Source organism: Lepus europaeus, chromosome 21, assembly GCF_033115175.1.
Source record: "Lepus europaeus isolate LE1 chromosome 21, mLepTim1.pri, whole genome shotgun sequence".
Lineage (NCBI taxonomy): Eukaryota > Metazoa > Chordata > Mammalia > Lagomorpha > Leporidae > Lepus > Lepus europaeus.
The window spans coordinates 25,618,502-25,684,700 of NC_084847.1; the positions used below are offsets into that span (position 1 = coordinate 25,618,502).

At 61.5% G+C, this 66,199-nt stretch overlaps 5 protein-coding genes across 7 annotated transcripts in view; 4 read left to right on the top strand and 1 right to left on the bottom strand.

Moving 5' to 3' along the window:
- Positions 1–5,226: 5,226 nt before the first annotated feature.
- Positions 5,227–23,316, top strand: FBXL19 (F-box and leucine rich repeat protein 19). Of its 3 annotated transcripts, none has more exons than XM_062180777.1 (11): positions 5,227–5,328; positions 6,387–6,587; positions 7,914–8,057; positions 8,145–8,231; positions 8,321–8,539; positions 9,015–9,176; positions 10,231–10,742; positions 19,324–19,487; positions 19,580–19,741; positions 22,579–22,797; positions 22,900–23,316. In XM_062180777.1, exons 2-11 carry the CDS (start codon positions 6,411–6,413, stop codon positions 23,076–23,078), a joined length of 2,025 nt encoding a protein of 674 aa, XP_062036761.1. In that variant the 5' UTR covers positions 5,227–5,328; positions 6,387–6,410; the 3' UTR covers positions 23,079–23,316. The 3 variants fall into 3 exon arrangements, with proteins under 3 accessions (XP_062036761.1, XP_062036762.1, XP_062036763.1); XM_062180778.1 differs by having other exon boundaries at positions 9,015–9,047; XM_062180779.1 differs by lacking the exon at positions 9,015–9,176.
- A 1,643-nt stretch (positions 23,317–24,959) lies between these two features.
- Positions 24,960–29,202, top strand: ORAI3 (ORAI calcium release-activated calcium modulator 3). The gene is made up of 2 exons (XM_062180780.1): positions 24,960–25,377; positions 27,856–29,202. The coding sequence occupies exons 1-2, from the start codon at positions 25,150–25,152 to the stop codon at positions 28,492–28,494; spliced, it is 867 nt and encodes a 288-aa protein (XP_062036764.1). The 5' UTR covers positions 24,960–25,149; the 3' UTR covers positions 28,495–29,202.
- A 1,983-nt stretch (positions 29,203–31,185) lies between these two features.
- Positions 31,186–56,132, top strand: SETD1A (SET domain containing 1A, histone lysine methyltransferase). The gene is given in 20 exon segments (XM_062181009.1): positions 31,186–31,780; positions 32,557–32,721; positions 32,826–32,921; positions 34,823–35,093; positions 38,675–38,796; positions 39,019–39,248; positions 39,450–40,299; positions 40,417–40,539; positions 40,541–41,179; positions 41,609–41,785; positions 41,910–41,997; positions 42,639–42,796; positions 42,912–42,999; positions 44,447–44,788; positions 51,760–52,821; positions 53,185–53,357; positions 53,432–53,542; positions 53,654–53,773; positions 55,112–55,249; positions 55,320–56,132. Coding segments are annotated over 19 exon segments (5,112 nt in total). The 5' UTR covers positions 31,186–31,780; positions 32,557–32,571; the 3' UTR covers positions 55,494–56,132.
- A 577-nt stretch (positions 56,133–56,709) lies between these two features.
- Positions 56,710–59,744, top strand: HSD3B7 (hydroxy-delta-5-steroid dehydrogenase, 3 beta- and steroid delta-isomerase 7). The gene is made up of 7 exons (XM_062180411.1): positions 56,710–56,786; positions 56,944–57,304; positions 57,524–57,679; positions 57,926–58,034; positions 58,111–58,210; positions 58,371–58,533; positions 58,802–59,744. Exons 2-7 carry the CDS (start codon positions 57,139–57,141, stop codon positions 59,218–59,220), a joined length of 1,113 nt encoding a protein of 370 aa, XP_062036395.1. The 5' UTR covers positions 56,710–56,786; positions 56,944–57,138; the 3' UTR covers positions 59,221–59,744.
- Positions 59,745–62,593: 2,849 nt separating this feature from the next.
- The window catches only part of STX1B (syntaxin 1B), a 17,000-nt gene continuing 13,394 nt past the window's right edge, over positions 62,594–66,199 (bottom strand). Inside the window, exons 5-10 of the mRNA XM_062179974.1 lie at positions 65,897–65,970; positions 65,439–65,547; positions 65,212–65,285; positions 63,205–63,342; positions 63,002–63,112; positions 62,594–62,740 (exon numbers count right to left, since the gene is read on the bottom strand). Of these exons, the coding sequence (XP_062035958.1) occupies positions 62,660–62,740; positions 63,002–63,112; positions 63,205–63,342; positions 65,212–65,285; positions 65,439–65,547; positions 65,897–65,970 (587 nt within the window). The 3' untranslated portion in view covers positions 62,594–62,659. The remainder of the gene's footprint in view (positions 62,741–63,001; positions 63,113–63,204; positions 63,343–65,211; positions 65,286–65,438; positions 65,548–65,896; positions 65,971–66,199) is intronic.

A 66,199-nucleotide genomic window follows, 5' to 3' on the forward strand; every position in this document is an offset into this window, starting at 1 on the left:
GATGGAAGACCTCTCTCTCTCTCTCTCTCTCACTGTCTGTAGCTCTACCTGTCGAATAGAAAAAAAAAAAAAAAAGAAAAGAAAAAAGAAAGAAAACCTGTTTTGGGGAAGCAGCCCCCTTTGTGGATGCTCCCAGCCTGGTCTCCTGGAGAACTCACTGGAGTGGCTACGTGGAGCACCTGTGGCTTCAGGTTACGGCAATGCCTTCTTTCCTTAACCTCACAAACCAGCAACTTCCGCTGGCTTCAAAGCCTTCTTCTGTGGCTCCTGGCCTCTCTCGGCCTTTGTAGAACCAAAGAGACTTCTTCCGGGTGGGGCTCTGGATTGGGCTTTAGCGGAGGGGAAAGTTGTGACCGGTGTGATCTCCCAGGCCGGGAGCATTCTCTCCTTATCAGCAGCAAGAGTTGTTTTGCCTTCTTATCAGTCAGCATTCACGGGTGTGGCAAGGTCTCCTTTCCTTCAAGAACTTTGCCTTTGCCATTTGCAGCTTGACTGTTCAGTGTGAGAGGCCTAGCTTCTGGCCTAAGAGGATGCTTTGCATGGTTTGTGCAGGATGGAATGAAAAGAAAGGTTTCTTTGGGTACAAACAAACTTTGAAAAACCATGCGTACGAGGGGATTTCACAAAGCTCATGGGAAAAGTGAACTATGAAAACACGATGCATGGATTTAAAAATGATTTATGTCTTTGAAAGAGTTACAGAGAGAGAGAGAGAGAGAGAGAGATCTTCCATCTGCTGGCTCACTCCTTGGCTGGGCCAGGCCAAAGCCAGGAGCCAGGAGCTTCTTCCGGGTCTCCCACGAAGGCGCAGGGGCCCAAGGACTTGGACCATCTTCTGTTTTCTCAGGCCACAGCAGAGAGCTGGATCGGAAGTGGAGCAGCCAGGACTCAAACCAGCACTCATATAGGATGCTGGCACTGCAGGCAGTGGCTTTACTCACTACACCACAGCGCCAGCCCAAGAAATAAACTTTCTAGGACTTATTATTTGAAAATCAGCATTACAGAGAGAAAGGGAGAGACAGAGAGAGAAGGAGAGATGTTCTAACCACTTGTTCACCCCCCAAATGGCTGCAACAGCCTGGGCTGGGCCAGGCTGAAGCCATGAGCCAGGAGCCTCATCTAGGTCTCCTATGTGGGTGCAGGGGCCCAAGGACTCAGGCCATTCTCCACTGCTTTTCCCAGGTACATTAGCAGGGAGCTGCATAAGAAGTGGAGTTGTCAGGATTCGAACTAGTGCTCCTATGGGATGCCAGTGCTGCAGGCAGCAGCTTTACCCACTACGCCACAGCACCAGCCCCCAAAACTTTCTTTTTTTTTTGACAGGCAGAGTTAGACAGTGAGAGAGAGAGAGAGAGACAGAGAGACAGAGAGAAAGGTCTTCTTCCGTTGGTTCACCTCCCAAATGGCTGCTACAGCCGGTGTGCTGCGCCGATCCGAAGCCAGGAGCCAGGTGCTTCTCCTGGTCTCCCATGCAGTGCAGGGCCCAAGCACTTGGGCCATCCTCCACTGCCCTCCCGGGCCACAGCAGAAAGCTGGCCTGGAAGAGGAGCAACTGGGACAGAATCCGGCGCCCCAACCGGCACTAGAACCCGGGGTGGCGGCGCCACAGGTGGAGGATTAGCCTAGTGAGCTGTGGCGCCGGTCCAAAACTTATAATTTCATTTTCCATGAACCTGTTGAAGTATGCTTGTACAAATAATATCTGCTCATGATAAGAATTTCACTTATAATATGAAGAGTTTTCCTATATATATATGTATATATATATATATATATATATATATATATATATATATTCCCTTATTTATTTGAGAGCAGAGAGACAGACAGCTGGCATTTCCCCAAGCCAGGAGCCAGGAACTCAACCCAGTCACCTGAGTCATCACTACTGGCCCCCAGGGTCTGCATTTGCAGGAAGCTGGAGTCAGGAGTTGGAGCCTGGGGTTTTGAACCCAGGCTTTCAGTGTTCGATGAGGGCGTCCTGACGGCTACGTTCAGTGCCTGCGCACAGGACCGCGATTTTCCCAACCATAAAATGGGAGTCTGTTCCACCGGCATCTTAGCTTATGCACGCCCCGTAAAGCTTAGCAGCTCGTGGAAGAGGCCGGGAACGCACCTCATCCGGGAACTACAGAGAAGCTTCAGTGGACAGTGGCGTTTAAATCCAGACCCGAAAGGTGAGCAGTTAACTGGGCGGAACCACCCAGGGATGGGAGGAGGGGAGGTGCAATGCCCTGAAGCCATCCTCGGAGCCAAAATGAAAGCCTTGAGGGCCAAGAGGCAGAGGCACTGGTCTTGGGAGCCTGAGGTTTTCCTGATAAAAGTGCCTGCAGCAAGGGTTCAGCCTGAGGCCAGGGCCTGCAAGGTTGGGAGTGACACCACACTTCCCCCAACAGAAACATCACACCCACCAAGTCTTCCGCAGGGCCCCTAAGGCAGAGGGAGTCGGCTTGGGGTCCGAAGGGAGCAGTGTGGCAGGTGGAGGAGGTGGAGGCGAGTGAGAGGCCCGGAAGTGGGCTGCTGAGGTGCGCAGGTGAAGGCCTCCCAGGGTGCCCGAGAAGCAGCAGCTGGGCTGCGCAAAGCGCCTACAACTTCAGGTGCAGGCACTTGGTGGGTTTGTAGACCCTCGGCCAAATGGAGAAAGGGCGCCCCCTGGGAGCAGTGCTCGGTAGTGCACGCCGGAGGACCCAGCTGTGGAAGGGCGGAGGGGTGGGCGGCTCAGGATGGGGTAGCCCGCCCAGCCCGGTGTTCTGGTCACTGAAGCGAATTCCGTCCGGCGTGGTGGACTCCTGGATTCCCAGGAAGGCGAACTGGACGGGACCTCGATAAAGGCACTGTCGTCACGGCCCCAGGCCAGAGCAGGCACTTTCGTGAACACTGTCTTGTTTAACACTCCTCTAACTCTGCTTCCAGGTGGGTATCACTATCCCCATTTCTCAGATGAGAAAACCGAGGTTTGGCGACTTCCGGGGTGGTGGTGGTGGTGGTGGTGGTGGCGGCGGAGCGAGGCTGGGATTTTTGTACGACCCCAGCCTGGAGCCCTCACGACTTGTAAGATGCCGACCTAGTTCTGGGGGCTTGGGGGTGAGCGGCCTCGGGCGTGAGGCGCCTACGCTTTCGAAGGGGTAGCGGCGTGACTTTCGGCGAGAACCACGCCTCCTTTGTCGCGGCAATGATGACTACGGATGCTTTCCTTTAAGAGCCTTCTCTTGACATATGAAGTCCTCGCCACCCGAGGAGGCGGACATTCTAGATTCCTGGATCGCCCGGGCGTCTTTCTCTCTCATTCGCAGTGATTCCCCACTGGTGACATAAACTCTCCCCCCTCCCCCCAGCGAGTGAAAGCCCAGGACTACATTTCCCGGCAGGCTCTGCTGAGCGGGGTGGCCGGGGTGCCGGGGAAGGGGCCCTTCCGTTTCCGTCGGCTCGCACATTCCCACAGCCAACGTCCTTTCTCCGTAGAGCTCAGGGAAGGACTACGTCCCCCAGCAGGCACTGGCGCAGAGGTCTAGTGTCCGGGACGCCATCTTTGCTGTAGTCCCGCCCTCCATTTCTGCAGGGACTAGCCCTAACGCCTGGACTACAACTCCCATGCCGCCGTCTCCCCACCCTCACTGACTCCGGCCGCCATCTTTGCCGGCAGTCCCCGCCCCGTCCCGTTCCATTGTCTGGACTGAAGATAATAGAGAGGAGCTGGGAAGACTGCAACTCCCGCCAGGCCTTGCGCCACCGGGTGGGGGATTTCGCTACTGCAGGCGGGCGAGGTGCCCAAGGTGGTGGAATGAGGCGACGGAGAGGCTAGGTAGCCTGCCATCTTTATGGTAGTCTCCTTCTTCTCCTGGCTCCGCCATTCTTAAAGAACACCAGAGGACTAGGAAACTACTATTCCCATCGCACCTCATGAAATCGAGTGCTAGTCAGGTGTACGCCCCTCTTCCGCCATCTTGCTTGTAGTCCTCATTCCTTTTCACCTTTCCATTGTTCCTGACGAATAGAAATGGCAGCGGGAAGGCAGCAGATGGACTGCGACTCCCGTCAGGTACCACACACGCGGAGGGTTGTGGACAGGAGGGCGTGTGAGTGCCTGGGAAGGAGGTCGGGTCGGGGGAGAAGGCCATCTTGTTTGTAGTCATCGTTCCCGCTCCTTCTCTATGTTCTGCAACGGGGAGCCTCGGGCCAACCGGACTATAACTCCCGGCATCCTCGGCTCCCGGCTTGGCACGTCCTCCGCCATTTTGCTTGTAGTCCCTGCTGGCCCCAGCGTCTCGTTGTCTCTGCGGTAGCACCATCGTCCGCGGGACTACAACTCCCGTCGTGCCCTGCACGCGCTCGTCCTCGAAAGTGGAGGTGGGGGAGGAAGGAGGGGGCAGGGGGCGGGGTTCCTCTGGGAGAAGGAGGGAGTAAGAGGAGGAGGAGGAGGGAAGGAGGAGGGAGGGGAGGGGGAAGAGAGGAGGAAGGAGGAAGGAGCTGAGGAGGGATGAGAGAGGCGGCCAGGGCCCCGGGCCGAAGCAGCGCGGGGCTGGGGGACCAAGGGGGCTGAGACACCCCAACTGCCCCCTTCCCTGCCCCCCCTCCATCCTTTCCTTCCACCCTCTCGCTTGAGGAGGGGGATTTATTCAAATTTTATTTAAATCCCTATCTCCCGAGGGTCGCGCGCTGGGGGGGGAGGGGGAGAGGGCGGGGGCGCGCGCGGGCTGGGGGGGCGGGGCCGGAGCAGCTTCCTTTGCCCCCCTCCGCTCGCTCCGTAGGCGTAGGACAGGGGGCCGCAGTCCAGGGGCGGGCCCAGGGGAGGGGGGCAGGTTACAGCGACCCCCCCCTCCCCGGGAACCGGCGGTGGGCGGGGCTTGAACCCCGGAAACGGTGGGGGGGGCCAGGCCTGGCCCTGGACCCCTGGGCAGTGGGGGCCGGGAAGGGGCCAGTTAAAGGGCCGGGGGCGCTGAGGAGAGGCGGGGCGGGGTGGGGGGAGGGGAGCTGGGACTCGGACCCGGGACTGAGTGGGGCCCGGGCCAGAAGCTGAGCACCCTGCGCCCGAGGAGCCCCCGTTGGCCTGGGGGGGCTGAGGGACTGAGCCCCCCAGAGCAGGACCTCCCCCTGGAAGGGCCGCGCCGCAGCCCGTGGGAGGGCCTCGCCCCCGGCGCCCCCCAGCTCCATTCGCCGCCGTCCCGGCCTCCGCCGGAGGGAGGGGCCGAGCGCCCTCGGGGGGCCGTGGACCCCGGCGTTCTGAGCGTTCCGCGCCCCGCGCCGCCCGGCCCCCCCGCCGCCGATGGCCGCCGACCCGCCGGGAGCTGCCAAGAAGGGAGAGATGGCTCCCGGGACACGTGTGAGGTGGGTTCACGCGGCTCCTGCTCGCCCCCAGACCTGGGCAGCTCCCACTCCCATTCATCCTCAGCCCGGCCTCTCTCCACCTTCCCCGCCCCCAGCCTCCCCCTCTCTCTGCTCCAAACTCCTCATCTCCAGCCTTTCTTCCTATTCCCTCTCAACCCTGGGGAACTGGCCTGCTTCCCCTTGCAGACCCCCGCCCCCACCCCCGCCTGCAATCGCCGCCCTGTAGGCCCCTTCCCCCCACCCCGTGGATGGGGCTGGAATTCCCTGGAAAGGGGGAAGCCGGGGTAAGACTCTGGGAAGGGCGCCTCCAGGCCTGTTGAGTCCGGATGGGGTCTTGGAGGATCTGGTTTCCATGGGCAGCGGAGCCCAAGAGGGTCCAGACAATTAGGGTGGGAAAGCAACTTGGGAGTCGAGGGCTGAACCCCCCCCCCCGCCCCGAGTTATGTGGAGGTGTCAGGCTGGATTCTAGAATCCCAGGGAATCTGGGGGATTGCTCAGGGGGAGCTGGGCGGGGGACGGATTCCAGGGCCAGGGGTGTCAGAGCCTGGGGAGCAGCGTGGCCCGTTAGGGATGAGAATCCCACGTCTAGGTTTAGAGGAAACAGGGATCCGATGGCCTTTGCCTATGAGAGAGGGAGCGAGCAAAGTGCAGAATTCCACCCAGGAATCTGTGGGTGTCTCGGAGGTAAATCTGGGGCATTTGGGGTTGGGGAGAACCTGAGGGAGCCAGCATCTGGGTGACAGGAGAAGGTTGGGTCCTCCCTGGGGGACCCCCCCCCCCCCCCCCCGCAGACAAGGAGCCCGAGGCCTTTCCCAGGAGCTTTGGCATGGAGATAGCAGGAGGACAGGCCTCCGTGGCTGGGGCAGGGGCCCTGAGGGAACCTTAGGGGAGGCCTGAGGTCAGGCAGCCAGAGGAGCTGCCGCGCCCCGAGTTGCAGGGAGCGGCCCCCTCCCAGACTCGCGCAGGAGGGCAAGCTGTGGCTGCCCCCCGGGGCGGGGTCAGCTGCCAGGCCAGGGCCCCCGGTGGCCCTACGTGACCTTGCTACCATCTCCCCACAGCCCTCGGCGTTGCTGACGCCCCCAATGTCGTCGAGCAGCCGGGGGCCGGGGGCCGGAGCGCGCCGACGCCGAACCCGCTGCCGCCGCTGCCGGGCCTGTGTGCGAACCGAGTGCGGGGACTGCCACTTCTGCCGAGACATGAAGAAGTTCGGGGGGCCCGGGCGCATGAAGCAGTCGTGCCTGCTCCGGCAGTGCACTGCCGTGAGTCCTGCCCCTCTGCTCTGGGTCCCTGTGCAGCTCCCAGCCTGGTCCCCTGCTGGCCAAGACACCTTTCTGGGGGTGGCTGGTGCCTGCTTCCCAACTCATTCATTTCCTTCCTTCGTTCACTGGTTGGTTTGAATGGCCTTTTTTTTTTTTTTTTTTTCTTGGTCCTCAGCTCCGAGCTGGGGACAATGCTAGGGGTGTGCACACAGGAGTCCCATCCAGCCTCTGCCTTCATGCTTCTGTAGCTGTCAGAGAGGCACAGGGCCCATAGAAAACCCAGCCTGCGCCGTACCGCTCCCCAGCTCTGGACCTGGCCCCTGGGGACAGATCTGCCTCTTCCCTGTCCATCAGGGTGGTCTCAGATTTGAGGCCAGGCTCACCCTTTGCGTGACCTTGAGTCAATCCCTTTGAACTACAGGTACCTTTTCTGTAAAATATTTTCCTTGCTGAGTTTAAAGATCAAACAATAGCATGGATGTGAACCTGCCTAGCGCGAGGTCCAGCACACAGTAGGTATCAGGGAAACAGGGGCTTCCTCCCGGTCTTCCTCCTCCTTTGAGCCTCCCTGGACGCCAGAGAGCGGCCAGCTGCTTCCTGCAACCCCCTCTGCACACGGCCACCTCCCTCTCTGCCTCCAGCTACTCCTTCCTGGCTGGTCTCTTCATCCCGCAGCCTCTCTCTTCCTTTCTCCCCAACTCCTTGTCTCACTTTCCCGTTCCTTCCTCCTCTGCCTGCTCTTTTCTTGGATCTCTCCATGCTGGCCCGCAGCCTTCAGCGTCACTGGTAGGAGTCAGGATTTCCACCCTGTGCTTCCCAGAGTCACACCATCTGAAGGCTCCCAGGACGAGCCATTCGCCCAAGTATCCCCAGGGTGCCTGCCGAAAACCCTGCGCACTGTAAGGTCCACCGGAAGCCGGGGCAGCCCACTGAGCGACCTTGGGGGTCCCTTCAGCTGCCACGCACCCTCGGCTGTGACGGCAGCCCTGCGTGTAACTTCTCTATTTGCACCCGCTGTTGCAAGCACAGCACCGATAGCAACTATACAACCAGTGCCCCCAGGCCCTCCACTCACATTCTTAACCACGGTCCTGGAAAGGGATTCTTCACCCCATCTCACAGATGTGGAAATAGAGACTTCTGGGAGGTTAAATCAGCAGTTTGGGATGGAGCCAATTCAGGATCTGACCCTGCTTGGCCCAGGGGTTTTTTTTTTTTTTTTTGAGGGTCATCCAGCCGCTGGCCAGGGCCCCCAGAGAGAAGGGACTTGCCCGCCCACCCCCCGCCTGCTTTCAGGGCCCCTGACGCCCCCTCTCCCCCCGACAGCCCGTGCTGCCACACACAGCTGTGTGCCTCTTGTGTGGGGAGGCTGGGAAGGAGGACACAGTGGAGGGAGAGGAAGAGAAATTTGGCTGGAGCCTCATGGAGTGTACAATCTGCAATGAGATCGTCCACCCTGGCTGCCTGAAGGTGATGGCCCTGGGGACCCTGGAGCCCGGGGTGGGGCCGCTGCTGGGGGGGGGCGCCCTCCACGTGCTGCCTGCCTCTCACCTGCAGATGGGGAAGGCTGAGGGGGTCATCAACGCGGAGATCCCCAACTGCTGGGAGTGCCCTCGCTGCACCCAGGAAGGCCGCACCAGCAAGGTAGGGCGGGGGGCCGGGGGGGGGGGCTGGGCCAGCGCTGGGTCAGCGAGCCGTGCGGGGCCTCATCCCCAGCTTCCGTCTGCCCCCAGGATTCAGGTGAGGGGCCAGGCCGCCGCAGGGCTGACAACGGCGAGGAGGGCGCCAGCCTGGGCAGCGGCTGGAAGCTGACGGAGGAGCCACCGCTTCCACCGCCCCCGCCCAGGCGCAAGGGCCCTCTGCCTGCTGGGCCCCCACCTGAGGATGTGCCTGGGCCCCCTAAACGGAAGGAGAGGGAGGCAGGGAATGAGCCCCCCACCCCGAGGAAAAAGGTGAGCCAGGAGCACACTTGCTGGGTGCAGCGGGGTTCTGGGTACTGTAGTCCTGGCCGTTTTGAGGCAGGGTGGGTCTGGGAGGTAGTGGGATCCTCCCAGGGGGTTCTTGGGAGATGTAGTTCAATTGTTGGACGGCGGGGAGGAGAGGTCCAGGTGAGGGGAAGCTGGCGCTGGCCCGGAGGCAGCGGGAGCCCAGGGTGGTTTGGAGAGGCTGCAGCGAGCATGCTCACACCGACTGCTACCCAGGAGGAGGAAGGAGGGACTGGAAAAGGCCTGAGGGGGAAGAAAGGAGATGAGAGCATGCTCAGTGAGCCCAGGCCCTGGGCGGAAGGTGAGCATGCTCAGAGTTCTCCCTGGGATGGGGGCTTCTGGGACTTGTAGTCCGAAGAGGAAGGCGTGGACCTCAGCTTTTTGGGCCCTGAGGACCTAATGGGGTCTCTCCCTTCCCCCGTTTCTCCCCCTCCCCCGGTAGGTGAAAGGAGGCCGAGAGAGGCACCTGAAGAAGGTGGGTGGAGACGCCTGCCTCCTCCGAGGATCGGACCCAGGCGGCCCCGGCCTTCTGCCCCCCAGGGTTCTGAATCCGAGCCAGGCTTTCTCGTCCTGCCACCCTGGGCTCCCTCCCGAGAACTGGGAGGTGTGCCGGGGACCTCCTCCCTCCCCCTCCCCCTCCCACCTGCCTTGCTCCACCCTCCACCCTGGAGACAGATCTGTCTTTTCCTGCTCACCCTGTCCTGCCCTAGCCCCACTTGGCCAAGAGATGGGTGTTTGGAAGAGTTAGGTGGGAGAGTGGGTCGGGCCCAAGCCACAGGAGGCCCTGGCTTCCCAAGAGCCCTTAGGGCGTCACCTGGCCCATTTGCCTCCTCTTTCCAGGCCTTTAAGAAGGGGAGAAAAAAAACCACCTTGAGTTGGAATGCCTGCCTGCCAACTGCGGATTCTTTGTATGGGCTTGGCAGCTTGGCAGCTGTTCTGAACCTCAGTTTTCTCATCTGTAAATTGGACGCACCTTGTGTTCTGCCCCCCACCCCGCCCCCACTCTCTCCCTGGGGAACCGTATGAACCTAATGAGGCCAGGAGAGTCAGTGAGGTCTGTAGGCAATGAAATGTGCCTCGATTCTAGGGAGGGGAGATTTGCCCCAGGGCGCGCAGCACAGTCAGAACCAAGTGTGAGTGCTTTGCACGGACACTAAACCCGCGGATCTGCCTGCGCGTGTCCCAGTGCTGTTTCCGCGTGGGCGTGCCGCGTGGTCTCTTGTGAGCTCAGTTTCTTTCTAGCCAGAAAGAGGGGCGCTACAGAGCACAGTGAGGGGACAAGGCAAGTTGGCAGGCACAGGGCGCCCCACACCAGTCCTGACGGCCACTCGCGGCTGTGTGTGCAGCCACTGTGGTGACACTGGGACCTCCCACAGTCAGGGAGCTGACAGGCAAACCAGGCCTCTCTAACTGCTCTCCGTACCCTCCTGCTGTTTGAAACCCCGAAGCCATGGAAACCCACAGGGCTTCTGATTGACCTGGGGGCACCTTCGAGTAAACCGCGAGACAGGCAGCGGATTGGCTGGGGTCTTGTGGTGTTTAGGAACAGAGCCAGGGCTGGAATCAGGACTGTCCCTTGGGCTGGGAGTCCCCTCGGCGGGGAGTGGGTGGGACAGCGTGTCCCGGGGCCCTGCAACAGCCTCACCCTGTCTCTGCAGAAACCAAAGCCGGCCCTGGCCTCTGCGGAGGGCCCGGCGGTGCCGTCCCCGTCGCCCCAGAGGGAGAAGCTGGAGCGCTTCAAGCGGATGTGTCAGCTGCTGGAGCGGGTGCCCGACACCTCCTCTTCCTCCTCGGACTCCGACTCGGACTCCGACTCCTCGGGCACGTCGCTGAGTGAGGAGGAGGCCCCCGGCGAGGCTCGGAATGGGCGCCGGCCTGCCCGGGGCAGCTCCGGCGAGAAGGAGAACCGCGGGGGGCGGCGGGCCGTGCGCCCCGGCACTGGGGGGCCCCTGCTCAGCTGGCCCCTGGGCCCCGCCCCACCACCCCGGCCCCCACAGCTGGAGCGACATGTGGTACGGCCCCCACCTCGAAGCCCTGAGCCCGACACACTGCCTTTGGCTGCTGGATCCGACCACCCCCTGCCCCGGGCCGCCTGGCTGCGCGTCTTCCAGCACCTCGGGCCCCGAGAGCTGTGCATCTGCATGCGAGTCTGCCGGACTTGGAGCCGCTGGTGAGTGCCCCGACAGGCCGTGGCTCCTCGCCAGCCTGCTTCTCACTAGCTGTGTGCCTCGCGGCAGGTCTCTGGGCCTCACTGGGCCCTGCTGGTTTGGGATTTAGGGTATCTCCATAGCATGCAGACATGACAGTGAGATCCTTCTGTGTTTACTATGAGCTTTTTTTGTTTTAAGATTTATTTTATTTATTTGAAAGAGTTACAGAGAGAGGTAGAGACAGATAACGGTCTTCCATCTGCTGGTTCACTCCCCAAGTGGCTGCAATGACCAGGGCTAGGTCAGGCTGAAACCAGGAGCCAGGAGCTTCTTTGGCGTCTCCCACGCAGGTGCAGGGGCCCAAGGACTTGGGCCATCTTTCACTGGTTTCCCAGGCGCATTAGCAGGGAGCTGGATTGGAAGAGGAGCAGCCGGGACTTGAACTGGTGCCCATATAGGATGCCAGCGCTGCAGGCCAGGGCTTTAACCCACTGCACCAGAGCGCCGGCCCCATGATGAGCTCCGTGAACCCTCACAGCAACCTTGTGTGGTCATTATTAGCCCCTTTCTCAGTTGAAGCTGAAGCCCAAGGTCATGGGGAGAGGAAGCAGGAGAACCAGGAATTTGAACCCACACCCTTCTGGCTCCAGAACCTTCCCTCAGTAATAGCTGGTGTTTACATGGCATGCTCACATGTGCCAGCTAGTGTGCCAACTGCTGGAATCTATTATCTCGCCTGCCTGATCTCTCTCTTTTTTTTAACTTAAAGATTTGATTTTCTTTATTTGAAAGGCAGAGTTGTAGAGAGAGAGGGAGAGACACAGAAAGAGAGATCTTCCGTCCGCTGGTTCACTCCTCAGACCTCTGGGGCTGGGGCTGGGCTGGCCCAAGCCAGGAGCCTGGGACTCTGGGTCCCGCAGGTGGGTGGCGGGGCCCCGGGCGTTTGGGCTTCTGCTGGTTCCTCAGGCCATTTAGCAGGCATGCTGCGTCACAAGTGGGACCGCCAGGACTCGAACCAGTGCTCAGACGGGACGCCAGTGTTGCAGGTGGCGGGATAACCACCATGCCACAGTGCCAGCCCCTCCCTTTTTTTTTTTTTTAAAAAGATGAATTTCTATTTATTTGAAAGAGAGTTACAGAGGTAGAGGCAGAGAGAGAGAGGTCCTCCATCCACTGGTCCACTCCCCAGATGGCCACAACAGCCAGAACAGAACTGAGCTGATCCAAAGCCAAGAGCCAGGAGCCTCCTCTGGGTCTCCCAAGTGGGTGCAGGGGCCCAAGGACTTGGGCCATCCTCCACTGCTTTCCCAGGCGCATTAGCAGGGAGCTGGATCGGAAGTGGAGCAGCCGGGTCTTGAACCGGCATCCATATGGGATGCTGCGCTGCAGGCCAGGATTTAACCCGCTGTGCCACAGCGCCGGCCCCAGCCCCTCCCTTTTCTAAGGGCAGTCTGACTCTCGGTCCCGTTTCCCTGTGAGAAAGCCCCCTGCTCATACAGCTCGTGCCCGCCCAGAGGCCGCCATGCTCGCACCTGCCGCCTATACCCAGCGCTGCTTTCCTCTCCAGATCCACCGCTCACACCCTCTGCCCTCTTGTCTTCCTTTCTGACCCCACCCCCCCAGCAAAATTCCTCCCCCTCCCTCCCATCAGACCCCTGCACCAGCCCTCAGTTCGTCCGTTTTCGCGTTCCCGTCGGTTGCTGGGGTGGGGGCAGGTCATGTGTCTTGTTTTATCTGTGCGAAGGGCGGTGGAGGAGCCGGAGAAATGTTACATGCAACGAGCAAATTCAGGGCCTTTCCCATGGGCGTCCTGTGGACCGAACTCAGAGCGTTAGCTGATTTGTTCCTTGTAATAGCATCCCACTTGGGGACGTGAGGGACGCCTGTAGCCACAGTCCAAGAGCGTGGCTGAAAACTCCAGTGCTCTTCCTCCGGGACAACACCTAGGGTGCTAGCCCATGCCTGCTGGGGTCTGCAAAGGCCAGACTGTAGAATGTGGGGGCAAACTACCTGGCACCAATCTTCTTCCTGTGATGAGCGGTTCTAGCACAGGGCCAGGGACTTGCTCCTTGTCTCAGCGTCTTCAGCTGGGAAGCCAGGATGCTCGGAGCTGTGACTTCACAGTCCGCTAACGCACACAAAGAGCTGGCCCAGAGCCTGGGAAGCAGAAGCTGCTCAATGCCGTAATTGTGATCCGGATTCTGGGAGCTGGAGATAGGCACCGCGCCTGTCCTGAGCGTGCAGGGCTGTGCCCTTGAGGCCTGAACTCGCAACAAAGATGCAGATAGTTACCGGCGTGGGATTAGCTGGGGATGTTTGCTGGGGCCCCCTTCAAGGCCAGTCCTGTGCTTGGCCCCGGAGATCCAGAACTGAGGAAGACCAGATTTCTGTTGTTGCGAGGCTTGGGGCTGGAAGAGGATGAAGCAGAGTGGCTGGGCTGTGCAGTGGGCAGTGCCCGGCTGTGTGGCCATGTGTGGACCAGGAATCTCTCAGGGCTGTGGTCTTCTCATCTGTAGTCTGGGGTCCCTGTTAACCACAGTCACACCTCGGGGATCTCGGGATTGGTTCCAGGTCACTCTGCAGATAGCAGAATGTGTTGTCCCAGCTCTCTAAGGCGAAACAACCTAGTGATTGATGCCACCTCTGCATATCTTCTCTCTCTCTCTCTCTCTTTTTTTTTTTTTTTATTTATTTTTTTATTTTTATTTTTGACAGGCAGAGTGGACAGTGAGAGAGAGAGACAGAGAGAAAGGTCTTCCTTTTGCCGTTGGTTCACCCTCCAATGGCCGCCGCGGTAGGCGCGCTGCGGCCGGCGCACCGCGCTGATCCAATGGCAGGAGCCAGGTGCTTCTCCTGGTCTCCCATGGGGTGCAGGACCCAAGCACTTGGGCCATCCTCCACTGCACTCCCTGGCCACAGCAGAGAGCTGGCCTGGAAGAGGGGCAACCGGGACAGGATCGGTGCCCTGACCGGGACTAGAACCCGGGGTGCCGGTGCCGCAAGGCGGAGGATTAGCCTATTGAGCCGCGGCGCTGGTTTCTTTTTTTTTTTTTAAAGATTTATTTATTTGTTTGAAAGTCAGAGTTACACAGAGAGAGAAGTAGAGGCAGAGAGAGAGAAAGAGTTCTATCTGCTGCTTCACTCCCCAATTGGCTGCAGTGGCCTGAGTTGTGCTGATCCAAAGCCAGGAGCCAGGAGCTTCTTCCGGGTCTCCCACATGGGTGCAGGAGCCCAAGGACTTGAGCCATCTTCTGCTGCTTTCCCAGGCCATAGCAGAGAGCTGGATTGGAAGTGGAGCAGCTGGGACTTGAACTGGTGCCCATATGGGATGCTGGCACTGCAGGCTTAAATCATCTACATAGCACTCACTGTATTTAATGCGGTGTAAATGTTCTGTAAATGGTTGTTATACTGTATTGTTTAGAGAATAAGTTTTTATTTATTTATTTATTTTAAGATTTATTTACTGGGGCCAGCACTGTGGCATAGTTGGTAAAGCTGCCACCTGTGGCACTGGCATCCCATATGGGCACCAGTCCCAGTTCCAGCTGCTCCACTTCCCATCCAGCTCTCTGCTAATGGGCCCAGGAAAGCAGCAGAGAATGGCTTTGGGGCCCCTGCAGCCACATGGGAGACCTAGAAGAAGGTGCTGGGTCCTCACTTTGGCCCAACCCAGCCCTGGCCGTTGCAGCCATTTGGGGAGTGAATCAGTGGATGGAAAAGCTCTCATATTCTCTCTCTCTCTCTCTTTTTCCCTCTTCCTCTCCCTCTCCCTCTTTCTGTAACTTTGCCTTTCATCTGAATGAATAAATTTTAAAAGAGCCAGGGCTGGGCCAGGCCAAAGCCTGGAACTCTGTCTGTATCTCCACGTGGGTGGCAGGGACCCAAGCCCTTGGGCCATCCTCTGCTGCCTTCCCAGGCCCACTAAGAAGCTGGAGCAGAAGCAGAGTTCCTAGAACGCAACCTGGCGCTCCAGGTGGGTGTCAGCATCACAAGCAGCAGCTTCACTTGTTATGGGAGCTGAGAGTCGAAAACAAAGGTTTTTTTCATCTGCTCAAAAAGCAGAGTCACAGACACACAGTCTTCTATCCATTGGTTTATTTCCCAAATGCCTGCAACAGCTAGGGCTGGGCCAAGCCCAAGCCAGGAGCCCAGAACTCCATCCAGATCACCCATATAGATGGCAGGAACCCAATTATTGGCCTATCACCTGCTGCCTCCGTTAACAGAAAGCTGGACAGGAAGTGCAGCAGCTGGGACTCAACCATCACTCTGAGGTGGGGTGTGGGCATCCACCTGCTGCACCCCGGTACCTGAGGGCATGTTTAACAGGCAAGAGGGCCTTGGACTTGTGAATGATTGGCCTTGGGTCAACAGGGGAGCTCTCCCCCGAGGTTCTGACCCACCAGCGTGGATGGCAACAGCTCCATTCCCCAAGTTTGGGCATCAGGGGAGGAGCGGGTTCCCGGGGAAAGAGAAGCGCCCCTCCACTGGACACGCATGATGTGAACGGCCTGCAGGCCAGTCGGGTGGAGCTAGCGGGCTGGCACCGCATCTGCCGTCTCAGGGCCAATGGGAAGATAGGAGTTGGGAGGGCAGCAGCTTAGAGGAAGAGGGCAGAAGACAGGGTGGCAGCATTCACGAGTTAGAGAAGGAGCAGCCATGGCAGGGGGTTCGGTGCGGCAGGTTAAGATGCCGCTTGGGATATAAGAGTCTCTGGGACCAACTCTCACTTCTGTTTCTGGTTCCAGCTCCCTTCTCATGCAGGGAGCCAGCTGATGCTGGCCCAAGCACTTGGGTCCCTGCCACCCTCGTGGCCCCTGGCTTCCACATGGCCCCAGCTACTGTGGACTTCAGGGGAGTGAATCAGTGGATGGAAGATATATATATATATATATCTCTCTCTGTTCCTGTCTCTTTCTGCTTTTCAAATAAAGAGATTCATCTTAAAGAACAAAATAAAATCCTTCTGAAGAGGAGAGACAGATGGAGGAGGGAATGACTGATGGGCAGTGGCGGGTGATGACAGGAGGTCACCCGAGGTCAAGGACCCAGAGGTGGCACTCGGCTTTTGCTCCCAGGAGGCCTTGGTATCCACGGCTGTGCTCTGTGCCGGTGGAGGAACCAAAGCTGGGTTACGTGGAGGTGATGACTCCAAGGCCAGGGAGATGACCTGCTTGTCACTGCTGTGTCACTGGTGACGAGTGAAAGTTCATCGGGACGGAGTATGGAGAGAGATGGTAGAGGTTGGGGCTGGGGCAAGGTTTGTAAGAGGGAAGGCAGGTTTTTGTGTCTGGCAGCTTTCGGAGGTGTAGTGATCCACCAGGAGCGAGGGGCAGGACTGCTTGGGGGGTGCTGAGTTGCAAGAAGAGGGTTAGGGCAGCGAGGAGCCTGGGAGAGGACAAGGGGACAGGGTCAAGGCCTGGAGACAGCTTGGAGCTCTGAGCAGTCCCAATTTGCAGGGAGCAGTGAGGGCCAGGCCAGTTCCCGGTCCTGGCTGAGGGCTGGAATTTGGGTCTCACAAGTGGACATAGAAGGGTGGCGCGTTGTGCAGGGGTGCCTCGAGGTAAGGAGAAGGTGTCGGGGTCAGCCCTGGCTCTTGTCTCAGCACCACACCCCAGCTGAGAAAGAACCTGTGTCCCTGGCGCCCCGTCCCCCTCGCCGTGAACTCCCACAGTCCTAGGGGACATTCGGACACAAGCCAGGCCCTTGGCACCTGCACTCAGCACGTGTCCTTTCGTCGCCACTGCAAACCTTTGGCGTAAGTGCTGGCCTTCTCCCCGTTTCATGGTTTGGGAGATGGAGGCCCAGAGAGGGTGGGCGACTTGCCTAAAGTCCCCCAAAGCATGGCGGTGGCAGAGCTGAGATTCAGGTCACACTCAGTTCATCCTCCTCGCCTCTGGACTCCATGGCCACAGTGGCCGGTGGCCTGGCCTTGCAGCCCTTCTTGGCCTGGCTCATGTACCCCGGCTGCCTCTGTAGTCTCACCTCCGCCTCCTCCACTCGTAGAATTCACACTTCCATCCAGACCAGCGTGGCGTAAGCCCCATTCGGTAGCTGGAGGGGGTCCTTGAACGAGTCTCCTAACCTCTCTGGGCCTTGTTTTCCTAAACCGGAAAAAGTGACAAGATAGTATTTGCCTCTCAGAGCCATTGTGCGGCCGAGTGCTTAGCGCATAGAGCAGTGCCTGCACGTAGAAAGCCCTAGAATAGCAGCAGCCATTGCTGTAAGCCTCATAGCATCATGGCGATGCAGCGATGGGTCGCCCTTCGCCCGAACTGCTTGATTTTCCCAGAGTTCTCTGTTCTTGCTCCCTGCCACGCCCCTTCCTCTGGCTGCCTGGCTGGCTGCCCTGGGCCCAGCACAGGTTCTTCCTGTCTTGACACGCCCCTCCTGTCCCATCTCCCTTCTAGAATCACTTCTGCTTTCTTCAAAGCTTCAGTCGGGGCATTGTCTTCCCAGGAGGCTCCTCGGTCCCTCCTGGAGTTGATTCTCAAGTCCCTGAGGCCTCAGCCTCCCCCGATTGTGTAGCTGCAGCCCTGTTGTCCCCACCTGCTGTGCGTCCGGTGGAAGCCGGACCCCTGATTGCAGTGGGGCCCTCCCTGACTACTGGCCACCGCTCTGAGGCTAAACCTCATCCTGGTTTCGCAAAGGGCAACAAGACCAATGAGCTCCAGTCCACAAAGGGTCTGGGGAGACTTCCTGGAAGAGGAGGCGCCACAGCCAAGCCTTGAAGGATGTTGGGTCGGCTGGCGTTTCTGGCAGAGGCACTCCTGTGCTGAAATGTGTTGGCACCAGGGAGTGTTGCTGTGTGCCGGTGGGCGGCTGGCTTGGCCCGCTCCTGAGGAATCTGGTGCCTGTGGGGGCTCCCAAGGAAGGGGCTTCCCTCCCAGCTGTGGACATTTTGGTGTGGCAGTGGCGGGGGTGGCTTCAGGGAATTGGTGGCAGTTGAACTGGGACTGAGGGTCGTGTCAGACCAGGCTTCGGACGGGGTACAAAGAGAAGGGCAGAAGCTGCGTTGAGCGTGGGTTGGGTTTTGTTTTCCTTTTCACTCTTCAGAGTTGGAGAGATTTGCCGGTGTCAACCCATGGAATGGAAGAAATCAGGACAGAGAGAGACTAGAATGCCAAAAAAGCGCAGGGTGGGGACAATGATAGGAGAGGGACAAGAGCCGATCATTAGGAGGCTGGCCTGCAGGTCAGTGCCTCCGCCTGCCTCTACGTTCCCCGCTTCACCCTTCTGTGTGGAGAAGGACCGGCTCACGGGGCTGTTGTGCCTGTAGTAGCTTCTCCCGCGCTGCTCATCTCCCTGGGCGGGCTCGGGAGATGGCCAACAGCCACAGTAGCACCTGGTGAGAAGCTAATACCCCTGTTCTCTGCCTATTGCATTTATTTTGAAGGCTAACATACTGAACGCAACAGAAAACTGATTTTAAGTGCAGAAGGGGGGGGGGATTTACTGGGAATTCATGTTCTGCCGGGCAGTGGGTCACAGATAACTGGTGTTGGAGAAGCCGGGCCAGCCAGCGCTGCTGGAAGGAGCCCCTGGGCATGGTTGAGGGGTGGGGGAGGCCCCGCCCACCTCTGTTGCTTCAGGCCCAGCCGGTCCAGTCCGGTGGGGATTTCCTGATTTGCCTTCTAGAACTCCTGAGCTAGAAGACAGCTCTCCACTGAGCTCAGAGGAACTTTGGCTTCCCGGCCACACACGAATAGATTCCCTTGGGTGGGGGGAGGTGGGGAAGGCTGTTTCCCTGGGGAAGTAAGCCTGCGAGGTGCCTCTGGGCCAGGCTGGGCTGTTCCCGGCAGGGGCCCAGAAGCCTCGTTTTTGTCTTTGTGGCTTCAAGACCCGGGGCCTTGTGGACTGGATGAGAAACCGTGGCTGAGGCGTGCTGGGCAGCGCTCAGTGCGGACTTTGAGTTCACTCTGGCCGCTGCCGCAGCCACCCTGGGGAGGCGGAGGTGCCAGCCGCTACCCACCTGGGGCTTAGATTCGAATCAGGAGCACAGCTGTGGAACGAAGGGAGAAAACAGGACTGCCAGTTCAGCCGGGGGCCACTGGGGGGCGGACGCAGCACGTGTGGCTCTGTGCCGAGAGCAGGATGGATGGGTGCCCAGGAGCCACCACGGCAGCCAGGGGGATGTGGGAGCCCAGAGGTGGGGGTGGGGGCTGCTGCCACATCCTTTTGGCATACATCAAATAGTGTGGCTGTGTGTGCGCGCTGCGTGTGTGTGCGCTGTGTGTGTGTGTATTTGGCAGCTGCTTTATAAGCTGCAGGGCTCGCAATCTGTAATTACCTCATTTGATCTTCCAGCAGCCCTGTGGGGCAGGCAGAGTCTGCAATCATTACCTTCATTTTATAAAGGAGGCCTCTGAGGCTGGGTGAGAGGAATGGACTTGCCCAGGGTCTCACGTCCAGTTAGTGGAGTTAGGGCCCAGACCCCCTGCTGTTTGCCTCAGGCCAGGAGCTTCTTGCAGCCCTACTGTCTTGCTTGTGGGCCAGGAGAGAGCTGGGGTGAACCGTTGGAGCCTGGGAATTGTGGGGCTCCTGGGCGCCCTTGAGAGCTGCGGACCGAGGTCTCTGTCTCCCCCTTGTGGCTGTCAGGTGCTACGACAAGCGTCTGTGGCCTCGAATGGACCTGAGCCGGCGGAAGTCGCTGACCCCGCCCATGCTCAGTGGGGTGGTTCGCCGCCAGCCCCGTGCCCTGGACCTCAGCTGGACAGGTGTCTCCAAGAAGCAGCTCATGTGGCTTCTGAACCGACTGCAAGGTAGGGCGGGTGGGCTGGCAGGGTGGGGACAGTTCCAGGCGTGATGGGGTCCCAGCCCCAGCTTCCTGACACGCCCCTCACCGCTCCCCCAGGCCTGCAGGAGCTGGTGCTCTCCGGCTGCTCCTGGCTCTCTGTCTCCGCCCTGGGCTCAGCCCCACTGCCGGCCCTGCGGCTCCTGGACCTCCGCTGGATCGAGGATGTTAAAGACTCCCAGCTCCGCGAGCTGCTGCTGCCTCCTCCAGACACCAAACCAGGTGCGGCCTCTGTGTGCTCATCTGAAAATGGGCCGGGCAGATGTGCCTGCTGGGAGGCGGGGGCGGTGTGAGGCCTCTGAGGTCCCTTGGATAGCTCCTATTGAATGTTAAAATATCTGAAGAAAGGCACAGCACCCGGATCTGAATGGGAAGGCCCTTCGTGACCACTTCTCACTCACGTGCTCACCTGCGTGCACCCTGGGCAGTGTCTTGAGCAGGACAGGGTGGTTTTCCCGGGGAGAGTTAGGCGTGGTTGGAGAGGGGGATGCTGGGAGTGGAGCCCTGGTCACTCGGGGGTCATATGGAGGCGGGGACACTGAGGCCTGGGGGCCCCTCGTTCTGGCCCCCACCAGCCTCTCACACTGGAGCCAGAGGAACCATCCTTAAAGGCTTACCTGTCTCTGCCACCCTATGGTCCTAAAAGCTCCCAGCTCCCTGTGTGGCTCGGGTAAACACCATTATTTTGCCACAGTCACTGCTGCCTGCATGGCCCAGCTGCCTCTGTGTTTCAGCTACTTCTGTCTCCAGCCCCAGGGCCTTTGCCCACTCCTCTTCACCTCTTGTGCCTATTCTCTTCATCTCATTCACATCTAATCGTCTTTGTGGCCTCAGCATAAACACCACTTCCTCCTAGAAGCCCCCCCCCATCCTCCATGGAGGGAGGAGTCCCTCAGTCTCAGTGTGTCACTGGACAGTTGGGAAGTGATTTAAAATCTGAGGGCCAAAGCCAAGAGCCAGGAACTCAGTCGAGGTCTCCCTTAGGGGTCACAGGGACCCAAGCACGGGAGCCACCACTGCTGCCCCGCAGCAGGAAGCTGGAGTCAGGCGCTAGAGCTGGGCGCTGAACCCAGGCTGTCTAACGGGACAGGGGCATCCCTCACTGGGCCACCTGCACATGCCCGCACCAGCTCGTTGAGTCTGCTCCCCACAGAGGTAGAGACAGAGAGCGGTCTTCCATCCACTGGTTGACTCCCCAAATGGCCGCAGTGGCTGGAGCTGAGCCGATCCGAAGCCAGGAGCTTCCTCCAGGTCTCCTGCTTGGATGGCAGGGGCCCAAGCACTTGGGCCATCCTCCGCTGCTTTCCCAGGTGTGCTAGCAGGGAGCTGGACCAGAAGTGGAGCAGCTGGGACCAGAACCTGTGCCCATATGGGATGGCGGCGCTGCAGGCCAGGGCTTTAACCTGCTGCGCCACAGCGCCGGCCCCGTCTTCCTCATCTGGATCACAGCTTGCGCGGAGCAGCATCACAGGCCCTTGCACCCCTGCTGCCTGTCACATTTCACAGCCGCCTTTCCTCTGTGGGTGTCCTGGCTTCGTGCCGCATCCCTGGAGCAAAACTTAGGGTTCTTCTCCTTCCCTGCTTTTGCCCTCGCCTGGTGTGTTCGCCTGCTTTTGCTACACATCAGAAGCCCTGGAGGCCCAGCCTAAGTGCCACCACCTCCGTGACATGCCTGCTGGCGCCTCTCTCCTGCCCAAGCCACAGGTGACTTCTCTCTCCCATTCTGGCTTCTGCTGTGGCCCAAGGTTGGGAGCGCCTCCAAGCTCTCAGCGCCTCCCCCTCAGGAGGGCTTGCAAAGGCCAGTGCCCACCGGGTGGCCTGGCAGGGAACAGGGGACACAAGGGAGTGGCACCCAGGCAGCACAGGGATGCCAGCTGTGACAGCTCTCCAAGGCAGTTCTGACAGCGTGGTCTCCAAGCAGCTTCACCAGAATAAACCCCGGGTCCCTAGCCTCGACCTGCTGAAACTCCAGAGGTGGGACCTACAGTCTTTTTTTTTTTAATTCATTTCCGAGGCACTGAGAGAGAGCACACACTCTCATATCTACTGGTTCACTCCCCAGATGCCTGCAGTGGCTGGGCATCTCTTTATTTGGGCTCAGCTCAGGGACCTTGGCCAGGCATTGTAGGGCTGGGAGATCACAGCAGCCCCCCCCGCCCCCCTCCTGGTGACAGACGGAGAGACCTTCCATCCACTGGTTCACTCTCCAAATGCCGAAGCCAGGAACTCCATCAGGGTCTCTCCCGTGCGGGTGGCAGGGGCCCAGGTGCCTGGGCCATCGTCGGCTGCTTCCCCGGGCCCATCAGCAAGGAGCTGGATCGGAAACTGAGCAGCCACCAACACAAAGCAGCACGCTGGTGTGGGATGCGGGCAGGCTCCCAGGCAGGCAGGGCTGTCTGGAGTATGGCTCCTGTTCGGGAGAAAGGGAGAGGAGTTCGGCTGTGCGCCAGAGGAGGGAGTGAGTACCCCACGCCCTGGCTGCCAGGGAGAGGAGGATTCTGGATGAATGCAGGACTGGAGCAGGACTTGGGAGGAGTGGTGTCGGCCCAGTGTGGAGACCGGAGGAAAAGGGGCTCCAGCAGGGCTCACCAGCCCCGGGCTCACCAGCCCCGGAGGAGAGGGCAGGGGCAGAGGCGCCTGCGTAGCCGTCGGGCTGTCACGTGGTAGGCGAGTGGACGGGTGTACATTAAGCACTCTCGGTGTCTCAGTTGCTGGGGATAGAGCAGTGCACAACGCAGGCAGCAGCTCCTGCCCCTGTGGAATTGGCGTTCCCCGTAGTGTGTCTGATGGTGAGAGGAGGAGGAAAATCATGCAAGGTTTCCATGGGCAGGTGTTGAATGTCACAGCTTGGAAGAGTAATCATGGAAGGTCGATCTGAGGAGGTGATGTGAGCAGTGGACGGCTGAAGTCAGCTCACGTTGGGTGTGGGGAGAACAAGCCAGTCAGGCTCCCTTCCGGGGGCAGCAGGGGAGGGTGAGGAGTGTGGGGGTGGAGCCCAGGAGGGTCCAGGTGCAGGTGCAGGGTGACCAAGAGTGCTGACCGCTCCTCTGCCTACCCAGGGCAAACAGAGAGCCGTGGGCGGCTGCAGGGGGTGGCAGAACTGCGGCTGGCGGGCCTGGAGCTGACGGATGCCTCGCTGCGGCTCCTGCTGCGCCACGCACCCCAGCTGAGCGCCCTGGACCTGAGCCACTGCGCCCACGTCGGGGACCCCAGTGTCCACCTCCTCACGGCCCCCACCTCCCCTCTCCGCGAGACCCTGGTGCACCTCAATCTTGCTGGTAAGCCTGGGGTCCCCTCCCTCCTGCTGGCCTGTTGGTCCCCGCGGCCGGTTGCCACCCCTCTCACCTACCGGGTTTCCGCCGCCACTGCCCCTACCCCAGGCTGCCACCGCCTCACGGACCACTGCCTCCCGCTGTTCCGCCGCTGCCCGCGCCTCCGCCGCCTGGACCTGCGCTCCTGCCGCCAGCTCTCGCCTGAAGCTTGTGCCCGGCTGGCAGCTGCCGGGCCCCCCGGCCCCTTCCGCTGCCCAGAGGAGAAGCTGCTTCTCAAGGACAGCTAGTGGGGCGCCCCCACCCCCCCAGGACTCATCAGGAGCCTGCCGTCGGCCTTCATTTCACCCCTGCCGGAGGCCAGGGCTCCCACCTCGCGGCGGGATTCCTGCCCAGGGACTCGAGCCAGCCCCCCCCCCCCGCACTGATCTCTCTGGGGGTCGCTCCTCCCCATCTCCTCCCCTTCCACCTGCTTCATTGTCCATCCCCTGGGGGGAGTGGGTCAGAGGTACTGGGGGGTGCTGAGCCAAAGGGATGGTGGGAGGGGGGTGAAGGTGCAAGTCTGAGGGGGGGAGAAGGGGGAACGGGCATCACACACCAGATACTGGGAGCCAGGGGGCTGGGGGAGGTGGCGGAGGGGCGGGGGGAGGGGGCAGCAAGCAGGCCACCAAGGGTTCAGGGAACAGAGACCCGGTACTTGGAGTGGGGGGCGGGGTGGGGGGGTTCCAGAGAGGGAAGCAGAGGAGCAATTGGTAATCCCGGTGTCAGAGGGGGGGGCTCGGGAGCCAGGGAGAGCCAGGGCTGAGTGGGAGGTGAGGCACAGGAGCAGGAGTGGGGGCCGCAGAACCCCTGCGTTTGTGTGTGTGTGTGTGTGTATGGGAGGGTCGCCCTCACCTTCCCCCGCCCAGATTTCAGTTCCTAACCCGCCCCCGCCCTGACTCCTTGAACGTCACTGAAAACGGCAGCTAGTGCGAGGAGTGGGGGCCGCGGGCCCACCCCGCTGTGCAGCCCGTGGCCCAGGGGAGTGGTGAGGGGTGCCCCAGCCCCCTGCCTGCCTCTCCGCACAATACTTGAACATTCATCTGTACTGAAGTGTTACTTGAACTGGGGGAACCTCGGACCTGGGGGAGCCGGAGTGTGATGGGACGGGACCAGCTTGGACTGAGACTGGACTGGTGGGCACCCAGTTCGGACTGCACCACCCCAGCTCACCCTTTACTGTGTTGGGCAGCTCCACCTCTCCTGACCCGAGTGAGTTGGGGTAGTGGGGGTGCCCGCCCAATGATGGGGAAGATGGGACTCCTCCAGCTTGGCTCTCCCATTCTTTCATCGTCATGGAAACTTGTATCCCATTTGCCCAGGGAACTGCCACTCCTGGTTGCCATGGAAATAGCAGCCAATGGACACCTCCCGATGCCATTGCTAAGGCTGGAAATGGCCCCTCTTAGTTGCCATGGGAACTTAGTCACAGACTCTTGGCCCTCCTCCCCCCGCCCCTTCCTCCTGCACGGGGGTGGGGCTTCGGGGGCCAGAGGGAGGAGTCGGGGCCTGGTCCCGCCCCTCAACCCGGGCCTCCGGGGAAGCCGGGTCGTACCATGTAGGGGAGGGGGGATCTATCCACATACCTCAGGTAACAGGGAGGTGAGCGGGTGGGGGGAGGGAGTGGGCGGACCGAAGGCCGGAGGGGAGGGGGTCCTGGGGATCGCGAGAGGCTTGAGGATGGGGCCGCTTGGGGGAGGGGGAGGAGGCAGCCCGGCGAGGGGGAAGTGGGGGACCCAGCCGGGCTGGGCCCCTGGGCCCCAGGTCTGTACAATACGGTTTGCTATAAAACTCGAAATCTTCCAGCCGGGGCCGGGGAGTTCGTGTGTGTATCTGTGGCGTCGGGGGCGTGGAGACTGGGGTGGGGGTCCCAGCCGTCGGGGCTCTGGGAGGAGGTGGGGGCTCACCTCTCCGGAGTTCCCTGAGGGGCGGTTTGGGAGGGTGGACCCTCGGGGCGTCCGGCTGTGCCTTGAGTGGTCTGGGGTCTGAGCGTCTGGGTAACGTTCTTAGTGGACAGGGGTCGCGGGGTCCTTCGGGCGCTGCCTGCGAGTCGACTTCGGGGGCTCGGTACCCCGGCTCCACCCCATCATGTGGCCGCGCCGGCTCCGCCTCCGCCCCAGTTCCTGTTTCGGCCTCGGTTGTCCCGCTTCGGCCCCTGGGGCTGCCCGGAGACGCCTGCAGCTCCCAGACGCCGGCTGCCCGCGTTCCCACTCTCGCCGGACCGGGGGATGGGGCCTCCCGCCGGCTTCGGCCGCTCCCTCTGGGGCCCCGAAGGCGCCCCGGCCCCGCCGTGACCGCCGCCTGCCTGGTGCCGCCCCCAGGATGAAGGGCGGCGAGGGGGACGCGGGCGAACAGGCCCCGCTGAACCCGCAGGTCGAGAGCCCCGCGGGCACCGCCACGTACCGAGAGTTCGTGCACCGCGGCTACCTGGACCTCATGGGGGCCAGTCAGCACTCGCTGCGGGCGCTCAGCTGGCGCCGCCTCTACCTCAGCCGGGCCAAGCTCAAAGCCTCCAGCCGCACGTCTGCCCTGCTGTCCGGCTTCGCCATGGTGAGGGGCGGCACGAGGGCGACCAGGGAGGGGGCCCGGGCTCGAGCGTGAGCGACAGGGAAGGGTGGGCTTTTAAGGGGACCCAAGGGACCGAGGGGAGACCCCGTGTGTGGTAAGCCAGGGACGGAAACGGGAAAGGTAGGTCCCAAGCACGTCCTGAGGGAGTAGATGGTGATGGAGCAAAGTGGCGTCCCGAGGCCGATGGGCTGGCTGGGCCCATCCCCATCCCCATGCCGAGCGAGGTGGCTGTTGCCCGCTAGGCGGCAAGGGTGCTAGTGGCGCCCAGGAGAGGAGAGGAAGCCAATCTGGAAGAGGATACGTGATTCTCGAGCTGATAAACTGCAGGTGTGGGACGAGGAGAGCGGCTAACGGTCCCGGGAGTGGCGAACAGGAAGCGGGAGTGAGGGAGGCCCCGGGGTGAAGCGCTGCGGTGCACACACTAGGGCTCCATGCATGTGGCTGGCCGGCTGTGCGACCCTGGGCTGTCCCCACCCCTTCCCCTGCCCACAGGGAGTTGAGATTTAGAAAGGGTGCGCCCACTGGAGCCTGCCCAGCGGGCGTGTCAGAGCAAGACAAGCCAGAGGTGGCTCAGCCTTGCTGGCTGATTGGACAGGTGCGGAACGGGCCCAGCGTGGGGCCGTGGCCCTGCCAAGGACACCCAGCACAGGAGGAGCTAGAACCCAGGGTCGCTCTTTAGTCTGGGGTCTGCCCGCGGCCATCATCACTAGGAGGAGGAGCAGGGTTTTCTTTGGCAGTGGGCGCCTGGGAGGCGGCTGAGTGGGGTCACAGCACCACGTGATGGTTAGCCTCTACCTCTCTGGGTTACCTACGGCCTCTGTTTGAAGACAAGGCTCCTACCCTAGGGGCCTGCCCAGGCCAATGATTTTCCCTGTGGGATTCTAAATGCCAGAGAGCAGCCCACCCTTCAGGGGGTGGGGATATCGTCTGGGGGCAGGGAGCTGGCGCCCCTTCTTGTGCACGGACTGAAGAGGGAAGGCAACAGCCACCCATGGGACTTGCAGGGGCAGCTCGGAGCTGTGGTCTAGCCTGTTCCCAGGGGGACAATCCAGCCTGCTGTGGGTCTTGTGGTTGCCAGGGTGACAGCTTAAGGGCCCAGGCCTTCCCTGCAGGATCAAGAGGCGGGGTGTAGGTTCTGGGGACAGGACTGGCCCCAATCCTGGCAGGGGGAGAGCAAGGCTGGGCCTGGCTCAGGAAGAAACCAGGACTAAGCCTGGCCCAGATCGCTGCCCGTGGAAAACACCTGCCGTGGCCCAGTTTCCCAAAATACTCATCCTTGTCTTCCTCCTGCCATCCATCTAGCTCTGCACCTTCCTTGTTCCTGCCGAGCCCCAGAGCGATCTACAAGACCCCGTGAGAATCTGCGATAGGGAAAGACCCAGGTTCTGAAGCCCAGGTGGCCCGGGAAGAAAATGACTATTAGAATAACACCTCAGGGCATCTGGCGCTAAGTACCAGGCTCTGTGCTCAGGGACTTTCACATGCATCCTCCTTGTTTCTCTTATGAAGTAGGTGCCGGCACTATGGCCATTTCACAGATGGGAAAACTGAGATGGAAGATGTTACAACACCTGCCGGAGGTCCCACAGCAAGTGACATGGCAGATTTATACTTGCCCTGTCAGCTGAAACGTGCGCAAAAGCCAGCTGGCTCCTATGGACGCCAAGTTGGCCGGGTGGGGACTGGAAACATCGAGAGACCCTGTGACCCCTACAGAGGGAGCAGCTATGATTCAACTCTGACAGCTGCCGGGCAGGAATGTGCGCCTCATGTGACCCGCTCTGCCCAGTTTTCAGGAAGATCTGAAAATAGGGATATTTAGATGAAATCTCTTAGAGTTTTCAAAGTTGGAATTTATGCACTTTTTGGAAAAACACACACTGTGTGGGCCAAGCAAAACATGTCTCGAGAGCTGGCTCTGGGTCCCTGTGCGCCAGTGTGCATACCGGGCCTCAGATTTGACCATGAGCTGTAACAGTTAACAGCCGACACCCAGCGAGTGTCACTCGGGAGCCTGGCACTTTCCTTAACACTTGTGTATTCTTTAATTCTCATCGCAACCCCGATACAGGCAGGCAGGTGCTGTTGCCAGAGAGGAGACGAAAGCACAGACAGAACTCAGCTTCAGCTTATGCAGCTTATGGAGCTGAAAATGAACCCCCCAGGGAGGCCACACACCGTGTCCTTTCACCTCTATGCTATAACCAGGTAGACCAGTATTCCAGCTCTCGTGAGCGCAGCGTAGGGAACACCAAGGGCCCAGGACAGCAGAGAATGAGCCTCACTATGTCTTCCAGATCCATTCAGGCCACAGCGATAACGAAAGACCCGATTGCCTTTTTCCTGCCAGAATTTGTTCTGGGGATTTAGCAGTGACGTCCTCTCCACCCCCCCCCCCATGCCCCCAAATGCTGCTTCTGTCCAGAGGGTGCAGGCATTCACCCGCTCTTATGCCCACAGGTGGCCATGGTAGAAGTACAGTTGGAGAGCAACCATGAATACCCACCAGGCCTGCTGGTGGCCTTCAGTGCCTGCACCACCGTACTAGTGGCCGTGCACCTGTTCGCGCTCATGGTCTCCACGTGTTTGCTGCCGCACATCGAAGCCGTGAGCAACATCCACAACCTCAACTCCGTGCACCAGTCGCCACACCAGCGACTCCACCGCTACGTGGAGCTGGCCTGGGGCTTCTCCACTGCCTTGGGTACTTTTCTCTTCCTCGCCGAAGTGGTCCTGGTGGGCTGGGTCAAGTTTGTGCCCATCGGGGCCCCCTTGGACACACCCGCCCCTGTGGTGCCCGTGTCCCAGGTGCCTGGGAATCTGCCGCCAGTGGCCACCTCTCTGAGTCCACCTTCCAACCTCCCCGCATCTTCTGCCTCCGCAGCCCCGCCCCGGCAAGCGTGCGCTGATGGTGGTGGGAGCCACGGGCCAGGCTGGCAAGCAGCCATGGCCTCCACAGCCATCATGGTACCGGTGGGGCTGGTGTTCGTGGCCTTCGCCCTGCATTTCTACCGCTCCTTGGTGGCTCACAAGACGGACCGCCACAAGCAGGAGTTGGAGGAGCTGAGCCGCCTGCAGGGGGAGCTGCAGGCTGTGTGAAGCCAGCGTTTGGCGTTACTGCAAACACTGCCTCCCTCGGGGGTCTGCCAGAGAGGGCTCACGCCCCCCCCCCCCCCCAGGGCTCCAGACCTCACTCCCTGCCCCTGTGGCCACTCTCAGGTAGAGACCAGACTCCCCCAACATTCCCAAGGATGGGCCCGGGCAGGGGGACCCTAGCGGGACCCTTGGTGCTGACACTGTGCCCCTTGCTCCTCTGCAGGATGTGGCAGTTGGCAGGTCACACGCTCACACAGTCGCCCCAGAAAGCAGAGAGCCCCCGCTTTGTATGCGTTGTTTAAGGGGAAGCTTCTCCCCATGCCTGGATTTCAGTGGGTTCCATACTCTTGGCTTTGTTGGCTGTGGAGGGACTTGGGTGTTTCTATCCCAGGTGGGTAGATCCAGCCTCCCTAGTTTTGGAGGTTCAAGCCCACCCCCTCTCCCTCAGCTGTAGGTGACCTGTGGCTACACACGGACCGGGTGGTACCTGTTCCACTGCCCTAGCCCCACCCCCAGGGGTTCCGTATCTGGTTCTCACTCTGCTGGCCGGCGCTGGGGGCCTCTGGAGACCGAGGGCCTGCGTGCCTGCTCTGAACGCTTACCAAGGGTCCTAAGAGAAAGATGGTTCTGTCCTTAGCCCTCAAAACCCAGAGCTCTTCGGACACTGAATTTTTGATGCACCTTGTTTTGTATAATAAACTGTTTCACAGATGTCCTTGTGGCTGTGAGTGGCTGAAGGGAGGAGATTACTTGTTCCTGAGAGCCAGGGGTGTGTTTGTGTGTGTGTGGGTGTGTGTGGGGGGTTCCAGGGTTCCAGGTATGAACTCTTCTCAGGTGCTGACAAGACCCAAAAGCTGCCAAACGTGGAGACAGGTTTTTTGTTTTTTTTTTTTTTTTGACAGGCAGAGTGGACAGAGAGAGAGAGACAGAGAGGAAGGTCTTCCTTTTTCGTTGGTTCACCCCCAATGGCCGCTGCGGCCGGCACATCGTGCTGATCTGAAGCCAGGAGCCAGGTGCTTCTCCTGGTCTCCCATGGGGTGCAGGGCTCAAGCACTTGGGCCATCCTCCACTGCCTTCCCGGGCCACAGCAGAGAGCTGGCCTGGAAGAGGGGCAACCGGGACTAGAACTCGGTGTACCGGCGCTGCAGGCAGAGGATTAGCCTATTCAGGCGTGGCACCGGCCAAGACAGTTATTCTAAGACCAAAGGTATAACCTCTTTATCTCTTTGAGAATTTAGTATAAGTGTCTTTCTTGAGTGACTACAGGTTTAAGGCTTTGGGTAGGTTATTTCATTTAATCCTCACAATCACTTCAAGAGACAAGTCTTTTATTTATTTTTTTTGACAGGCAGAGTGGGTAGTGAGAGTGAGAGAGACAGAGAGACAGGTCTTCCTTTTTGCCGTTGGTTCACCCTCCAATGGCCGCTGCGGCCAGCGCATCTCGCTGATTCGAAGCCAGGTGCTTCTGGTCTCCCATGCGGGTGTAGGGCCCAAGGCCTTGGACCATCCTCCACTGCCTTCCTGGGCCATAGCAGAGAGCTGGCCTGGAAGAGGGGCAACTGGGATAGAATCCGGCGCCCCGACCGGGACTAGAACCCGGTGTGCCGGCGCCGCAAGGCAGAGGATTAGCCTGTTAAGCCATGGCCCGGCCAATTTTTTAAAATTTATTTGAAAGCAATAGGAACTTCTTCCTGGTCTTCCACGCAGGTGGCAGAGGCCCAGACCCATGAGCCATCTTCCACTGCTTTTCCCAGGCCATAGCAGGGAGCTGGATGGGAAGTGGAGCAGCGGGGACAGACTGGCACCCACCTGGGATGCCGGCATTGCAGGCGGTGGCAGGTGGTGGTCTAGATCGTTTCAAAGATAAGGAAGCTGAACTGGATTGCCTTTCCCACCGCATGGGGCCCTCTGGGACAGCGACCCCACTTACTTTCCCCTGGGACAAAAGAAAGGAATCTGATCTCATCACCTAATTGATTGCGCCTCCCTTCCCTCCATTCTTGGGGTGCAAGGACTTGGACAAGCTCTCTCGCCCCCTTCTGCTAGTGATGAATTTGCATAACCCAGGCTCCAAAGGCCTTTCCCGCACCCTTCTGATGCCTGAAGTCCTGCAAGTCAAAACTAGCATCCACTGCTGGAATTCGGCGAAGGGAGAGAGGTCAGTGACTTGCCCAAGGTCACAGAGCCAAGGCTAACGCAGCCAGGTCAGGAGCTCGGGCCCCGTGGGAGCGCCTTTCCCAGCCACAGCGGAGCCGCGGGCCGATCGCAGCCCCAGGGTCCCTGGTGAGGCCTGGGCCGGCGGTGCCCAGTGAGCACGGGGAGCCGCGGGCTGAAGAACGCCGCCGGCACCAGAACCACGGCGCCTGCAGGACGGGCGGGACCCGGTTTCGCCGTTTCTCCCGGAACCATTCACTCAAGGGACTTCGGGCCCCAACTCGGCTCGTCCGAAAAACTTGCCAACGCCTGAGATCGCCAACGGCTGTGTCTGGCAAAGCGCAGCGCCTTACCCAGGCCTCAGGCTTCCTGTCTGTCAAACGGGCGTCTCCACGGGGCTGACGGGACGCTCTGGGCGCTCGGCCCCGCGGATCCCCGGAGTCACGGCGCCGGGCCCCCAGGAAGCGCCCCCGCAGCCCGGCTCCGCACGCCCTGGCCACGCCCCCCGCGCGCGGCCCCGCCCACAGCGGGCTCCGCAGATTCGCCAGCCGCCTTCTGAGAATTGCGCGGGCGCCTGTTTGCTCGGCGGAAAATTCTCATCGCTTTGGGCTGTAGCCATTCCTCCCTGGCTGAGAAGTGGGCTGTCCCCCCTGAGTTGTGCTAGCAAGAACGATCCAGAAAAAGCGGCCGGCGCTGCCAGCAGGGCTCGGCTAGCCGGGCGTTATTTTCGTGCCTCCTCCCCGCCCCCCCCACCAAGGCGGATGAAGGGAAGCGACGGCTGAGACCGGGAACAGTGGCGAATCTGCAACTTCTTAGACCTTTGGCCGCGCAAGGAAGGGGCAGGGAAGAGGAGCCGAAGAGCGCTCATCCTGTCTTCCGATTCGCCCCGCCCGCCTGACGAATCTGCGTCTGCTCAACGCGCCACTCAAGCTTCCTCAGCCCTGGCTGGCCTCCTCCCCTCCGCCCCGCCCCCTTTCCCTCAGAGACTAGGCGCAGCTTTCGTTGCCACCGATTCGCCAAGAGCCACGGGCCGGAGCAGAAGGACAGTGGTGGCGAAGCCTACTCTCCGGGGGATGCGGCCAATCTCCAGGTTCCCTGGGCCGCAACTCCCGAGCCTTATAGGGCGCCGGCTGAGGCAAGGCCCGTACCCCTGGCCCCGGGTGTCTCCCCGCAGCGCCCGTGGCGAAAGTGCGGATGCAGACGCTGTGCTCGCTGGGCCTCGCGCAGGTGGCGGTGGTGTTTGGTGCGCGCGCCGGGGAGGTGGTGGTGGGGGGGCGCCGCCGCCGCCGCCGCCACCGCTGCGGGGCCGGGTCTCGCGCTGCCGCCGCCGCCGCCTCGCGCCGCGGAGGTGCCGCGCGGGGTGGGGGGAGGGGGAGCCGCTCGCCGGGAGCGGGTGAGTAGGGCCGCGGCGCGCGTGCGCGGAGACCGGGGCTTGGGGGGGGCAGAGCGCGCCGGGGCGGGAGGAGAGGGCAGCGGCGCGCGTTTCCCCCACCCCCCTCGCCCGGATTCGGGGCTAGAGCCGGGTCTCGGGCTCGGTCTCGCGGTGTTTCCAACGCCCCGAAGCGGGTGCCACCCCTGGGCCGGGAGATCGGGGCGCGGGGACGGGGAGCGGCCGGGCCGCTGGCCGGTGAGGAGGCGGGAGGGGGCGGGGCCTGCCAGGGGGCGGGGGAGGGGTCTTGCACCGAGGCCAAGTGGGGCGCGCGCTCGGGAGAGCGGGAAGGTAAGGGGGGCGCGAGATGGGGGGGCCTGAGGGGAGAGTTGGGAGATGGAGAGAGGACGGGGTGCTGGGGTGAAGCAGAGGGAGTGGGGGGCCGCCGGGGTCACGGGCAAGTGCGGAGACCCCCGAGGGATGAGCGGGAGGCGGCAGGGGCCTGAGTCGCACCCCCCCGCGTGCCCTGCCCTCCCTTCCAGTGTACATGAGCAGAGATGGAGCAGGACGGTGGGGCCGATGGGCAGAAAGCCCCGAGCTTCCAGTGGCGGAACTACAAGCTCATCGTGGACCCTGCCTTGGACCCTGCCTTGCGCAGGCCTTCGCAAAAGGTGTACCGCTACGACGGCGTCCACTTCAGCGTCAACGTGAGCGCCCCGGCAGCCCTGGGCGCGCGGGGAGGGCGGGTTGCAGGTGGGCCTTCTGCCTGCGCTCGCCCTGAGCGCCCTCTCGGTCCCGCTTCCCTCGCCAGGACTCCAAGTACATACCCGTGGAAGACCTTCAAGACCCCCGATGTCACGTCAGGTCCAAAACCCGAGACTTCTCCCTCCCGGTGCCCAAGTTTAAGGTAGGTGTGGGATGGTCTCGCGTGGGGCCAATGGAGGGGGGCTGGTGGAGGCTGCCGGCGCTCTGCGGGTCCTGGGAAAGACTGTCACCCAGATCGGGCAGCCCCCCCCCCCCAACCCAGGGCTAGAAAGAAGTGACGGGACTCCGGCGTGGTGCTGGTGGCAGGGGTGCCGCCTCCTTGGTGGATGAAGTCAACACGGCGTGGCTGCCGTCCCTGTCGCTGTGTGTCCCCGGACAGCAGGCTGCCATCCCTGTCGCCGTGTGTCCCCGGACAGCGGGGAGGGGAGGGTCACAACCACCGCCTCCAGGGGGTCGTCTGTTCCTTACCTCGCCGCTGGCCGTGCCTTGCTGCCTGGTACTTACCCAGGAGGCGTCTGCTCCCCCCATCCCAGCAGAAGGCTTCTCACCCCTTGCACTGGGCCCTAGGCAGCTGGCGATTCTGACTTTGCCTCCTGTATTTCTTTTCTAATTACGTTGCATTGTTGGTGGGGTCTCGGTAGCCCCTTTTTTAATTTTTTGTTCCCCTGCTCTGCACATTCCGTCTCTCTGCCACCCACACCTTTGACGCTCGCTTAAGTCAGGCTGGTGACTTCTACAGATCGGTCTCCAGCCGTGTCCGTCCCTGGAGCTCCGGCCTCGTGTGCCCGGTAGAGGGGCAGCTCCCTGTGGAGGCCCCGACAGAGTTGGGATGGATGATCCCCCGCCCCTCAGCGTTGCCTTGCGCGCCGTGTCCCTGCCCAGGCCGAGGTCCTGGGGTCGCGTCCCGTGGTCCTCCAGCTCCCTTAGCTCCCGTGGCGTCCCCAGGCCCTGCGGATGCTTCCTCTCTTAACCTTCCTGTTCCCACCGCCGCCTGCTTCTGCTGCACATGCTGGGGTTCACTTCACCTGGTCCCCTGCCTCGTGCTCTCTCCTCTGCTTCAGGCTCCCCCTTGCTGTTGCTGGGCTCTGATTTTCCCCCTCTCTGGTGTCAGTGGCGTCGCCGGGTCCATGGTGTGGGCATTGGCATGTCTGGTTGTCGATCCGGCCCAGCCTCGTCTCGCTGTGACGCTGCGGTCATCCTGTGCGCTTGGCGAGCTGTAGGAAGCGCGGTTGTTTTCCCGCTCCGTGTCCTGGAAGTCCTGGCTGTCTTGGCAGACCTCTGTACTTCCAGAAAGCCCGGGAGGAACCCGCTGTCCTTACAGACCCTGCCCTCGTGGCGCCGCGCGGGGCTTGCCTTCATGTGGCCCCCAGCACCCATGTCTGCCCGCCGATGCCGTGGCGTGCCGTCACGTGTGGGTCCGTCTGCGTTGGCTTTTCTGAATCAGAAGCCTTTTTTCCATTTTTGTGTTTCTCGTGCTGGTCCACGGTAGTCACTTAGTAAAAGCTGAATTCGTGATTTGTTTTCCTGCAACGTGGTTTGGTTTATATGATATGTATATATACTTGGTGTGTGTAGTGTGTGTGTGTGTGCGCGCGCGCGCGTGCATTGTAAAGATTGATTTTGAAAGAGTTAGCAGAGGTGGGGGGTGGGGAAGGAGGTCTTCCACCTTGGCCAGCCTGAAGCCAGGAACTTCTCATCCGGGTCTCCTGCATGGGTGGCAGGGGCCCAGACACTTGGACCATCTCCTGCCGCTTTTCCCAGGCCATCAGCAGGGAGCTGGAGCGGAAGTGGCGCCGCCAGGACACGCAGCGTTGCAGGTGGCGGTTTTACCCGCTGCACCACAGCGCCAGCCCCGTGCATACATGTTGCCGTCTTAGTTTGTGTGTCTCTGTTCCCGCTCCTTGAGAGAACTGCGGGGTGAGGGGGAGAGAGGTCGCTGCCGACCCGACCCTTGCTGGGGCCCTCCCTTGCACTCCCCCTCACGGGTCCTGCTCCACGTTCCCGGAGGGCACAGGAACAGTGGCGGTCGTGTCTTCCCCACAGCTGGATGAGTTCTACATCGGGCAGATCCCCCTGAAGGAGGTGACTTTCGCCAGGCTGAACGACAACGTGCGGGAGACCTTCCTGAAGGACATGTGCCGCAAGTACGGCGAGGTGGAGGAGGTGGAGATCCTCCTGCACCCCCGCACCCGCAAGCACCTGGGCCTGGCCCGCGTGCTCTTCACCAGCACGCGCGGCGCCAAGGAAACGGTGAAGAACCTGCACCTCACCTCCGTCATGGGCAACATCATCCACGCCCAGCTCGACATCAAAGGTGAGGGCCCCCCGGCTGTCTTCCGCAGAGGACTGCACACGGCAGGTGCCTGTTAGGGTAGGCAAGGGGCCGGCTTCAGGCTTCTTTGACTGAGACTCTTGGGGCCCAGATGTGTTTGCGAAATCCATTTCTGAACTCTTGGGTGGTTTGCTGCGTAGGTGGTTATTTGTGTGTTATCTTCAGGGGGGCCCAGGACAGCACCCCACATAGTCTAGCAGGTGCTGTTCTGCACGCTCCCGTATCTGTAAGGCATCATGGGAGAGGCGTTTGGCCCCGTGGGTCAGCTGCTGCTTGGTTCATCCGCAGGCCACGTCGGAGTGCATGGGTTTGAGGCCCACGGTGACTCCCGGTCCCTGGGAGGCATCAGTCGTGGCTCGTGTAATCGGGTTCCTGATAATCGTACGGGAGGCCTGGATTGGGTTGCTGGCTCCCCGCTTCAGCCTGGCCTAGTCTTTGTGTCGTGTTGGCAGACATTTGGGGAGTGAACCAGCTGAGGGGAGCGTGTTCTCTTCTTTTAAAAGTGAATGAATGGCCGGGGCCGGGGCTCACTAGGCTAATCCTCCACCTGCGGCGCCAGCACCCAGGTTCTAGTCCCGGTCGGGGTGCTGGTTCTGTCCCGGTTGCTCCTTTTCCAGTCTAGCTCTCTGCTGTGGCCCGGGAAGGCAGTGGAGGATGGCCCAAGTGCTTGGGCCCTGCACCCACATGGGAGACCAGGAGGAAGCACCTGGCTCCTGGCTTCGGATTGGCGCAGCGCTGGCTGTAGCAGCCATTTGGATGGTGAACCAATGGAAGGAAGACCTTTCTGTCTCTCTCTCACTGTTTAACTGCCTGTCAAAAAAATAAAAATAAGTGAATGAATGAATGACTGAGGAGGATCTTAGGTAGAATGAATAAAAGCTCTAGTAACTGAGGTTAGAGTTGAATATCGAGGTCTCAGAAACACCGGATTTTCAGGCATTTTTTAGGTTTTGAAATTTTAGAGAGTTAGGGGTCTCTATAAAGACAAACGAAGGGGTCCGGGCTGCTTTCTCGAGGCGAGGTGGGGGCTGGGGGGTGCGGTCACAGTGCCGTCCAGAGGAGGCTCTGCTGAGTTGGCATCAGCTGGCTAGCAGCTGGGAATGAGGCCTGATTCCCAAGTTTGGTTTTGTTTCTGTTTAATTTGAAAGTCAGAGTTACACAGAGATAGAAGAGAGAGGAAAGGTCTTCCATTCACTGGTTCACTCCCTGATTGGCAGCAATGGTTGGAGCTGTGCCAATCCAAAGCCAGGAGCCAGGAGCTTCTTCCAGGTCTCCCACAGTGGTGCAGGGGCCCAAGCACTAGGGCCATCTTCCACTGCCTTCCCAGGCCATAGCAGAGAGCAGGATCGGAAGTGGAGCAGCCGGGACTCAAACCGGCGCCCATATGGGATGTTGGCACTGCAAGTGGCAGCTTTACCTGCTGCACCACAGTGCTGGCCCCCATCCATTGGTTCTCTCCCTTGCAAGTACCTGCCAAGGCCAGGGTTGAGCCATGCTGAAGCCAGAAGCTGGTGACTCAATCTAGGTTTCCCACATTGGGGGGTGAGAACCCCAATTACTTAAACAATCACCACTGTCATTTTTTTTTAATGTTAAGGATTTTTTTATTTTTTAAGATTTATTTTATTGAGTTAAAAAAGTTCCAGAAGAAGTAGAGACAAAGAAAGAAAGGTTTTCTATCTACTGGTTCACTCCCCAAATGGCCACACTGGAGCAGAGCTGATCAGGAGCCAGGAGCTTCTTCCAGGTCTTCCACGTGGGTGCCAGGGCCTAGGGACTTGGGCCATCTTCTGCTGCGTTTCCCAGGTGCATTAGCAGGGAGCTGGATCAGAAGTGGAGTAGCTGGGACTTGAACCAGCATCCATATGGGATGGCGGCGCTGCAGGCCAGGGCTTTAACCCACTGCGCCACAGCGCCAGCCCCACCACTGTCGTCTACAGAGTGCATTAAGCAGGAAGCTGGAGCTGAGAGCCCGACGTCAAACCCCAGCACTCCGATACGGGATGCGGGCATCCCACCTGGCATTTAACCGCTAGGCCAAATGCCCGAACTTCCACATTTTTGCTTTTTACTTTTAAAAAAAGATGTTAGTCACTAATTTGAAAGGCAGACTTAACGAAGAGAGAGCTTGTTGATTCCAGCCACTGGTTTGCTTTCCATATATCCACAACGGCTTGGGCTGGGCCAGGCCGAAGGCAAGAGCCTGGAACTCCGAGTCTCTCACGTGGGTGGCAGGAATCCATGCATTTGGGCTGTCTTCTGTTGCCTTCCCAGGTGCATGAGCAGAGAGCTGGATCTGAAGCGGAGCAGCCAGGACTTGAACCAGCACTCATATGGGATGCTGGCATCACAGGCAGTGGCTTAACCCACTGTGCTGCAACAGCGGTCTCAAATTTTCTTTTAAAACAAAAGTCAGGAATGTAGGTTTTCATGTGGAATTGCATAATTTTTAAATACTACCCCACCCCCAAGGTTGCACAGGGTGGGTAAGATGTTGAACTCCACTGCAGCCTGTCTCACTTGGGGATAAAGAGCACAGGAGGGTTTAGCGTCGGGCAGGCCACATTTGAGTTCCAGTTCTTCCACCAACCTGCTTTGTGATTTTTGTCAATTTCTTCCTTTTAAAAAAATATTTATTTATTTGAGATGGCAGCAATGATCAGGACTGGTCCAGGATGAAGTGAGGAGCCAGGAACTTCATCCAGGTCTTCCACGTGGGTGGCAGGGGTCCCAAGTGTTTGGACCATCTTCCCAGGTTTTTTCTTGTTTCTTTTTTAACATTTATTTATGGGACTGGTGCTGTGGCATAGCGGGTAAAGCCATCGCTTGCCAGCACTGGCATCCTATATGGGTGCTGGTTCGTGCCCCAGCTGCTCCACATCTAATCCAGCTCTCTGCTGAGGCCTGGGAAGGCAGTGGAAGATGGCCCACATCCTTGGGGCCTTCTCTGCCTCTGCCTCTCTGTAACTCTGCCTTCCAAATGAATAAATAAATAAATCTTCTTTAAAAAAATTTTAGCAGAATCACAAAGAGAGAGGTGATATTTCATCCCGTTTCACTCCCCAAGTGGCCGCAATGGCCAAGGCTGGGTCAGGCCAAAACCAGGAGGCTGGAATTCCATCTGGGTCTTCCATGTGGGTGGCAGGGACTCGAGCCATTGGGCCATCTTCTGTTGCTTTCCCAGGTGCCATTAGCAAGGAGTGGGATTGGAAGGGGAGCAGCTGGGACTTGAACCAGCACCCACATGGGATGCCAGTGTCACAGGCAGCAGCTCTGCCCCCTGGCCACAGCACTGGCCGCAGGGCAAGTTCTTTAAGCCTATAAGGCGGGATGCTTCTCCTGGACCTCATGCAACACAGAGAGGCGTGGAGGTGTCTGTAAACTGTGAAGTGTAAGATACGTTGTCCAGTAGTTCAGAGGTGCAGGTGAGCTAGGCATACTGAAATCTGGAAACGCAAGGCTCCAGAAAATGGCAGGAAACTTGAGGGCGGAGAGAGGTGCCAGGGCAGGCAGGGGTTATGTTCACCATCTGACTGTCGGTTCCCTCCCCCACCTCCCTGCAGGACAGCAGCGAATGAAGTACTATGAACTGATTGTCAATGGCTCCTACACCCCTCAGACTGTGCCCACCGGGGGCAAGGCCCTGAGCGAGAAGTTCCAGGGCCCTGGTGCAGCCGCCGAGACGGTGAGGGGCTCGTGGCTGCCACAGCCCTGGCTGTGTGGGCGTGGGGCCTGGGTGCCAGGAGCAGGAGTGGGATCCCGGGGGTTCTGGAATTCACCCTTAAGAAAGGGCCAGGAGAAGATGCCGAGAGGCTGGGGAACTGGGGACCCTGGCTAGGGGCCGGGCAGGTTTTCTCGTGGTTTCTGACCCCTGTGTTCCTCTCTTGGCTGCACTTTCTTCCTCCAGACCGAATCCCGCCGCCGCTCCTCCTCGGACACAGCCGCATACCCGGCGGGCACTGCGGTGGTGGGCACCCCTGGCAACGGCACCCCCTGCTCCCAGGACACAAGCTTCTCCAGCAGTCGACAAGACACCCCTTCTTCCTTCGGCCAGTTCACCCCCCAGTCCTCCCAAGGCACCCCGTACACCTCCCGGGGCAGCACCCCCTACTCTCAGGATTCCGCCTACTCCAGCAGGTAGAGCGCCCCCTGCCGGGCCCGCCCTCGTCTCCCCGGGAGAGTCGGAGTTGCTCGTCCCAGTTTCCCTGCGGAGTCAGCCGACAGCTCCCTGTCCTCAGGGAGCCCAGTCCGTAGTCCTGCTGTGGGGCCCGGGCCATGGGCTGGGCCGGGGGTGGCCGCGTGCACGTGAGCCTGGCTCACCCCCCGTCTCCTCCTCAGCACCACTTCAGCCTCCTTCAAGTCCCGGCGGGCGGAGAACAGCTACCCGGATTCCTTCTCCCGCCGCCACTTCTCTGCCTCGTCGGTCCCCACCACCGCCTCCCCGGCCATCTCGGCCACCACCGCGGCCACCGCCACCCCCCCCTCCTCCTCCTCGGCGCTGTCCTCGTCCTCGGCGTCGTCGTCCTCTTCGTCGTCCTCTCAGTTCCGTGGTTCCGACTCGAACTACCCAGCGTATTACGAAAGCTGGAATCGCTATCAGCGACACAGTTCCTACCCGCCGCGCCGGGGGGCCCGGGAGGAGCCCCCGGGGCCCCCTTTCGCTGAGAACACAGCGGAGCGCTTCCCCCCTTCCTACACCTCCTACTTGCCCCCCGAGCCCAGCCGGCCTGCTGACCAGGACTACCGGCCCCCGGCCTCCGAGGCCCCACCCCCAGAGCCTCCAGAACCTGGTGGAGGTGGGGGCGGCGGGGGACCCAGCCCCGAGGGCGAAGAAACTCGGACCTCCCCTCGCCAGGCCTCCCCGGCCCGCTCCGGTTCCCCAGCCCCGGAGACCACGAACGAGAGCGTGCCCTTCGCGCAGCACAGCAGCCTGGACTCCCGCATCGAGATGCTGCTGAAGGAGCAGCGCTCCAAGTTCTCTTTCCTGGCCTCCGACACGGAGGAGGAGGAAGAGAACAGCAGCGCGGGCCCTGGAGCCAGAGACCCGGGCAGTGAGGTGCCTTCCGGGTCGGGCCATGGGCCCTGCACACCCCCTCCGGCCCCGGCTAGCTTTGAGGACGTGGCACCTGCAGGGGCCGGGGACCCTGGGGCTCCCCGGGAGTCTCCCAAGGCCAATGGACAGAACCAGGTGAGACGGACGTCTGGGCTCAGCCGGAAGAGGCACATGGGGGCCGGGAGGCAGGGCTGGCCGTGGGGGCGAGGATGGGCGGCAGCTCTCCGTGACCCCCCTCTGCCCCCTCCGCAGGCTTCTCCGTGCTCTTCCGGAGAGGATATGGAGATCTCCGACGATGACAGGGGCGGCTCACCCCCCCCAGCCCCGACACCGCCCCAGCAGCCTCCACCTCCGCCCCCACCCCCGCCGCCGCCGCCCCCCCTACCTGGCATCCCTTCCCCTTGGTTATCCTCACCAGCCCGCCTACCTCCTCCCGCCCCGGCCTGATGGGCCACCCCCCGAGTACCCCCCGCCCCACATCTATGACTTTGTCAACTCCCTGGAGCTCATGGATCGACTTGGGGCTCAGTGGGGAGGGATGCCCATGTCCTTCCAGATGCAGACCCAGATGCTAACTCGGCTCCACCAGCTGCGGCAGGGCAAGGGGCTGACTGCCGCCTCGGCTGGTCCCCCCGGGGGGGCCTTTGGGGAGGCCTTCCTCCCATTCCCACCCCACCAAGAGGCAGCCTACGGCTTGCCCTACGCACTCTATACGCAAGGCCAGGAAGGCCGTGGGGCGTACTCGCGGGAGCCCTACCACCTGCCTTTGCCCATGACAGCCGAGCCCCTGCCCTCCTCAGTCTCGGGAGCAGAGGCCCGGCTGCCTCCCAGGGAGGAAGCCGAGCTGGCGGAGGGCAAGGCCCTGCAGTCAGCGGGCACCGTGGGGCGCGTGCTGGCCACCCTGGTCCAGGAGATGAAGAGCATCATGCAGCGAGACCTCAACCGCAAGATGGTGGAGAACGTGGCCTTCGGGGCCTTCGACCAGTGGTGGGAGAGCAAGGAAGAGAAGGCCAAGGTGAGGGCTGCTTCCTGGTTCCCGGGCTCCGGGGAGGAGGCAGACCTGAGGCTCCTCCGGCCTGCACCGTGCAGAACAGACGAGACTAGGTGAGGGCACGTGCAGCAAGGCCTTGGGTCGTCTTGGGCAGCAGCGGTCGCGGGCCAGAGGTCGGGAGAGCGCTGTCCCGGCTGCGCGGCTTGCTTGTGGTGGACGAGCCCTTAGGTTTCTCTGGGCGTCAGTCTTGGCTTTTGCCATCTGTGAAGTGGGTGTGAGCTTGGTGCGTCAAGCGAGCAGGCTTCTGAGGACGTGCTGTCGCGGTGTGTGACCAGTCCTGGTCAGACCGTGGAGCAGGGAGGGGCGTTCCTGTAGCTGTGGGGTCTCAGAGCAGTCCTCGGCAGGGCAGGGGGTGTGCCTGGGCCCGGGGCTCAGTCCCTCTGCTGCCCGCAGCCCTTCCAGAACGCGGCCAAACAGCAAGCCAAGGAGGAGGATAAAGAGAAGACGAAGCTCAAAGAGCCGGGCCTGCTGTCGCTCGTAGACTGGGCCAAGAGCGGGGGAACCACGGGCATCGAGGCCTTTGCCTTCGGCTCGGGGCTGCGCGGGGCCCTGCGGCTGCCTTCATTCAAGGTACCGGTTCCGTGGTCTCGCTGAGTGGGGTGCAGGGCGAGGGGCCCTCCTCCTCTGGGTAGGGGTGTGGGGGAGCTGTGCCTGTTCTGAGTTCCTCACGGGTCCCTTCCTTTCCCCTCCCCAGGTGAAGCGGAAAGAACCATCTGAAATTTCCGAGGCCAGTGAGGAAAAGCGGCCTCGGCCCTCCACTCCGGCTGAGGAGGATGAAGATGGTGAGTGGGCGGGGCTGCTTGGATTCTGCAGGGAGGCCCGAGGCAGGGGTCCAGCCGAGGGGAGAGCTTGGCTCGGGGGTGAAGCCGCCATGAGCAGGGCGGAAGGGCTTCTCCTTGGAGTGGAGTGTGCCGCTGCCCCAGCACACCATGACCGGGGTTTTCTGTCCTCAGTTTTTCCACCTGCAGAATAGGAATAGCAGCTTCAGTGCGTCGACTCCCAGAGCGTCAGGGTTAAACAGGCCTTGCCCCCCCGCCCCAGTTGCTGTCTGAGGCTCGGGTTCTGCACCTGCCTTCTGGTTTGCCTGCCGGTTGACACTACCTTGTTGAGTCAGATCTGCCTCCCGGTAGATCTGTTGGCCTTAGCACTCTCTCCTCGGACCAGCCATAGCAAGTCAGCTCCCTCTTCCACCGGGCCCAGATAAGGACAAGAGACAGAGTGGGTGGGACATGTTGGGGACCGTTTAAGATGTTAGGTGACTGAGGTGTTCGCGTTGCTCTCTTGCGCGTCAGCTTGTTGTCCACAGAGTGAGGTCAGGAAGCTCAGTGGTGGTGCGTGTGTACCTCTCCTTGCGTGGGGGAGGGCGGAGAGGGGCAGCCCTCGTGGAGGGCAGAGTGCCCTGCTTACTCCTCCCCTGGCCCAGATCCTGAGCGGGAGAAGGAAGCTGGAGAGCCCGGACGTGCGGGGACCAAGCCCCCAAAGCGAGAGGAGGAACGTGGCAAGACCCAGGGCAAGCATCGCAAGTCCTTTGCGCTGGACAGCGAAGGGGAGGAGGCGTCCCAGGAGTCCTCCTCGGAGAAGGTGAGGCTCAGGGCCTCCCATTTGCCGGGTCCTCGTCCCCGTAGCCAGCTTCTCTCTGGCCTGGCCGCCTGGAGGACCGTTGTCCCCTTCCTGAGCCCCTGTTCTCTCTTGTAAGGACGAGGAGGACGAGGAAGAAGACGAAGACGACGAAGAGCGCGAGGAAGCTGTGGATGCCGCTAAGAAGGAGACGGAGGTGTCAGATGGTGAGCGCCGTTGCTAGGATCTGGCATGGGGAGGGCGGGATTCAGTCACCTGGCCAGCCCTTTCCCAAGCCCTCACTGCCTTCCTGTGTGTGGCCCCTTGGGAACAAATACCCCATCCTTGCCGCGCTCCTCTGGTCGCCTCTTCCTGAAACACGGCTCTCCCCTGAAGACCTCCCAGCAGAGCCTGTGCCTTTCCCCAGGCCTGAGACAGGGGCCAGCCTCCTCCTGGTGCCCGGATGCGTCCGGCCTGTACCTTCCGCTCTGCCATCTCCTCCTCCTTCCGGCCCAGCCCCCTCAGCTGCCATCACCAGGCACTTGTGTCCCTCGGTGGAGCACCTGTGTGTTGTCCCACGTCCCTTGAGGTCTTGGTTTTAATTCTGCACCGAGCCCCGCCTGTGTGCCGGTGGCGTTGGAGGTGACGTAGCAGTGACCAGGACGGTGTGCTCCCTGCTGTGGCAGAGCTGGTTGCACAGGAGGAGGCTTGACAAGCAAGTGGGCCCGCCGTGCCCCTTCAGACAGATTTGTGCTTTGAAGAGGATAAACTAGATCGATGCGTCGAGAGCGCTCGAGTCGGGGCCTGGGAGAAGAGCTGCCTCAGCCAGGCACGGTGGGGAGAGCGGCGATCCGAGGGCCCCTCGCTGGTCGTTTAGGGGCCAGGCTTTCCTAAGGATGCCAGCTGCTTGACCACCAGGTAGCAGGCGTTAGAACTTCTGAGGGCTTCATGAATCGGTTCGCGCCTTTGTCCTGCCGTGTCGCCTTGGACTCGGGCAGCCGTCTTGGCTGCCCTGTCTCCGTTTTTACTCTTCCGCCTCCTTCCCAGTCCCGTTTCCAAACCACCACCAGAGTTCTTGAATTCTCTTACCTGCAGTGTGTGCCTGACCCTGAGGTCTCTCTCTGGGCTCGATCGCTGGCCACGAGGTAGCTCGGCAGCCTGACGCCGGGGCTGCGGCAATGCGGCCCCTGCTCTGCTGGGCTGCGTCTCGGCGTTCTCCAGTGCCCCCTCCCATGCCCCGCCTCCAGCTTCCGTTCTGATGCGCCCACTTCTCTTCCCGAGACTTCTCCGACCCCTTGCCGTGTGTGGCCCGTCTCCCAGAGGCCTCAGGTCACGTTTTCCGGGCTCATTTCACCCCGGGTCCTCCTGCAGGGAGTCTGTCGTCCACTGTCCCTGACACCCGCTGGGGGCCAGAGCAGACGGCTTGCGAGGCTCCCAGCCTCCGCCCTCTCCCTGCTCCCTGTCCCTGCCTTCGGCATCCTCTCGGATGTCATCCCTCACTTGCTCCTTGCGACACAGCCCGGGGCTTCCCTCCGCCATCGTCCCCATGGCTGGTGCGCTGTCAACTGACCGTTTGTGTGCCCGGTGTCGCCAGTTAGGGGTCCGGGAATGAGCTCAGCTTGACCCAGTCGAGGGTCTTCCCGTCTCGCCTGATTGCCCCTTCTGGATTTCCAGGCGAGGACGAGGGAAGCGATTCGTCCTCCAAATGTTCTCTGTATGCCGACTCAGATGGTGAAGATGGCAGCACGTCGGACTCTGAGAGCAGCAGTTCCTCCAGCTCCTCCTCCACCTCCTCGTCCTCGTCGTCCTCGTCCTCGTCGTCCTCTGAGTCCTCGGAGGAGGAGGAGGAGGAAGAGGAAGAGGAGCGCCCCCCGACCATCCCCTCAGCCTCGTCGCCTCCCAGAGACGCCCCGGCACCCCTGCCTGTGCCTGCGGTTGAGCCCGTGCCGGAGGGCGTCGCAGCCTCTGCGGTCACACCTGCCCCCGAGCAGGAGGGGTCCCCAGCCCAGCCTACAGGTAGGTGCTCGGGGCCGTCTGCCGGGTCTGAACAGGTGCGAGCGAGCCATGGAAGCTGGGTGTGTCGGCCGTGTGCGTGTCCCTGTGTTCGTGGAAACGTGACAGAGACAAAAGTCACTGTCTCTTGTGAGTCCCACTTGGCGACCTCCGTGGCCGTGTGCTCAGACTGCCCTGCCCCGTGGTCTACAGTGCCAGGCCCTGGGGTTTGGGGTTTGGCTACTGAGATAAACCAGAGTGGCCTCTTCTCAGGCACATGAGGGAGAAAGCTCCTGGTTTGGTAAATAACCCCTACTCATTTTCATTAAGCCCGTTCCTTTTTTTTTTGACAGATGGAGTTAGACAGTGAGAGAGAGAGACAGAAAGGTCTTCCTTCTGTTGGTTCACCCCCCAAATGGCCGCTGCGGCTGGCACACTGCACCGATCCGAAGCCAGGAGCCAGGTGCTTCCTCCTGGTCTCCCATGCGGGTGCAGGGCCCAAGCACTTGGGCTATCCGCCACTGCACTCTCTGGCCACAGCAGAGAGCTGGACTGGAAGAGGAGCAACCGGGACTAGAACCCGGCGCCCATATGGGATGCCGGTGCCACAGGTGGAGGATTAACCCAGTGAGCCACAGCGCCGGCCAAGCCTGTTCTTTAACATGTAGTGTGTATGTGCAGGCAGTTAGAAGGGCAAATGGGTTGAAAACAAATATTGAGCCTGTTAACCCAGAACAGTTCTGGCGTTGCCTTCCTGTGTGGATTTGCATATTTGTTTTATAGCGTGTATGTGCAATTATCCTACTGAGTAACCTACTTGGTCAGGCACTAGATTTTTCAATTTTTTTTTTTTTACTTTTTTATTTGAAAGAAACCAAAACCTCTCATCTGCTGGCTTACTCCCTAAATACCCACGGCAGCCAGGCTGTTTCAGGCGGAAGCCAGGAGCTGCGAGCTCCAATCTGGGTCTCCCTTGTGTGTGGGAGGGGCCCACTACCTGCTGCTTCCCAGGAGGTGCATTGGCAGGAAGCTGGAATCAGAAGCAGAGCCGGGACTGGAACCCAGGCGTCCCAATATGGGGCGTCCAGTGCCTGCCCCGGGCACTGGCGAGTTACAAGTACTTGCTGTGGCCAGACGGTAGCTACTAGGGATACGGTGTTGTGCCCAGCAGGCACTCTTCACGCTCTCAGGAAGTTTGCAGTCTGTAGGGAGAGATGATTTAGTTGAATAATAAATACAAAAGCAAGGAAGAGCACGAGACACTTAATCTGAGTGCTTCTGTGGCCCCGGGATAGTCTCCCCGCTGAGACGGAGTCAGGCTGAAATCCCTAGTCAGGGAAACAGCAGGGGGGAGACCTGGGAGGAAGTGAACCACCTGGAGACCTAGAGGTGCAGGAGCTGGCACAGCTGAAGCAAGCGATTGGCAAGGGCGGGGCCCTGGGCCCTGTTAGGAGGGTGGTCTTTATCTCGTGGGCAATGGAAAGCCGTTGGAGAAGTGACATGATCAGATTTACATTTTAAAAAGCTGCAGCGTAGAGAAGGCTTGGAGAGAGCCAGAGTGGGCACAGGGAGACTGTTGGGAGCCTGTCACGGCAGCGAGCGGGCCAGCTGTGGGCAGAGCACACTGGGGCATTCCCCCAGTGGGAGCCAGCAAGTCAGTTTTCAGGGTGTGCTTCGGAGACGCACGCGGCCTCCCTGGCATCTCTCACTTGAACATGGAAAGTCTGTGGTTCAAGGTAGGCAGTGGCCACGAGAGGACCTGTGCAGGTCCAGATCTCAAGAGAGGCGGACGAGCCTCGCGTGACTCCACAGATGGCTCTGCAGCCGCTCCTGAGTCTTTGGGGGCACAGAGGACTGCAGGGTCACAGGCAGGCCCCAGGGCCTCACTCTTCCTAGGCTTTTTTTTTTTTTTTAAGATTTATTTTACTTGAAAGTCACAGTTACACATAGGGATAGGAGAGAGAGAGAGATCTTCCAGCCACTGGTTCACTCCCCAGATGGCCACAACGGACAGAGAGGCGCCAATTCGAAGCCAGGAGCCAGGAGCTTCTTCTAGGTCTCCCAGGGGCCCAAGGATGTGGGTCATCTTCCTCTGCTTCCTCAGGCCATAGCAAAGAGCTACATTGGAAGTGGAGCAGCAGGGTCTCGAACCGGCGCCCGTATGGGATGCCGGCACTGCAGGCAGCGGCTTTACCCGCTGTGCCACAGCACCGGCCACTAGTCTTTCAAAGTCAGTGGGACAGGAAAGGGGCAGGGCATGGCCAGATCTACGTTTCGGAGACCATTCTGGAAGGAGGTAGAGTGACATTAGAAGGTTTGAAGGAATGCAGGTGAGGTCAGGGCATGAGCCAAAGCAAGGGGTTGATAATGAGGTGCAGGGGAGTGGAGTGGGGGTGCTTGGGAGATGGACAACTTGGGGAGATTACCTACTGGGGCAGGAGACTCGGGAAAGAGAACCAGGATGAGGAAGAAGACAGCTGACTTTAGTTGGGGCTGACTTTGAGGCACCTCTGGGGCCTCCAGGCGGAAACGGGGGCGCTGGCCGGCTGGACCAGGCTCCAGGGAGGCTGGGAGTGAGGTAGGACGGTGCGCATGTGAGCGCCTGCAAGCCCAGGATGAGGGAACGAGGCCCAGGCTTGGAAGTCCCGTAAAGAGATAGGTGAGCGACGCATGGGGCACCAGGCTGAGGAGGCTGAAAGGGAGCCATCAGAAGGACGAGAGGGGCCCGGGGGCAGGTGAGCCCCCAACCCCAAGGAAGCTCAAGTCTTACAATCATTTGGTGCAGTGACAGACACCACTCGGGGTACCTGTATCCCGTATCCGAGAGCCCACGTTCATGAGCCAGCTTCACTTCTGACCCCAGCGTCCTACCCATGCACACCTTGGGAGGCAGCTACTTGGGTTCCTGCCACCCAGGTGGGAGACCCAGATGGAGTTCCGGTGCCCACTTCCGCTTGGCCCAGCCCTGGCTGTTGCAGGCATTTAGGGTGTGAACCAGTACACGGGAGACATCGCTGTCTTGCAGATAAAATGAAAAGAAGTTAGACCAGGGTTTACAATTAAGTAAGTAAGTGACTAGGGTGTGGACCGTATCATCGGGCCCCAGGAGGGGCTGGAAGATAAGGGAGGTCTGTCGGCCTTGACAGTTAGGTCATCGTGGGTGACCTGAGCTGTTGCAGTTGAGTGGTTCAGCCTGAAGCCGAATTGTAAAGGGTGCGGGGGTGCGGGGAGGGGAGGCCCGCAGCCAGGCTTCTGGAAGGAGACACTGTCCGTGCTGGAAAGGAGGGGGCCGGGACGCATGGTGTCCGCTGGCACGGCAGTCCTACTGTGTGCAGGCTGTAGGCGTAGCACGTTGCCACTCGTTTTCTCATCCAGTCCTGCTGATGTTCCTGCGAGTCCCACTTCGCAAAGAGGACTCTGGGGGTTAGTGAGATGCGGGAACAAGCTCAGGACCCCCCTGCCGGGTGTCAGAGAGACAGCAGGAGAGTGCGGGACTGACAGTGAGGCAGGAGCAGGTTTCCGGACTGAAGGGGAGTGGGCAGGTAGATGGGCCAGGGAGAGAGGGGTCTGCACCAGCGGGGCGCGCCTGGGGCCCCCGGGGAGCCGCGAGCTCTTATGCCTCAGCCGCCTGCTTTTGCCCTGTGCAGCAAGAATGTGGCGGGGTCAGGATGGAAGCTGACGGAGCCTGCCGGAAACAGCAGCCCTGCTGAAGCTGGGGCTTGGGGTAGAAGAGAGAAGGCCACCGCTTGGTCCCTAGGGTGGAGGGCATGAGGGGGAGAGAGAGAGTTCGTCTCGGGAGGGTGATGGGCTGGTGGGGTTGAGTGGCCCCGGCTCCCAGGCCGTACACGGTCAGTGAGATCATTTGGTCTGGTTCCGCCGAGAGAGCTGCAGGTGAATGTATAGCGGACCAGTTTTAAGTTGATGATTTTGTCTGGCCTGTATGCAGATGGCCCTTGAGAGGAAAGCAGTCCCCCACTGCTGTGGGTGCAGTGGGCTGACCCGAGAGGCGGGTCTGGACGTGTGGCCGGAGGGTCAGGGTCAAGTGTGAGTCCAGGGCAGGGCCACTCAGGTTGACAAGGTCAGGTGTGTCTGGGGAGGGGCGGCTGAGGAGGAGTGAGGGTCAGTGGAGCTGGGGCATCCAGGTAAGCAGCCGCAAAGCAGAGTGGGAGAGGAAGAAAGAGTAAGGGAGATGCTGGGCCTTTGGAGAGAGAGCGCGGGCCGGGAGGCGCAGTGGCAGGAGCCTGCGGACGGGCAGGTCTCAGCCACCTCCCTAGGGTGAGGCTCCTGCAAACCCAGGGCTCGGGGAAGGTCCACTGAGCTTCTGTAATGGGAACTGGTTCCAGCCAGTTTCAGTAGGAAAAGGGATTTGTTGATAGTGCGTGGTCTGTGTGTGGAGCCCAAAGGCAGGGAGCCGACCTGTCGCCCGTCTTCCCTCCCTGGTGCGCGGGCCGCCCCTGTGGCTCCATTCCTGCACAGCTTCCGCCCCCAGACTGGCCGCACGCGTCCCGTCTACCATCCTCGCTCTGGGAAGCTTCGGGTGACCGTCTCAGTCATGTCACTTCCGGGTGGCCTTGGGAGGCGTGGGTCGCACAGCACAGGCTTCTGGGGCTGAGTGCGCCAGGGAGCAGTTTGTGGGGAAAGGGGGAGTCGTGTGTGTGGCCAGGCACCCGGCGCCGTCTCCTACGTGAAAGCATGGGTGGCTTTCCCTTAGGACAGTGAGCAGAGCGGGCTCTGTGTTTCCCAGACAGCCAGGGGGAGGGCATAGCTGCTGGGTCGGGAGGCTGGAGGGGGGACGGCCCCGAGGTTGGGGGGGAGACAGCCCTGAGGTGGCGGGGGCTGAGAAACCGGAGGGCCTGGCAGAGCACCAGGGGCCTCGCCAGCTTCTGAGTCGGGAGTACTGGGCAAGACCCCCGAGGGTATCCAGAGCCTAGGACATAGTAGGCTGAGGGCCTTGCTCAGGGTGCCGAGGTGGGCAGTGGGTGTTGAGCCAAGGACATGGGTCAGTGACTGCCTGCCTGGGCTGGCCCTGGCTCTGTGAGAGGCAGAGCTGCGTGTGAGGCCACCAAACCCACTGAGCCCTCGGCGCCCAGGCCAGCAGGCAAGCGCACGAACGGAGCCCAGGTACTTCCCCGTGCAGGCCGTGTCCTGTCACCGCCAAGCATATGACACGCAGGCAGTTCGTCTCCACGCCTCAGTTTCCTTGTCCGTGAGGGTGGAGTTCATGTGCAGTGCCCCCCGTTAGTGTGGGCAGAAGGGTTAAATGAGCTAATATGAGTAAAACCCCTGCATTAGCGCAAGGCACAAAATACCAGCTCCCACTGCTGCAGCCTTGTGGTTCCAAATGGAAGACTTCACCAGGGTCGGAGCAGGTCAGGCGTGGCATCACGGAGCAGGTGGCACCGAGCTGGGGGCTAACAGTGGTGTGCAAGCTTTCCCCTGGGTGAGGGGGCTTTTGAAACACCTGGGTACATTTCCCCAGGCCACCCATCCACCTTCGGTTCTCACCTTCAAGCTCAGCTTCTTTTATTATTATTTTTTAAGATATATTTATTTATTTGAAAGGTAGAGTTACAGAGAGGCAGAGACAGAAAGATCTCCCATCCACTGGTTCACTCCCCAAATGGCTGCAACGGCTGGAGCTGCACTGATCTGAAGCCAGGAGCCAGGAACTTCTTCCGGGTCTCCCATGCAGGTGCAGGGGCCCAGGCACTTGGACCATGCTCTGCTGCCCTCCTGGGCAATAGAAGAGAACTAGATTGGAAGTGGAGCAGCCAGGACTCAAGTTGACACCCATATGGGGTGCAGGCACTGCAGGTGGTAGCTTTACCTGCTTTGCCATATGCCAGCCCCTAGTTATTTTTTAGGTGTCTCTGACATTTGGATATTAAGAATCTCTACTCTTAGCCGGCGCCGTGGCTCTACAGGCTAATCATCCGCCTAGCGGCACCAGCACACCAGATTCTAGTCCCGGTCGGGGTACCGGATTCTATCCCGGTTGCCCCTCTTCCAGGCCAGCTCTCTGCTATGGCCCCGGAGTGCAGTGGAGGATGGCCCAAGTGCTTGGGCCCTGCACCCCATGGGAGACCAGGAGAAGCACCTGGCTCCTGCCTTCGGATCAGCGCAGTGTGCTGGCCGCAGCGCGCCGGCTGCGGCGGCCATTGGAGGGTGAACCAACGGCAAAAGGAAGACCTTTCTCTGTGTCTCTCTCTCATTGTCCACTCTGCCTGTCAAAAAGAATCTCTACTCTTTTTTTTTTTAAGGGTATGTTTATTGACTTGAAAGTTATAGAGAGAGATTCATCCATCCTCTGGTTCACTCCCTAGATGGCCATAACAGCCAGGGCTGGGCCAGGCCGAAGGCGGGAGCCTCTTCCAGGTCTCCCACGTGGGTAACAGGGATCCAAGCACTTGGCCCATCTTCCATGGATTCTCCCAGGCCATCAGGGAGCTGGATCGAAAGTGGAGCGGCAGTGACTTGAACCAGCATTCATAAAGGATGCTGGCGCCTCAGGGCTGAGCCACAGCGCCGACCCCCACACTTCTTCAGCGGACTCAGGCTGTGTCGCCTTCACCTCACTAACCTGAGACTGGCAGTCGTTGATGAAACAGCGCATATTTCAGTGCAGATCCGGCTAGCTGGACAGTGCCGCTGATAGCACTGGCCTGTGGGTGTGGTTAGATGTGCCTGCCACCCCAGCCTTGGTGGAGGCCAGAGCCCAAGCGCTGTGTGGGGCCCTCCCCGCCGGGGCTGGGCGCTGGTTGGGTGCAGTTGCCCTCGCTGGGGTGAGCCATGGGAGGACGCCGGCTTTTCCTCCCCTGACGCTTGCTGAGTGAGCAGGTGCAGAGTTCTGTCCTGCGCCGAGCGTGCGGTGAGAGGTGGTGTGTGCGGGAGGGCAGAGTGAGCCCCACCTGCTGCCTGGTGCCTCTGGCCGGCGAATCCCCCATGAGTCTGTGCTGCAAGCCCACCCTCCTCCCTTTCCCTGTGCTTCTTCCCAGGTCCCACTGAGCAGCCATCTCCCACTGTGCCCCAGCCTCTCCCGGAGCCACCAGCCGGGCCCCCGGCCTCCACCCTGCGCCCCGACGAGCGCCCCTCTTCTCCTATCCCGCTCCTGCCCCCACCCAAGAAACGCCGGAAAACCGTCTCCTTCTGCGCCGTGGAGGAGGTGCCAGCCCCAGAGCCTCCCCCGGCTGCCCCGCCGCAGGCCAGGTCTCCGGGCCCAGTCGCTCGCAAAGTGCCCCGGGGCGTGGAGCGGACCATTCGCAACCTGCCTCTGGACCACGCGTCCCTGGTCAAGAGCTGGCCCGAGGAGGTGTCCCGAGGGGGTCGGAACCGGGCTGGAGGCCGCGGCCGCTCCGCTGAGGAAGAGGAGGCTGAGCCGGGCACGGAAGTGGACCTGGCCGTGCTGGCCGACCTGGCCCTGACCCCAGCCCGGCGCGGGCTAGCTGCCCTGCCTCCTGGTGACGACTCGGAGGCCACAGAGACCTCGGACGAGGCGGACCGGCCCAGCCCCATGCTCAGCCACGTGCTCCTGGAACACAACTACGCCCTGGCTGTCAAGCCCGTGCCCGTCACGCCGGCGCCTCGGCCCCCGGAGCCCGTGCCCGCCCCTGCGGCCCTCTTCAGCTCCCCGGTGGACGAGGTTCTGGAGGCCCCCGAGGTGGTGGTGGCGGAGGCCGAGGAGCCCAAGCAGCAGCAGCAAGTGCAGCAGCCGCCAGAGGAGGCCGGGGAGGAGGAGGAGGAGGAAGAGGAGGAGGAGGAGGAGTCCTCGGAGAGCAGCAGCAGCAGCAGCAGCGACGGGGAGGGCGCTGGCCGCCGGCGCAGCCTCCGCTCCCACACCCGCCGCCGCCGGCCGCCCCTGCTGCCCCCGCCCCCGCCCCCGCCCCCGCCCTCCTTCGAGCCCCGCAGTGAGTTTGAGCAGATGACCATCCTGTATGACATTTGGAACTCGGGCCTGGACTTGGAGGACATGAGGTACCTGCGGCTCACGTACGAGCAGCTGCTACAGCAGACGAGCGGGGCCGACTGGCTCAACGACACCCACTGGGTCCAGCACACCAATATCCTAAGCCACGGTGGCCTCCCGGGGCTGGGGGGGTCGCTTCCTGCACCTGTACCTGCGCCTGTCTCCCTCCCCGTCTGTCCAGCGCGCTGTTCCGCTGTTCTGGGCTTGGCCCAGCGGGCTCTTCTGAGGCCACCACGCCTCTTCCCTCTGCCCCGTACCTCTTTTCTGCCTCCCAGAGTTTTCTGGGCAGAAGAGGCGGCCCCGAGGCTTCCTCTGGTGGCCTGGCTTCCCCCTGGGCCTGCCCGCGCCCGCTCTGGTCAGCCGCTCTGGCCATGGGCGGGACTGGGGTGCATGCAGGCAGGTGCGGGAGGCAGGGCTCAGCCAGCGAGGACCCGTTCCCTTCCTTAACACCCGGCACTCACCAATCTGAACACTCCGAAACGCAAGCGGCGGCCCCAGGACGGGCCCCGGGAGCACCAGACGGGCTCGGCCCGCAGTGAAGGCTACTACCCCATTAGCAAGAAGGAGAAAGACAAGTACCTGGACGTGTGCCCCGTCTCGGCCCGGCAGCTGGAAGGAGTGGACACTCAGGTGGGCCCCGCCCCCACCCCGCCCCTGCTGCCCCGCCCCTCCCTGTCCTCACCTCTCTGTCCCGCCCCTCCCAGGGGACTAACCGAGTGCTTTCTGAGCGCCGGTCCGAGCAGCGGCGGCTGCTGAGCGCCATCGGCACCTCAGCCATCGTGGACAGTGACCTGCTGAAGCTAAACCAGCTCAAGGTGAGGCGCGAGGCGTGGGGCCAGGACTCGCTTTGTCCAGGGAGGGCGGCGGGCAGCCAGGAGCTGGGCCACAGTGGCCTGCAGCAGCACCGTCTGCCTTCTGCCCTGCAGTTCCGGAAGAAGAAGCTGCGGTTTGGCCGGAGCCGGATCCACGAGTGGGGTCTGTTTGCCATGGAACCCATTGCCGCCGACGAGATGGTCATCGAATACGTGGGCCAGAACATCCGGCAGGTGAGGCTGCACACCTGGCCCGGCCCTGAGCTGATGGCAGCTGCTGGGGCTCACAGGAGCACCATTGCCTCACACCCTCCCAGCTCCGGGACTTCGCCTGTGAGCCCACCCCCCCACCCCTCCAGCTGACTGGCGGTTAGTAGCAGGTGCTAGTAAACATGTCCGCGGCCGGCAGGAAGCAGGACTGACGCTGGGAAGGGGCAGATGAGCCTCGAGTAAGTGACAGCAGGCCAGGGGTGCTGAGAGCAGTGGCACTGCAGCCAGGAGCTGAAAGCTGGCCGGGAAGGCTCTGGCCCGAGTGGGGGGGGGGGTGTGCCTCAGGCTGTGGGGCAGCGTGTGCAAAGGCCCTGAGGCAGGGCAGTCTTAGGAAGGAAAGGAGTGCCTGTGCCTGGTGGGAGAAACTCGGGCCAGCAGCAGTGACGTGGGGCTGCAGGGGGAGGTGCTGGGAGGCAGCGAGGGGTTCCCCAGCGCCTGAAAGCCATGTCAGGAAGTGTGGCCCAAGGGGAGGAGGCCGTCGGCTCCCTCCGGCTGCAGTGAGAGTAGTGGGAGCTGACACCACTGGGCGGGCCTTGTGGTGGCCACAGAGGTATCAGAGGAGGAGCCGTGAGCTGGCTGTGGAGGCCGAGGGCCGTAGATGAGGCCTCTCTCGGGGCGTTCCCGGTAGCCAGCAGGAGCGGGGAGGAGCCAGGGGAGCGCGCGGTGCCCGGGACATCTCGGGGGCACCGCCCAGCAGCTCCACTGAGGTGGATTTTGGCTGGAGAGGGTGTTTGGGAGGCGTCCCCGCCACTTGGCTGGCGGGAGAAGCCTGGAAGGGAGTGAGATCACCCGAGGAGAGCGGAGAGGGCTTGCCAGCCTGGCCCCCGGGAACTAGAGCACACCTTCCCGCCAGTGGGTGGGCCCTAACACAGCCCACCTGCTTTTTGCATTGGCCGGTGGTGGCCAGCAGGTGCCCGCTGTGGAGAGAGGGTCCTAGGAGCTGAGAGGAGGAGGGGTGGTCCGTGAAGTGGCTGCTGGCATTTCCGGAGCTGCCCCAGCCCCACGCAGCCGGGGTGCCACTGTGACCAGGCAGGTGCTCGGAGGAGCCAGCGGCTCCCCTGCCCGGGGCACAGAGCAGGTTTCCCTAGCGGGATGGCAGCCAGAGGGCGAGGATGGAGGGCTCCCGGAAGCCAAGGCAAGTCGCCACCTCGGGGCTGTGGGAGCGGGAGGCGGCGGCGCTGCGGCCCCTGGCCCGGCCGGTGTGGAGCCCGGGGCGGTAGCTGGTAGACGACCCCCGGAGGGGCCGGCAGGAGGCTGAGGGCGCAGGCGCCTGACCCCACCCCGCGCCCCGTCCCGTCGCAGATGGTGGCCGACATGCGGGAGAAGCGCTACGTGCAGGAGGGCATCGGCAGCAGCTACCTGTTCCGCGTGGACCACGACACCATCATCGACGCCACCAAGTGCGGCAACCTGGCGCGCTTCATCAACCACTGCTGCACGGTACGCGGGGAGCCGGGCCGCGGGGGGCGGGCGGGGCGCCGGGCCGCGGCTCACTGTGCCCGTCCCGCAGCCCAACTGCTACGCCAAGGTGATCACCATCGAGGCGCAGAAGAAGATCGTCATCTACTCGAAGCAGCCCATCGGCGTGGATGAGGAGATCACCTACGACTACAAGTTCCCGCTGGAGGACACCAAGATCCCGTGTCTGTGCGGCACCGACAGCTGCCGGGGCTCCCTCAACTGAGGTGGGCCAGGCCCATGCCCACACCCCCTATTTATAACCCCTGGTGCCCTGAGCTCCCGCACCCCCAGCCTTAGCGGGCCCGGCAGGGCCCACGTGCCCCCCCTTCTCCCGAGTGCGGGGCTCGGGGGGCCATGAGCCCAGCGAGGAAGCCTCAGTCCCCGGGCAGCTCTGCCCCCCCGACCCCCAAGCCCCCCTCCCCGTCCCCCCATTTTGTTTCTTTGCGGAGAAGAAGCTGTAAATGTTTCGTAGCTGCCAGCAGCTGTTTCCTGTGGAAACCTGGGGTGCCGGCCTGTACAGATCCTGTTCTTGGGGGCTGCCCAGCCCTCCTGCTTTGTGTTCATGGGGACTTCCCCTCATGCCCTGCACGCACCCCTCCCCGGTTTAGGGGTCTCTAGGGGCAGTGGCCATGTTCTCCCCCGGGGGCCCTGCGCCCCCAGTCCTGGGGACTCCGTGCCTGGAACCCTGCCTCATCTGTTCCTGCCAGCCCCTGCGGGCCACGCCCCCACACCCTGCTGTCCTGGAGGCTCCCGCCGAGCCCGGCCAGGACGGTGGGCGAGGTGGGTGGGCCCTTCGTGCTGGGCTGGACTGTATATATGTTAATAGCGCAAACCCAACGCCACATTTTTATAATTGTGATTAAACTTTATTGTAAAAAAGTGCTTGGTCAGTATCTTTGGGGAAGAGTAGGGTGGGCTGGGGTTGAGGACAGAGGGTGGGGCCGGATGAGAGGCCAAGCGGGGTTGGGGGGAGCTCTCGGTTCAGGCAAGGGGGCAGACCTGCAGAGCCAGCTGCCGTGGCTTAGGACCACCTCACCGGCTGCCACCCCGTGCCAGGAATCCCCCGCCAGGGCCAGCCAGAGTGGGGCCAAGGTCAGGCCTCCTTTCTCTTCCCAGAAGCACAGCTGCTGCTAGGCCTCTGGCCTCCTGGGAAATCCAGCAGGCGGGGAAGGCTGAGGTCAGGCCCTGGGAATGAGGTCACCCTGCTGGCGCCATCCCGAGGCCCCCCAAAGCCCTCAGCGCCCACTCAGCAGGTCCTGGCCCCTCCATCCCTTCTCCCCAAGTTCTCTGCAGGATCCAAATGCCAGCGGAGCACCAAGTGGCCACCAGGGGGTGCCCTGTGGCAAGTGTGCAGGGTGGGAGGTGGAGGGGGTGGAGGCTGAGCTGCTCTCCGTTCCTGGAATGGGCCTGGAGGGAGGAGGAGGAGGAGGAGGAGCAAGCGGAAGGAAGACGGTATGAGGTTGGCCGGCCAGCTCATCTGGTGGCCAGTTTGGGCTCCCCGGGACAGTGGCCGCAGGTAGGTGGGGGTGGGTGGAGGGGGGCAGCCCAAGGCCCCGGCAGCCCGGCCCCTCCCACCTTCCATACCCTTCCCTGCCTGCCTCCCCACCCTCCTGATCTTGCCCCCCTAAACCTTTCCCCAACCCCCCTCAAACCCTGGCCCCCACCCCTCTCAGCACCTCCGCAGCTGGCAGGCTCCGAGGACAGGTGACCCGGCTGCCGCGCCCTCAGCTGAACGGCATCTGAAAGCAGGTCTGCCCCTCCGCCCACCCCACCCACTTGCCCTCCAGTCCACCGGGCCAGCAGGCTCCTCCTGGTGTCACCAGCGGCCCCGGGCAGGTTGCAGCAGGCAGCACAAGTGAGCCGGGGACATGGAAGAGTCTGCCCAGGCCCAGAAGCTGGTGTACCTGGTCACAGGTGGCTGTGGCTTCCTGGGGGGACACGTGGTACGAATGCTGTTGGAGCGGGAGCCTCGGCTCCGTGAGCTGCGGGTCTTTGACCGACACCTGAGCCCCTGGCTGGAGGAGCTGAAGACAGGTGATTGGGGGGGGGGGAGGGGGGAGGGAGTAGACTCCCCAGGGAGGCTCCTCCCTCCTTGGTGGAAAGCATGAGCCCTGTTTATATTCTGTAGTCCACATGGATGGGACGAGTGAGTCACACAGCGAACATGTGGCTTCCAAGGGTGTAGGCTGAACTCAGCGGCTGGCGGGGGCCCCCGCCCTCATTGGCCCTCTGGCCTCCCCCGGTCCCCACCAGGGCCTGTGCAGGTGACTGCCATCCAGGGGGATGTGACCCAGGCCCACGAGGTAGCAGCCGCTGTCGCCGGAGCCCATGTGGTCATCCACACAGCCGGGCTGGTGGACGTGTTTGGGAGAGCCAGTCCCCAGGCCATCCATGAGGTCAACGTGCAGGGTACGGCGGCCTGATCTTGTCTGTTTGTTCACCTCCCTCTGACCTTGACCTGGGATTCTGCTGGGACAACCTGTGACCAATGTTCCATGGATGACTGCTCACTCACTCCTGGCCCAGCTTCATGGGACCTGTTGTGGGTCGTGTTCCCCCGCCCCACCCCTGCTCCGCTGGTCCTGGGATGGGAAGGGAAAGCTGCTGAGAGGGAAGAAGCCCCAGCTTGGATACAACCCCCTCAACCTCCCCCAGGCACGCAGAACGTGATCGAAGCTTGTGTGCAGGCTGGGACGCAGTTCCTGGTCTATACGAGCAGCATGGAGGTCGTGGGTCCTAACGCCAAAGGCCACCCCTTCTACAGGTGAGCTGAGGTCCCCGCGAACCTTCCAGAAGTCCATCTCCCCCTCGGCATTGAGTCTTCCCTCTCCCCTCTGCAGGGGCAACGAGGACACCCCATATGAGGCCGTGCACAAGCACCCCTACCCGTGCAGCAAGGCCCTCGCCGAGCGACTGGTCTTGGAGGCCAATGGCAGGAAGGTGGGATTGCGGGAGTGAGATGCAGTGATGGGGTTGCCAGGCAGAGGCAGGGCCCGGCCTGGGACCCGCGTCCCTGCTATCACCAGCCCGAGGAGGCCCGTGGGGCAGAGGGAAAGCCGCTGGCTCCACGTCCTTAGCAGAGTCTGCCTTGTGCCACCAGGTCCGTGGAGGGCTGCCCCTGGTGACGTGTGCCCTGCGTCCCACGGGCATCTATGGTGAAGGCCACCAGATCATGAGGGACTTCTACCGCCAGGGCTCGCGCCTGGGGGGCCGGCTGTTCCGGGCCATCCCAGCGTCTGTGGAGCACGGCCGGGTCTACGTGGGTGAGGAGCGGGCCGGGCTGGGGAGGCCAAGATCAGGCGGTGGGGATGCTGTGCTTACCCCAGTTCGCAAGGACGGTGTACACGCGAGCAAGTGGGCATCCCGGCTCTAGCCTCTCACCAGGCTGCAAGGGCCGGGTAGGGTCGGGCGGGGCAGGGCGAGGCAGGAGCCCCAATAGGGAGTGGCTTGTGCACTGGCTGGCCCAGGAGTGCACCTGCCTGGGTGCAGGGGTGCTCAGCGCCACGTGTTCCCCCCTCACCACCGCCGCAGGCAACGTGGCCTGGATGCACGTGCTGGTGGCCCGGGAGCTGCAGCAGCGAGCGGCGCTCCTGGGCGGCCAGGTGTATTTCTGCTACGACAAGTCACCCTACAAGAGCTACGAAGACTTCAACATGGAGTTCCTGGGCCCCTGTGGACTGCGGCTGGTGGGCTCCCGCCCGCTGCTGCCCTACTGGCTGCTGGTCTTCCTGGCGGCCCTCAACGCCCTGCTGCAGTGGCTGCTGCGGCCGCTGCTGCTCTACGCACCCCTGCTGAACCCCTACACGCTGGCCGTGGCCAACACCACCTTCACCGTCAGCACCGACAAGGCGCGGCGCCACTTCGGCTACGAGCCCCTGTTCTCCTGGGAGGACAGCCGGACCCGCACCATTCTTTGGGTGCAGGCCATGGGGGAGGGCTCTGCCCACTGACGTCAGGCCTGGGGGTCTGGAGGCCCTCCCGGCACATCCACAGAGGCCTAGAAGGGATGGGACCATGGGTGGCCTGGCGGCTCTGGCGCTGAGTCCGTGGCTTTGTTCTGAGACCCCACGCTCTAAGGCAGGGCGTGGGGACAGGCACGTCTTCATTCTCAACCTCTAGGCCAACTGGCGAAGGGCCGAGTCCCCGATGTCCTCCACTCCCCTCTCTGGCTTCCCAAGCAGGAGGCCACGGAACCGCCCCAGGCCCAGCTGCGGCTGATCGCAACCTGCAGGCCCAAGGTCGGAGTGAAGCGGCCTCTCTGTCTCTCCTCCCACCACCAGTCCCTCCTGGGGCGGTTGGAGTTGCAGGATTTTCAAACATGTGTCACCTGTACACAGTCATCATTTAATTCCCGTCAGCCAGGCTGAAGACTTGAGTGTATTTTCAACTTCTCTCTCCACCCGGACTCCCGGGGCCTGCTGTAGCCCAGGAAAGCTGTCCCTGCCGGAGCCCTGAATTAAAACCCTTCTCCGAGCCTGCGTCGTGGAGTCTGTCCAGCTCCCCAGCCTGCTCTGCGTCTGGCCCTCTGCACGGCGACTGTCCCCCGCCCCAGCCCCCAGCGCAGGGACAGAAGCAGTGAGCACACGGCACGCCCGCTGTTGGATTGGTTGCTATTTCTCCCGTCCCACAGGGCCCGACCCGGCCCGGGGGGTTGGGGGTGGGGACGCTCTGCGGACAGGACATGCAGGGCCGGGGGTGGGGGCAGAAGTTGTCTCTGTTTGATCCATTTGCAACTTGGTCACCAATAGAGAGAAATGGGACTCAGGGCTAACAGGAGAGGGTGGCCTGGCTCTGGGCCCCCCAGCCAGGCCCCAGGAGTCCTGTCCCCCTCTGGGGAGGGGAGGGAGAGCGCTCTAGAAACCAACGGAGAAACGGAGAAGGGGGGGGCAAGGGCTCATGTCAGCAAACACGGCTACGTCACGTGACACGCCAGCGACACAGAAACACACGCCAACGCACACGGCTGCACAGCGGGCAGGGAGGAGGGGGCAGGGCGGGGAGGAGGGAGCCCATCTTGTCCTCTGCGGGGCGGGCGGGGGAGGACAGGGTGAATGCATAGAACACGTCGTGTTGTACACGCTCAAGGCGTGGCAAGAGCGTGTGTCGCCCCACGGGCACATGGGATGGACACGCACTGTGCTTCGTGAGAGGCGGGGACAGGGAGTCCGGGGGAGGGGGAGCACTGAGGCCCGGGCCTCGGACCACCCACGGGGCACCCATGGGCTTGGTGGCTGTAGGTGCGTGGGGAACAGGGAGCACACACTTGTCCGAGAACATGCAAAAGACACCAGCCCTCAGGAGACACTCTGGGCCCCAACCGGCAGCCAGGTAAACACAGCCCGAGACCTGTGGGCTTCGCAGCACATTGGGGCCACAGCACCTCACCCCCAGGGCCCCCTAGTCCGTTTGAGACCCAGAGATATGGGCAGTGTGGGCCTAACGCCACCCTCGGAGCCAGGAGCAGAGCTCCAGGGCCGTGGCTCCACTCTTCTGGTGCTGGCCCCTGGGCTGCGGGACTTCCGGAAACACCTGCGCTGAAAGGGAGGGGTGGGGAGGGAGAGGAGGTTCCTGGCTGGATGCTGGGGCCTGCTCTCACATCAGCAAAGCAGCCTGGGATGGGGGCTGGAGGCTACGGTCAGGCTCTGCGCCCACTTCCTGTCCTGCAGAAGGGCATTCTGGGAATGGACAGGCAGGTCCAGTGTGGACAGGCGGCCACACTGACACGCACACAGATCAGGGCAGGCAGCCAGGCAGGGAAGGGGTTGGCTGTCTAAGCGGGGACGGGATTTGCATGGTCACTCACTCACCTGCACTCTCTCCACACGCACACACACACCTGCGTGCCGACCCCAGGGCAGGCCACACACAGCCATGTGTTCAACCACCATGTGCGGGGCTATGGGGGGCTTCCCTTCTGCCATGCACCTGTCACCTGCCACCAAACGCACAAACCCGGCCCACTGTCACCTACACACCCCCGGAGCTGCTGGCCCCTGCTCTCCACCAGAAGAACCCCAGGCCCGTTTCCCACCCTCGAACTCATGCTGGCGTGGGGAGCAGCCCTTTTGCAGATACTAGTGCAGGAGAGGTATCCAAGAGGCCGAGTCCCAGGTCCCAGGCCTCCCTGAATGGCAGCTGTCACCCTGGCCACTCCAGCCACAAACCCAAGTTCCCCAAAGCTCAGGGCATCCGACGGGCCACGAGGACAAACACTGGCCTATGCTGCGTCCAAGGTGAGTGAGTGGGAGGCAGGAAACAGGGCCCTGGTTTTCTGCCTGTCTGAGGCAGCCCTCGGCACCTCGCCACATCAGTGACACCCTGCAAACGAGCCTTCCAGGAAGCATGCCCACCCGGTGCAGGGGCCATGTGCGTGCGCCAGGGTGCGGCCACCTTTCTAGGGCTCTGCTCGGCCTGGACACTCGTGAGCACTGTGCAACACTCCAGTTCTCAGGGGGCTCAAAACACCCTGCGGCGGAGAGACAGCGATAAGGATCTGGGCTTGTGCACACAGAAGCCTGGTGTGCCAGCTGCCCGGTGTTGATGTAGCAATGTGTGTGTGTGTGTGTGTGGCCAAGTCCTTGGTAGTAGCGCATCTCACAACAAACCTGCACGGGGCTCCTGGCCTTAATGATAAACACGCCTGTGTCGATAACACAGGGCGCAGACATACACTGTAGGAAGCCCCTAGACAGATGCACACACACACACACATACAGTCCTACATCGTGTGGGCTGCCTGCCGTGGCCTAGGTATCAGGGCCCGCCCAGGGGACAGCACACATGGCGGGGGTGGGGGGGGGGTGGGAGGAGGGGCCAGCAGGCACCACAGTCGCATTGGGTTCAAGCACTCCAACACAAAACGCCATGTACACGAGTTGTGTGTCCGTGCACACGTGCTCACACACACAACCACAGACACTCACAGAAGACAGAGCTGGGTGTGGTGGGCTGTTGGGTTATACTCAGCCACAGTCCCCACAACAACCCAGGAGAAGGTTGGGGGAGGTGGAGACCACACGCAGACTAGGTGGGGGGGGACGGGAGGGGCGGACGGGGAGGGGGTGCTTACACACATCTGCACATGTACACACACACACACACGCTGGGGCATCCACACGTCTCGAGCATGTGCCGGCGGCATGCATGTTAATGTGCATGTATAATCACGCCTGCTGCGATCTACGTGCGGGGGCGGGGAGGGGGGCGGACCGTGGCAGGTGAGGCCCAGGGACTCCAGGGGCTGCCGTGGGAGTGAGGAGGGGGTGGGGCCGCCAGGGGTCTGTTTCGAGGGTGAGCCTGGAGCGGGGGTGGGTGTGGGGACGGAGTGGAAGGGGGTATTGCTCCCGATGTGGTGGGGGAGGGGCGTGGGAGAATCAGGGTGGGAGGGGCCTACAAGCCCAGCGTCCCCCCAATAGATGACGCCAAGACCACGCCCAGCACCACACAGCAAATGATGATCATGATTTTCTTCTGCAGCCAGAAAGCGCAGCGAGACAGAGTAACAGGGAGCGAGAGAGAGACAAACCGACAGACAGACAGACAGACAGGGGTGGGGTGGCAGTGGGGGAGGAGGGTTCGAGAGAAAGAGAGGAGAGAAAACAGAAATAGGAAGAGGTCAGAGCCAGAGATAAGGCTTTCTCGCCCGATTTCAACACTGGCCGGAGGAGCCCAGCCCCACCCACCAGGCTCCCGGCCTCCCCCTCCCTCGGGGGGCCACCTGCCCGGGCTCACCCTCCGCGCCTTGCTCTGATATTTCACAGCCTTCTTGGTATCGGACACAGCCCGTTCCACATAGTCCACGGAATGTTCCACGTTGTACTCGATGCGGTCGATCATCTCGCCCTGGGGACAGAGAGAGGTGCAGAGGGAGGAGCAGTGGGGGGCTGGGCAGGAGGCGGGCCATGGGGCGCCCTGGGGGGTCCCCCAGCTGGTACCTGGCTCTCCACGAGCATGGCCATGTCCACAAACATATCATGCAGCTCACGGATGCTGGTTTCCAGTTTGATGATCTCGTTGTGCCTCGTCTCGATCTCGTTCAGCGCCTGCTTCGTCATCTGCGAGTCCATTTTGATCTGGGGGTGGAGGAGAGGGAGAGCGGAGGTGTGATCGCCCCTTTGCAGACACAAGACTCTGAAGCCAGAGGACCTGGGTTCAAATCCGGGTGTCAGCTCCTTGCTGTAACCTCGGGGAGATGGGTCTCCCCAGCTGGTGCCCACTGCCCGGGGTTGATGTGAAAACCGAGGGAGCCATTGCGGCCATCGGTGACAACAGTGTTTAAAAGTACCAGAGGGGGAGGTGTTTGGAGGCACCTCACACGCTCTGGGACTTGCATGCCTGCATCTCCTATCAGAGCGCCTGGAGTCCAGCACGGTTCTTCTTCTGGTTTCAGTTTCCTGTAAATGCGCGCCCTGGGAGGCAGACCCGGGATGGCTCAAGTTCTCAGGTCCCCGCCACCCACACGGGAGATCCCGATTGAGATCTGGGTTCCTGGCTTCGGCCGACAGGCATGTGGGGGGGTGGACAAGCAGATCCATCCCCCTGCACTGCACCCTCGAAAATAAAATAAAATACAGGGAATTAAAAAAATACAGGGAATAAAACAGGAGTCCACCACCTGGCCCCAGGGCCAGGGAAACCCAGGGAAGAGAGAGACTCAAAGGCACACAGGGCGTGGAAGGGGACACAGCACGCAGAGGAGCTCCCCGGGCAGACAGTGCAGGGATGCACGGGGAAATAAAACAGAGACTCGAACCCACGATCAGAGCTCGTCCCCCCACAGCCCCTCCCCCCCGCTCAGTGTTCAGGCCAGGGCTCCCCACTTTCTTTCACTCCAGTGGTCACAGCCTGCCCCTCCCCACACTCTGCCCTTATCGCCTCCCTGCTCATCCCATAGCTGCCCAGCAGCGGCTCTCCTCTCCTTGTCTTTGCTCTGTCTGTTCCTTTCGCCTCAAATGCCTTTCCACCATCTTCCCATGTCTCCAAAACCCTTTGTCCCTCAAAGTGCAGCTCAGTGACACCTCCCCCAGGAAGTCTTCCCTGACTGCAGCATCAGTCACCCTCAGCTACCATGAGCAGGTGCACCATCCTCAGCCAAGGTCCCCATCACCTTGCATTGTAATGGTGGGTTTCCATGGCAACGATGGTGGGTGGACTGGCCAAGGCCAGCTCTTGTCCACTTGGAACCACCCAGCATATGTCCTTCCATTCTCGCATAGATGACAAACACAGGTATCCCAGGGTAGAGCTGTCTGGGGGGCCTCGGGCCAAGAGGCCGGCAATCAGCTCACTCCAGGCTAATTCCACAAAGATCTGTTTTTCCACCTAACACTGCTGGACCATCACCACACCAACTGGAAAACTGGGCCAGAAGCTTTAACCAGAGCCATCTGGCCATTCGAAACCGAGAGACAGGGACCGGGCAGGCCAGAGTCAAAGTCCACGGAGGAAGAAGAACTAGGGTTAGGGAAAGGCCCCTCCCTCCCCATATAAAAAGGGCAGGTACAGGGTGCAAAACCTGAACAAAACTAAAACTGGGTTTTTCAAAGAAAATCTTCAAAATGAGTCACACACAGCGACAGGACGTGCGCCAGCAGGGGCGCGCATGCGCAGTGTCACCCCGCAAGAGCTCTGACCGACCAGGGAACCGGACTCCGGCTGCAAATCCTGCCTCTGTCCCGGTCCCTCGGGCTCAGTGCTCCTCATCTGTGAAATGGGCCACCCTCGCAGCGCTGTGGTGAGCAGCACGTCCCGGGCCTGGCACGCCACGCGGGGCCATCTTTAGGGAGGTGCCTTCCTGCCCTGCCTGCGTGGAATTCCCCACTTCCTCAGGCAGACTCTGGGCGCCTGAACTTCCACAGCGGACTTGGGCCCTTGGTCCAGCCTAGGCCAGGAGAGGGGAGGCCAGGGCTTTCCCAACCCGCCCGGCCCTGCCCAAGGCTCACGTCATCCGTGAAGATGGCCAGCTTCCCGCTCTCCAGCATGTCTTCCAGTTCTTCATTGGTTGTGGTCCTTCCGGCTGCGGGGAGAAGGGGCTGCTCAGCACTGCGCCGGCCTGGGGGCCCGCAGCGGAGGGAGCCCACCCTCCCCGGAGGCCTTAGGCCAGGAGCTCCCTCCACAGGAGTGGGGAGGGCCTGGAAAGGGGCTGGGGGGCGTGGGGGGAGGCACGCACTGATCTCCAGCTGCCGCTGGATCCGGTCCTTGCAGCGGTCCCGGTACTTGGACTGGGTCGCGTTATATTCGGTCATTACCTCCACGAACTTCCGGGAGAGTGTGGAGTGCTGGGGTGGCGGAGACACATCAGGGAGACAGAGAGCAAGGCAGGTGCGTGGGGAGGCACTGAGCGGACGGGCTGGATTGATTTATCAATGACCCCCTCTCCACCGTGGGCCGCGACCCCAACCCCCCACAAGTTCACAACCACAGGCCCCACACACACACACACACACACCCCGTGCCTCCATACTACAACCAAACCACCAAGGCACCCAGCAGTCAGGGTCCCACCCACTATAGCCCCGCCCAGGGCACGCCCCCGCGCCTTGCTGCGTTCTGGTTCGCTCCGCTCCCGCCAGGGCTCCGCCCAGGCCCGGTCCCAGCCCCGCCCCTGCCCGGCAGCCGCCTCGTTACCTGGGTCTTGCGGATGCGCAGGTCCGCGGAGGAACGGTTCAGCCCCTCCTCCTGTTCAATGCTTTGCTCAATCGCTGTGGGACAGAGGGCGTGAGACTCAGGCATATGGGGTGGGGGTCTGGGGAGTAAGAGGAGTCGACGCCCCCAGACCCCTATGTGGGGAACTCGCCACTTCCTACAGCCTCTGGACAGCGGGATTTTTTTTTTCGGGTGGAAGGCAGGCACTTGCAGGTGGGTCAGATCTAGGGACCACCTTTCCCCCGGAGAATTCTAGGGTGAACAGATGGACGTCCCCATAGAAAA

Bases quoted from the DNA above. Each gene is read 5' to 3' on its own strand.
- ORAI3 (XM_062180780.1), top strand. From the start codon at position 25,150: ATGAAGGGCGGCGAGGGGGACGCGGGCGAACAGGCCCCGCTGAACCCG. The intron at 25,378-27,855 runs GTGAGGGGCGGC...TTATGCCCACAG, and splicing joins TGCTGTCCGGCTTCGCCATG to GTGGCCATGGTAGAAGTACA.
- FBXL19 (XM_062180777.1), top strand. From the start codon at position 6,411: ATGTCGTCGAGCAGCCGGGGGCCGGGGGCCGGAGCGCGCCGACGCCGA. The intron at 10,743-19,323 runs GTGAGTGCCCCG...TGTGGCTGTCAG, and splicing joins TGCCGGACTTGGAGCCGCTG to GTGCTACGACAAGCGTCTGT. The intron at 19,742-22,578 runs GTGCGGCCTCTG...CTGCCTACCCAG, and splicing joins TCCTCCAGACACCAAACCAG to GGCAAACAGAGAGCCGTGGG.
- HSD3B7 (XM_062180411.1), top strand. From the start codon at position 57,139: ATGGAAGAGTCTGCCCAGGCCCAGAAGCTGGTGTACCTGGTCACAGGT. The intron at 58,035-58,110 runs GTGAGCTGAGGT...TCCCCTCTGCAG, and splicing joins AAAGGCCACCCCTTCTACAG to GGGCAACGAGGACACCCCAT. The intron at 58,211-58,370 runs GTGGGATTGCGG...TTGTGCCACCAG, and splicing joins TGGAGGCCAATGGCAGGAAG to GTCCGTGGAGGGCTGCCCCT.